Here is a 72,089-nt window from a genome sequence, read left to right as displayed (position 1 = left end):
AAATATTGAAAGTAAGGACTCACATTTGTAAGCTATTTCTGCAAAAGTATCTAAGTTAATTCTTGCTAAAGCCTTTTCCTTGATTCCTATTTAACCACCATATCCTTGAGAGTCATTTTTCCTTAGTCGGGTAAGACTTGTGAAAGTACACTTCGTACTCAGGGTTTTCGAACCCATGTTGTTGCAGGTACTAGATTTGTGCTGCTTTGGATGGTGTTAAGCGCCGGTGGGCACGATCTTCTTATAAGTCTAAGTACCTCTCCTATACTTCTTATTGAGGATTTTCATTGAGCTAGCATATATTTCAAACTTATAAATAATTTATAACCTTTCAAAGTTTATTTCTTTGAATCACTTTGTAATCACTCCGATAAATATAATGTAAATTCGTTGTAACTTGTAACTTTTTGTAATAAAGAAAATTCCGCTACAAAACGTGGGTGTGTGATTTGTGTTTACTTAATCTTCTGATCCTGGTTGTAAGTGGTTTATCCGGGGTCCTTGGGACACTTGAACGGATCCTTTAAGTTATCTGGTGCACATGCATAGCCGTCTGAGGTCTTTGAGACAAGGGCAGGTGCATGTGGGCCCAATGACTTGGGAGGTTCTACCACATGACATCTTTAGGTGCATAATGAGATAGCTACAGAAATATGTCCCTATACTCACTGACCGACATGGGTCCCTGCTTCAGTGCCAAAAATTCCTCCTTCACTATCATTAGGACTTCTAGAACATAGTACTGGTGGAACATAGAACCACATGAGCCTTGCTCAACTCGTCTAGAGTGTGGTATAGCTCGGTGTTAAGCACAACGTCCAGGTTGACAATGCTACTCAACCTAGGATTGTCTTCACCAACAGGTGAGACAATCACACTACATGTACTGCCAATCGAACGACGGGGATAATATATCTGAGGTTAAGACCATCAGCCACCCCACTGAACAAAGAGCAATACTACGAGAGCACATGCTGTGCAGCATCCTGCAGGGCTGTCTTAGCAGTGTCCCTCTCAGAGATGGCATAATGCTCTGAGCAGGCCTCTGCACCCCGAAGGTCATCCTCCGGATGGCCGCCAGACAAGTAGCCTCCCAACGGTCTAGGTACGTTCCACGACTATGCTCGTAAACTACACAATGGTACTCGATCAACTAGGTGTGTTAGTCAAAAGCCCGACGCATTAGGTGTCGAGAGCATCGTGGAAGTGACAACAGCGAGCGGTGTCATGAGTGATGGGTCAGGAGACCCATCCTTCTGGTTCCTCCTCCGAAAGCTCCATGCTGTGGTTTGAGCTGCCACCATCGTCGTCTCTATTAGGGTCTCCTTCAGTAGATGGAGTGCCCTGTGGTGATGGAGGGGGCGCCTCCAGCTAGGGCACAGAAGAAGGGGTGCCTCACAGACTACACCTCCTGCTGAGGGCGCCTCGCAGACTCCACCTCCTGATGTTGGCATTCCTGCTCCTCGCGCAGGCGGTGGTACAGCCTCTCCAGGTGACTCGACTGTCCGGACACTATGCGACAAAGTGGGCATTCCACAAGGCAAGAGGACAGGAAAGGGATCACCGACTTATGAGCAGTGTGCCTAAGGCGGGACATCTACAAAAGATGTCGTAAGCATAAGAAGTAAACAATAAGAAGAACAAAATAAAGTTTTAGCAAGGTGTAGGATTTACATAGTAATATAACATTGGGTTGGTCAAGATGACCAAATTTTGAAGTAAGACCAAAGGTCAAGGTGAGAATGATGGTCTATAGTCCTTAGGACAGCCATTACTATTCTAGGTTAGTGGTCCTACAGTCAGCACGACTCTGGTACCACTTATGTCACTCCCGGTTTTGGAAAGCAAACCAAATGCAAACCATGTACGTGCCAGGATCAGAAATTCACGTACACAACAATTACATAATTGGACATCATGACACAGTGTGGCAGAACCACCCGAAATATTCTAGCTTAAGTGCCCGAGTCACGCCTTGGAGGCAGCAACACACTTAAATCAGAATAACCTATCAGTCCCTCGGATTTGGTCCGATAAAGCCACTTACCAAGGATCGAATACCATTAGCCCACATGATGGTGAGGCTCAGAGAGAATATAATAAGCATGAAACCACAATTTAAAGTACTGAAGTTATTACATAAATCAGAGTTTTAATAAAAGATAACAAGTTCGTAATTAAATGTAGCGGATAATCGATAATGACGACACTGAGGAATAGGGCAAGGCCTAGCCCACTACTCCTCCTGGTCCTCTCCTCGCGAAGCAGCATCCCACTCAAACGTCCAACCCGGTGGCAGGGTGGAAGGCCAAGTCACACCATCAACCATATCCTGTAGTGTACTTGAAAAAATATGCCACAAGCAAGGCTGAGTATACAAATACTCAGCTAGACTTACCCGGTGTGAGGAGTCTACTCCTCTACCTCTCGACCATGAAGCTATTTGGGCGAGGGGTTTGGTTTGCCAAAAGCACTAGCTGAGTCTAAAAACCGTTTTAGCTTTTCCAGTTCTAACATATTTAATCAAGCTAGGTTTGTTCCTCTCTAAGCATACAGGGTAGCAATCATTTAGTATAATCAACATGTTATCTCAAGTAAAACCTCATTTCACTTTTTACTCGATGCAGTACAATGGGTCAAGCAGTCTCATTAGCTGCCAGAAGCAGACGATTCGAATCGAGTTTTAACCTTGCAAGGTAAACCTAAACACACGACATGTCAGGGCACTCCATCCCCACACACGTCAACCGTCCCCATCGATTCCCCGGCAACAGAACAGGGCTCACGGCCTTGGCGTACAATGCTCCAATTGTTCCCGGCTGCCGCCGTGCAACGACCGCACTTGTACCCACCATGGCTAGCATAGGAGACCCTGTCTCAGGTCCAGTGAGGAGTGAAGTCTGCGGGCAGGTTCAATCAGGTACTAGGCTTATCGGTTACCATATTTCCCGACATGTGTCTAGTACGTTCAAATGCTTGACTCTGGTACCACACATTAATCCTTAATTCCATTTCCGGTTCATAGACAAGGCATCCACCCTAGATCCAAGTCCATAGACCATCATCGATCCCGTTATCAAGATGAATATAATCAATTCCTGACCTCGCTCGAGTGCTAGAAAAATCACTCGACTTCTATCGAGATCCCTAATTAGGAAAGCAGCTACTCGACCTAACATGCTAGTATCCATCTCAAAAGGAATCCTGAGTTCATGCAACTAGGGTTTTAGGCAACTCCTACACTTAAGTGCACATTACAAACCTACAAACATTAAGTGTAGCAAAATAGCATATATAAATGGTTATGCATAAAACCGGGGCTTGCCTTCAGAAGCTAGGGGTGCGGGGAGATCCTCGGTGGCAGGCTCTTGAGCTGGCTCCTGGAATTCCTCTTGGCCAACTCCTTGCTCAGGGATGAGCACGTACTCTCCGTCAGCGAGATTGCAATCTAATGAATGCAATGAATAAGATACATGTATACTACGATATGTAAATTTAATGACTATGATGCAACGTGAAGAAATCAAGTTAGCAAGACGGGTCTTAGTTCCACTATTTAAAATTTTAGTGGTATACCTGGTATTTAGGAGTAGGTGTGGCTAGTCTAGGAAGTTGGATTAATGTTGTACTTCACAATCCTTCAATGTCTTAGTGAAGACTTAATAAGGTTTTTGGCTGAAGTTATTATGGTTTAATTTAGTACTTCATTAATCCTTTCTTTTCCCTTTCCTACTTAGGCTTTTAGAGTGGAATTGAACTACAACATTGATTTAAAAATTTACAAAAAATACAGTAAAAAATATAGTGGCTTTTCACTAGTTTATATAATTCAATCTCAAAAATTGAGGTCTAAAATGAGAATGGTTTTCTCTACACAAAAATATTAAAATTTAGGGCAGAGGGAGTGCTTTGAAGTACAACTCTCATTTAGGAGTGAATTCTACCTTAAAGGTTATTTTTACTGGTATTAGGTGTAATAACATGACTATATGCCAAGTTTTAGCCAAAGATACCTAATAGTTAATAAATGGTGATTTTCTAAAGTTTTAGAGCTTAGTAGTGCTTTCTACTACCACTCTGTTTGAAAAATGTCAAACAACAAATTTCCTAATTTTTCTAGTTTCTTCTTTGCATAAGAGCAATCATTCCTAAAGTTTGTTAATTTTACTTATAGGGGATGGGTTGTATGATTTCTTAGAATATATGTTCTTTTTCATGGGGCAGGGTGTGAGGTGTATTCCATTACATTTTTACCTTAGTCTTATATTTTTCTCTTGTAGTATACATCATAAGTACTTAGGGAAAAATAGGGTTGCTCACTGTTTCCCATTTTTAGTCTTTATTTTGATTTATTTAAAGTATTGGCAAAATCTAAGTTTTATTTGTTTAACCCACTTACTGTGATGGTTTGGGGTGGTTACCATTTTTGCAGTGGTACATTAGTGGTCAGGGATCTACTAATGTTTTCTTGCTATTATTACATGTGTCCTTATATTTTTAATCATGGTATTTATTAACTTCCTCACACCTAAATAAAATTATAAACCCAGATCAGTAATGAACTAGGGTTCCATATATTTTTCCTATGAACTACATCACTTAGGCGTACTAGGAAAAATGTGGTCACCCTCTGGTTTCTATTTTCTATCCCCTTTTTCATTTTCCTAAAGTTTGGGCAGAAATAGGCTTTAATGGATATATCTGGTTTAGCCTTGTATACTGTGGTGTTTATTATTTTTAAACAGTGTAACTACTAGGTGAGTGTCTCCACAATTTTTCTCAAGCCTAGTCTAGAAGCATTTCTATTTTTCTTTGTATTATTAAGATTTGGGTAGTTTTCTATTTTAATTCAAAACTCTAAAAAAATAGTATAGGAAACATGGGGTTTACTATTTGTGTTTGACAGTTCATATTTTACAGAGTCCAGCAAAATTAATTTGACCAAATTTGGATGAATACTCTTTAAGTTATACATTTATCAAGTTTGGTGTAGATTTAATAACTGAGAAATTCGAAAAGGAAAAAGAAAATCTTATTTGCGCTGAAGTGCCTAGTTCTATTTTCCCCTTTCTCTCACAAATCAGTCATCGGTATACTATTCCTGTGAGTCGCTGACGTTACGCATAACCCCCTAGACTTAACCTAAATCTAACACGCGCTTCTAACCTTACTGAAACAGTAACCACGGCGGAGGATAGGGCGGCGGGGCTTACCGGCGGCGATCTAGCTCCGGTGAAGCATCCACAGAGGTCGGGGAGATCACGGCGGTCATGTCGATGGTCGGCTCGTTGCTGGCGGTGGTCGGAGTCGGTCGGACCTCGTGCGCAGGAAGGGGAGCTCATCGGCGGCGAGTGTTCCGGCCTAACCATGGTGGTAGGATTCGATTAAACCGTGCAGCAAGCTTCACTGGGTGTCAGGGAAGACATGGGCGCGAGTAATCGAACTATGGCTTACCGGTTAGTCATGGCCACGTGTGTTGGGGGGGAAACAACTCCAGCGAGGGTGGAACGGCGTCTTTGGTGAGGTAGCATTCGGTTTCTTGCTTCGGGGAGCTCTACGGGGCTCTGGGGAAGCTAGCCGAGGCACTGGATCGATTGGAGGTTGCCGGGAAAAGGTCTGGCCACGGTGGCCGAGCTCTGGCGGTGGTAGCGGGTCATGGGGAGGTCGCCGGAGATACGAGCTGGCTCTGGGGAGTTGGGTGCAGTGCGGAGGGAGTACGGCCGAGGCCGTGCTGCTCTTATAGGCACGGGCGTGGTGCACGGTCGAGCGTGGACCGGTGTGGGCAGGCGGGCAGGTGTGCACCGGCGCGTTAGCCGCGGTCGAACACGTGGCACATTTCTTCTGCTCCTGTTCCAATGCCCATAGGCTCCAAATCTTCACGAATTTGGGCAAGATCATATTCTAAGATATGTTCCCCAAGGTATTCTTTGTCGTTTTTGTGTGGGAGCTGAGAGGTTTTCGGCCGTGTACAGAGAGTTGTCACGTCGCCAAGTCGTGAGTGTCTGCCTGCTGCGTCCTGAGGCAAATCCATGCCAAGATCATGTCAAACGGCTGGGGTTTGTCTCCAAATTTTGCCAGGGCGTGTCCAAGGTAATTTGGCACCAATTTGTTATTTGGACCTTGCAGATTTGAGCCTTGGAACTAGGTGAACACGGTTGATTTGGATGAGAAGGTCAGATTTCAGAATTCTGAATTTCTGATTTTCATTTGAAGTCTCCACTTAAGTGGTTGTTTTGAGAATTTTGCAGAACCTTTTTGATTAAACTTCCTTACTATATTTTGTAGCTTATTTAGTTTACTACAACTTTGTTAATTGGTCCAAATCATGATTTTATGTTTTTCATAGCCTTTTCACTAAATTTTTTGGTGGTACTTAAAAAGGCTTAATAGGGTAGTTTCAGGGTTTGAGAATTTTGCTCACTTTGGGGTGCATGATGTGGTTAGGGTATGATACTTGGGATGAAAAGACTTGATTTAGTTTTAGCATTTCAAGTTTGGTGTCTTTTGCTCAACTTAATTCACATGTGATAATGTTCACAAATGTGGGTGTGGAGGGAAAATCTTGAGTAACACCTGGGGTGTTACACACAGTGCTCAAATAATAGCGGAAAGAAGTATTACTTTATTACATCATGATGTCCGAAACATCCACATAGTCATTAACTTAAATAGAAATCAAAGTGCTAAACAAAACGTAGTAAGATAAGGACTTCACAGGAAGTTGACTAGGGGGTTTGCCGCTAATCTACTCTAGAACTCTTCGAAGTCCTGAAATTCCTGAAAATCCTCCACATGGCCTTCATCTTCTCCTGAGCAGCAGTTGCAATGGGGACAACCTGGTGTTTGGTGTTTAAGCAAGGGTGAGTACACATCAAATGTCCCGTTTGGCTAAAGTGGACTAGCTGTATGTGGGGTGAAGCCGAAAGTAGATGCTTTTAGTTTGTCAGGTATTTATTATTAGTCGAAGCCAAGTTTTAGGAATAACCCCAAGTTATTATCCCAAAAGGTACTCCCTCCGAGAGGAAATACAAGTATCCATAGTTATAATCATCATCATTAAACCATTATCATAAAGCTATCCAAAATATCTCTAATCAAAGGAGCTCCTAAGGCTGCTCATAACTGTGAGAACGGCTGATATACCAGTTTCTAACCCTCTGCAGAGGTTGCACACTTTACCCATGAGTTGTGATTCTCGTTCTGCCTGGGGATCATGACTCCCCATTGATCACTTCCTAGGTGGTCCAGCAGGTATCAGTACGTAGCCATTACAAAGATTCCCTAGAAGTCATAGCCGCCCGTTAGGTTTCTCTAGTTTGATAAGCACAGTACCTCTCCCCGCAGGATGGCTGACTAACAAAAACAAAGCGGACGAACATCGGCACCCAACCTCGGTAGAGCAAGTACTATGCATTGACCCCATTTACGGAACAACGAAGAAGCCGACTACACCTCAAGTTCCTCTAATTAGTCACCTAAGGGTGTCCCATACCACCCTCATGGTTGTACTGTTTTCCTAGGTGATCATCTAATGAACAAGTCCTTAAAGAGAGGTACTTAGGGAAACAGCCCGAGTCCCCTTTAGTGCCACAAGTTCATCATCAGAACTAGAATAACATCATCGTATCATAAAGTATTCTCATCCTGTTCATTTATTAAAGTAAAGCACTACCATGATAATAACCATAATAGCCAAATCCCAAAAGGGTAGTCAAGGACAGGATAAACAGAAAACTTGTCAATCCTTAGGTTGATCATGGTATGCGAGACAATGAATTGTAAAGTAAGTAGGACATAACGAGTCAGAGGACACATGCCTTCACCAAGTTGTTGCTCAGGAAAATCTCCTATAACTCCCACGGAAACCACGGACTGCTCGTTGTCTATGCTAAGCAATCATTCATTCAGCGCACTTGGGGAATAACAAAAGAATAGTACACCAAACATATGCAACAGAGTAAATATAGGTTCAATAGAAAGGTAAAAACAATGAGGTGCTTCCTAAGTTGGGGTAGGTTACTATGCCAGATGATTTATTGCTCCCTAACCAAGTCTATCTTGTTATAACACTTGTTCAAATATAATTATCTCAGGGATGGCATTACTCATTAAATAGTGTTAGGTCTATAAAGTTAAGTATTTGAACATTTATTATAGGTTCCTATCTTTATTTTATTTCTATTAGGGTTCCTATAGAATCAAATCCAAAATAGAGATCAACTATAAATTGTGACATGAAAACAGTAGATGAGCATTATTTTAATAGGTACACAAAACATGATGAACATTTTACATTTGGAATCACCTAATTTGGAGTTCCTAGGACAAAGTTATGAATTTTGGAAGTTTTAGAATTCAAACCCCTATTTTAAACACATTTCTCTAATTAAATAAAGATCCAGAGGCCTTATTGCAAGATTCCAGGGGCACGAGTAAAAAGAAAAAGGATGATGGGTTCTATTCTTATAAACCATGGGGGCTTTTTAACAGAAGTGCCACGCGAAGGGGTATCGAACTCCCTCGGCCATCGGATCTCGGATCCACGGCCGAGATTAGAATCGGTGGGGCGAGCGCGCGTCACGGATGGGGCCAGGGGGGTCAACGGCTCGGGGCTGGCAGGCGGGGACTGACTGGATAGGCCCTATGACAGGGGACCGGGTATAGGGGCGGTCCTAGGCTGTCAAATCTCAAATGAACGATAAGAATTAGGTACGGTTTATTTAAGAAGGGACCATGTAACACCCCGTCCACTCCCAGACTAGCGGTACTTACTCCTGACAGCTCTTTAGGATCATATATTATCCCCCAGACCAACACGAGTCTTTTCTGCGCACTTTGTCCTCACTCATGCGCACCCGAGAAAACTTCCCGATCAGTCACCCATCCCAACTTGCTCCAAGCCAAGCACGCTTAACTTGGAGGTTCTTTCAAGATAGGCTTCTGAAAAAGAAGATGCACCATGTTGGTATGAGTACTACATTAATTCTATTAACCCTAGGCCAGGATATCACCATCCATTAGGGTCAGGATATCACAATCCATCCCCCTTAGAAGACTGACGTCCTCATCAATCAACCCCATTCTAGGAACCTCCCCTCTTAGCCACGTCTGTGTGTCTAGTGTCGTCATATGCCATGCCATATGACCACTCTAGGCCCACATGCGTCATGTGCCATATACCCGAACCCCTAACCTACACACGTCCGTGAAACTGCGAGGGTCGGCTCTCATACCACTTGTAACACCATGTCCACTCCCGGACCTATGGTACTTACTCCTGACAGCTCTCTAGGATCATATATTATTCCCCAGACCAACACGAGTCTTTTGTGCGCACTTTGTCCTCACTCATGCGCACCCAAGAAAACTTCCCGCTTGGTCACCCATCCCAAATTACTCCAAGTCAAGCACACTTAACTTGGAGGTTCTTTCGAGATAGGCTTCCAAAAAAGAAGATGCACCTTATTGGTATGAGTACTCTATTAATTCTATTAAGCCATGGGCTAGGATATCACCATCCATTAGGGATAGAATATCACAGACCGTCTGATCAGAGATGGATGCCAGGGATGGAATGGCTCATCCTAGTCGGCTTTCCATGGCCGCCCGGGGCAGTGCCGCCCATGTCCGTGGTGGGGGCTCATAGAAGACGAGGGGCGTGGGCGCCCTAGGTGTCCTATGGTGATGGGGATGGCTCAAGGAGGTCAGGGGAAGTGCGAGGAACGTGAAGGTGAGGATAACATCGGGGTAGGGGCACCAGAGGGTGGCGGCCCACATTGAGGCGGCTCGGCGGCGGCGGTGCCACTCAACTTCGGTGAGGAATTGCGCGCAACAGAGAGCAATGAAGGGAAAAGGAGAGGGCAGGGTGGTTTTTTACCTCAAGGGGAACCTCAGGGACCTCTGGATGGCAGCAGGGGCCCGGCGACGGCACCGCCGCTGCATGGAGGAGGGCGAGTGAGCGCATGTATGGGATATCAGAGGGGAAGAGGACGAATTGGGGTGCGTTCCGAGCTACGGATATCAAGGCGAAACTTACCGTGGCAAAGGGCATGGTGGGGCCTCAACATTGGCGGTGGAACGAGCTTGGGTCGGCGGTGAACGGCGGCAGAACAAGCTCGGGTCGGCGGTGAACAGTGGCGGCTCCTCTCTGGCGTGCGCACGACGCTGGGCTGGGGGTTCTCGCGGATGTGCGAATAAGGGAGGGAGAGTGAGTGGGGTTCTGGGAGCTTCAAGTGGTCGAGGGCGGGGTGATTGCGCGCTCGACGCGCGACGTGGGCACGTAGTCCCCGGCGTGCGTTCGGGGCATGCGTGCGGAGGGTTAGGGCTGACAGGGGGGCCCACGGGTTAGCGGGAGGGGACACGCGTGCGAGTGATCGCGCCGAGAAGCTGGACTGGGCTGGTAGAGAGAGAGAAGAGGAAAACGGACGCACGAGCGAGTAAGACAGCGCAGACATGTGTGACCCACCGTGTAGAGAGAGATAGGGCAAGGCGCGAGGGCACGCGCGGGTGGGCATTTGGGCCGAAAGGCTGAAGGAGAGGGGGTTGTGGGTTCGTTTAGGTTTTTCTTTTATTCTGATTTTTAGATTCCCTTTTCTTTTTATTTGATCATTTGAATTCAAATGCAAATGTGCCACAAACTCAAATTTGAACAACTCAAGCATACACATTAAAAAAGAATAAAGTTTGGGGTTCAGCATGATGCAACATTTCATACCTCCTTGGAGTTTTGCCTACTAGAGTATAATTACATTTCCAAATAAAATGACCACTCCTCTACTATAGGAAAGAGAAAAATGAAATGGGGAGAGAGGAGAAGAGAGGTAACACCTGAATTTAGTGGATATTAGAGAAGAAATTTTATACCCCCAAATTCAGGATGTTACAGCTTGGAGTAGATGTTATCTGAGAGAGAAAAGATCGGCGAGGGAAGGAACTTGTGCACTAAGCCAACTTATCCACAGTGCCCACTTGTTCGGCGTCGTGGCTAAATTCCCGATGTCATGATCCAATGGTCACCCTTGTCGTGTCATGCGTAATCTCACCTCACCCCGTCATAGTGAGTGTGGCAGGTGGTGAAACAAGTTCTCTAAGCCACGGTGAACACGCTCTAGTGAAATATCTCCTCACCGTCGTAAGTCAACTTATCCCAAATTCACGAAGCATGCGGTCGACCCCTTTAAATGAGTGCCCTCCCTTCTCCGCCCACTTGTTATGGACCCAGCGCACTCCCAACCACCACTTATCGTCCACCATAGTTGCAAACTTCGGAATTCCCTAAAATTAGTCGTCGTTTCCATTGTGGGGTTCTCCACAATGGTTCGAGCTCCTCAGGTGAGCTTGATCATCGTTGTCTCATGTTTTAGTATCCCCTGGTGCAGTGAAGCTCACTAAAATTCCTATTTGAACTCTACCGCAGTAGATCCCGATGAACGTTGTCTTGTTGTCAGAAGACACCGCCACAGACCGCCTCCATGTCGACCACGACTCTCTCCCTTCGCTCGTCTTCCTGACCACCGTTCTTGAGTCTCGATGAGTTTTTTAGGCTCACTGCGCCTTCAATTTGAATGCTACTGCAGTGTGCTCGCGGGAACGAACCCACCAGAGCTTTGGTTCCGTTGGTGCTCATGGACCGAGTTCTGCAATAGAAATCATGCCTGATCCTTGATCCATTGATTAGCACCAAGAGTTTAATTAAGTGTAAGAACATTGTTTAGCTCAGGTTATGGTGTGTGGTGACCTAAACAGATTCATCGGGGCTTTTGCGTCGTCGTCCGTGGTCGGGGACCTAATCGTGTGAAGAAGAAAGAAAGGGGAGGACTTCTTCGTGAGTGTCAGTGACTCAGAGAACAGCGCATAGGATCAATTTCTGGTTATTCAAATACCTTGGGAGCTCAATGCAAAGTAGTACGCGGGCGCGGGTGCGCGCGCGATCTGCGTGGATTTGGGCCGACTCGGGCCTGTTTCGGCCTAGTTCCGTTTAGGGGTTTTTATTTTCTTTTTTTGCTGATAACTTGCAAAATGCAGCACAAATTGTAGAAAATGATAAAATAGTGAAACCAATTTTACTAGACTCATAAAATTAGATAATATTTAATAAAAATAATTTCAAGATTTTTATTACAAATAACAAATTATCTAGAATTTAAAGGTGCTTATGCAAAGCCTATTAGAATTTTAGAAATATATTAGGAGTTTGTTCTAGCCCTTTTGGGTAGGCTTGGTATGTTTGTTCTAGCCCTTGAGTGAAATTTGTGTCTAATTGGACATTATTTGACCATAGAACCAAATATAACCCAAAAATAATAACCCTTTTAATAGGGAATAGGAGTAGCATTTAATTCTTAAAATAATAAAAAGGTTAAAGCCTATTAATACTTGAGAACTCAAGTGGGTTAGTTAAGCTAGTCTTAAAAGAACATCTACCTAGGTAGTTTCCATGGTTGTCAAGCACCGTGAAGGAAAATTGTATTCAAGAGAGTGTTTCTAATTCTTGTTTACAAACTTGCATATTTATGGCATAACATAAGCACCCATATATGTATTATTGCGTGTAGAACACGAAGAAGATTCTATAGTAGAAGAAGAAGTTGTCCCTCTGATAAAGAACCCTCCTGTGGAGAACAATTTCTATTTTGACATTTGTGGTGAAGAAGTAGCTAATCCTACAACACAAGGCAAGCCCCGGTGCATTTATCTTTTCCTTGTATTTTAAAGTTTTATCACCCTTGAGTGATGCATTAGGTAATAGGAATTGTGTGACAACCTATTGATGCATTTCCTTCCTTGAGAAATTGAGTATCATTCCTTGTTACCTGATTTACACAAACATGTTTTAATGATACTTAGCTCTACTTAGAAAACAAAATGTTTTGTTTTAAAAAGGTGATGCTTCACAATACAATGGGAATGTTTACAAAGAAAAACTTACGATGGTGAATCCATCATGACTGTGATGGATTCAACATATGAAAAGAGTACCTCTGACATGTACCAAGCTTTGGGTTATAAATTATAAGATGAGACCGGGTAGGTGACTTGCACGAGAAGAGAGTCTCGGTGTAGTGTCTCCGTCTGAGTCGTTTAAGGACCGAGCTGATGTAGGATTGATGATCGAGCAACTTTCTAACAGGCCACATGCCTCATCATGGGTAAGCTTTCTTTCAGACGGACCAATACCACAACAACTCGCCCGCCCTGGGAGTGGAGATGGTGAGAGTAGTGTGTACCCTCTATGGCAAGAAGTTGGACGGTGGAGTAACTGTACTCTCGGGTAGCAGGAACCCGTTCTAGTCTTGAGAAACCTGGATGCGAGTTGACATATTCTAGGGTTAAGTTCTACATATGTCGTGTGGTTGTAGATCCCAGCTGGATATTAATCGATTCAGATCGCAGTTACTTCTCGGATATGAAGACTTGGTCACTGACCTACACCGTAGTGATAAGTAAACTCAGGGTTCGATAAAAGATGACAAGTGTAGGCCATGTGTGTCACAGAACCTCCCAAGGTATTAGGCCCACCTACCGATGTCCTTGTCCTAAGGACCTCGGACAACCATGTAGATGTGCATAATCACTCGATAAGTTCGGTCATCTGTATCATCGTCATATCGCCCAAGACTGCTTCACCCATCACACAGACATTACACACATAATCGGAGTAAGAATAAGCGGAAGGATTACAATAACATAATTTACATTCATATATACAATATAGAGAGAGTATTTATTACAACAACGGGTGTCTGAGTGCATAACATAATATTACATATCAGAGAGGTAAAACATCCTCCCACCAACATGTTCACTGATTTGCCTTATCCTTTGGCACCACCTTGGAGCAGAAACAACAAAACTCGGTTGTTTCATCACCTACAACAACATGGGTTCGAAAACCCTAAGTACGGAGTGTACTTTCGCAAGTCTTATCCGACAAAGGAAAAGACTCTCAATGATATGTTGGCTTGTGGGATTCAAGGTAAGCTTATCAAGAATCAATGACTCTGTTTGCAGAAATGTTTACTAACAGTGGATCCTTAAAAATCCAGTTTTATTATCAGGTTAAGTCATTACCTATATCTAGAGTTCTTTCTATCCTAGTTCAGGCGCTTAGCCTATACTAGCCATCTTTTATCACCCCTTGAGTTTACTGGATTGCTACGTGTAAGTCAGTGACCAAGGCTTCATGTCCGAGAAGTAACGGCGATCCGAATTGATTAATACCCAGCTGGGGATCTCCAACCACACGACATATGTAGCACTTAACCCTTGCATATGTCAACTCGCCACCGGGTTTCTCAAGACTAGAACGGGTTCACACCAACCGAGAGCACAGATACACCACCGTCCAACCTCTTGCCACCGTCCATCTCTCCACTCCCATTGTGTGGTGGCCTTTCTGGTATTGGTCCGACCGAGGCAAAGCTTACCCATGACGAGGCATGTGGCCAGTTAAAGGGTCCTCGGTCAGCAGGCCCACATCGACACGGTCCTTAATCGACTCAGACGGAGACACTACACCGAGACTTCCTTCTTGTGCAAGTCACCCGCCCGGTCTTGTCTTTAACATTTATAACCCAAAAAATTAGTACCTGACAGAGGTACATCTTTTCAGATGCTGAACCCGTCATGGCCATGATGGATTCACCATCAAGTATTTTCTTTGAAAACTTCCCATCCCATATGAGGCATCACCTTTTTGTTTAAAACAAAACATTTTGTTTTCTAAACCAAGACTAAGCATCAGAAAACTTTTTAGTAAAACAGGTATCAAGGGATGGTAATCAGTTCCAAGGAAGGAAATGCAGCAACTGTTTAGCACACAACTCCTATCACCTAATGCATCACTTCAAGTGATAAAGAGTTTAAAACAACAAGGAAAGGGGTAAATGCACCGAGGCTTGCCTTGTGTTGTAGGAGGCTCTGGGTCTGTCCCACAGATATCAAAGTAGAAGTTGTTCTCGATAGGTGGAATTTCAGCTTGCGGGGCAAATTCTTCTTCGACTACCACTTCTTCTTCGTTTTCTATACATAACAATACATATAATGAATGCTTATGTGATGCTATGATTATGCAGTTATCATAGGAACACACTAAGTTGTATCTTGAATACAACTTTCCTTCACGGTACAAACTAGTCACTAGAGTTTCCTGGGTTAGTACTCTATTAGGGTTACGCACTTATATCCTAAGAAGCTAGTGTCTTAGGTTTGGGATCAAACAATGTCCAAAGCATGTCAAACTTTACCCAAGGGCTTTAATCATCAAACCAAGCTTACCCAAAAAGTTTTATTATTTTTGGAGCTACCAAATTAATTCTAAAATTCTAAAAGGCTAGGTTTAGGCATCTTTAAATGCCAAATAAATCTAGGTTTGAACTAAAAATCATAGAACTATTTTTATTAAATACTAGATGAATTTAGGAGTCTAGCAAAATTAGTTTCATAATTTTATCATTTTTCTAGAATTTCTTATAAATTTCCAAGACCGGCAGAAAAAAGTAAAGGAAAAAGGAGGAACAGTACTGGGCTCAATCTAACCCAATCCGACCCACGTCCAGGCAAAACGCGCTGATAATTTTGCGCAGGGGCCCTCGGTCATTTGAACAAATGGTAAATAACCCCTGAGCACTATTCAATCGTCTCACTGAAATGTGCATTTAGACCATTAGGTTTCTATTTCTTCACCCGACAAGTCCCTAGCGACGGCGCACTCACCCGTCGGCCATCTCCTTGCGCGGACCGGTCATGAATGGTGATGACTAACTAAACCAAGCGCTGGACTAGTGTCCCAGATCCTAGGCAACCCTAGTCCATCCCTTAATTGAGCTAATCCGACCCAGAGTTCTTCTATCCACGACAGCGGCGAGACCCGAGGGTGAACCGAGGTGTTCTCGACGACTAGGCGCGGTAGCGTTCAAATTCTAAGTACGGGGAGCACCACTATACCCTAAGGAAGCTAGAACAGACGGTAATTGGTTGGAACTACCTCAGGCGATGCTGGCCACGGAAGAGCTCTCCACAGCGGCGATGGCGACCGATTTGGGGAAAAAAATTCAGGCACTATGGTGGCTAATTGGAGACGAGGGTTGGTGCCCTTGCTTCATAGGAACCTAGCGGAGCTAGCTGTGCACTCAAATTATAGTATCCGTGAGTGGTGGCTCCGAATTTGGAAGAGGGAAGCTGGCAGCCGAAGAGAGGGGGTGAGTCACCGACGCGAACTACCATGGCGTTCACCGGGGCAGTGTCTCAGGCGATGGATAGTCTACCTACGGTGGTCTACTATGACATGGTAACTCTTCTTAGTATGTGGGACGGCTACGAAGGGCGGCGAACTCCGGTGAGGACACCTCGGTCAATCGCGCGGCAAGTGGCACGATGAACAGTCCGGTGATAAGGCTCCAACTCTTCCTTGCGTTGAGATCTTTCACCGTCAGCCGTTATCCACACACCAGGGCGCACGAATCGCGAGGACCGGCGTACATCATGGCATAAGTTCACAGGTGGCGAGATACACTGAACCTAAAGATCTTTTCGCTACTATACCATTAGGATCTTCTTCAGTCGTTCTGACAGAGCATCTTCAGGGGTGTTTTTCTTCGATTTCTATGTGATAAGCTAACGACCAGATTACAACAAAGTTATTCACCTATATACCAGCTCCTATTCGACCATAGGAACCTTGGTCATTTGCTCACTCGATCAAGTTCAAATCGGCTCCAAAGTTCATCAGAGTTCACTGCCAGCCAAGTTCAGTCTTCAATGGTGACTGACAGTCCAACCTGATGCCCATTTTTTTCCATTTTTTTGTACAGCACCAATGCTTAGTCACTTAATCAAACTTGTTCCCCTAACATAGATCTACATGTTCATTGTAATAACTTGGGGAAAAATCTTCATGGGTTAGGAAATACAAGGTTCCAAAGTTAGCTTAATCTCACTAATTTCAGAGTTAGCCATATGGATGACCTTGTGGCTTTTTCATAATTTAGTCCAATTTGTTCCACATTACGTGAAAATCCTTCAATGTAAAAGTTATTTGGTTTTTGATATTTTACCACTTTGATATATACACTTTGGTCCAAAAGTGCCTAAAAATTAAAATCACCATATAGGCATAAATTAGGGCTTCTAGGGTTCTCTTTAGGGTTTTGAGTGTCTAGGGTTTGTGTGCCACTCAAATTTATCAAACTTAATCCCTTGTGGGCATTTCCAATAACTTTTGAGGTAATACTCATTTTGGCCTCACATTCACCCATATACCCCAAACCTAAGGTTAAGTATCCTATTCTAGGGTTAAGAACACTCCAAATCACCACATCACAACTTGTGTTTAAGTTTTAGCCTAGTGAATGCATTCTAGGTGTAACAAACATAATGACATGTCAATGCATATGATGCCATGCTCAAATTTTAGTTCTGGTAACACCAGGGGTGTTACAAAGTGTTTGATCTAGATTAGGAAAGGGAATCTAGATTCAGTAAATTACTTAACCTAACAAATAAGAATAATTTATAAGGACCAACTCTAGTAAGCTTTGTGCAAACTGAGTCATTGGTTCTTGCTAAACCTTACCTTGACTCCTAAAGGCCAGCATATGATTGAGACTCTTTTTTTAGTCGAGTAAGACTGCTTGCGAAACTACACTCCGTACTCACGGTTTTCGAACCCATGTTGTTGTACGTGAAGAGACTGCAGAGTTTTCCTGCTTCTGTTCCAAGATCGTCCTTAAGCAGGAGGATGCAAATTAAGTACGAACTTATGGAAGGTGTCTACCTTCCCACGATGTAATAAGTAGAAGCACTCAGACCCTTATATTGTAATAATCACTCTTTCTCTATTTTTACTTTTACATCTTAATGTAAATTAAGTTATTGTAACTCTTTCCGCTTTTACTCCAATTATGTGTAATGTCTATGAAATGGTATGTACACTCTTAGGAGATGTTGAAGAAGATGCAGGAATCAGGTTTTGTCGAGCTATTGGGTGCATCTGCATGATTGTCTAAGGTCCTTGGGACAAGGACAGCTGTAGGTGGGCCTAATATCTTGGGAGGTTCTATCACACGTATTGTCAACACACATCCTCCAGTTCCCATTCTTCTTCTTGACTAGTACATGACTCGCAACGCACACTAGGTGGTGTATTTCATTTACAAACCTTGCAGCTAAGAGCTTCGTGACCTCCTCGCCTAAGGCCTTGCGTTTTCTTCAACGAAGCGATGGAGATGCTGGGTGACCAGCTGTCACACCTGGTTTTAGAAGGCAAACCGAATGTGAACCATGTACGTGCCAGGATCAGCAATTCACGTACACAGCAGTTACATAGCATGGACATCATCACACAGTGCTCAAATAGTATTAAAAAGGGAAATAATAGTCGATTACATCATGATGTCTGAGACATCCACATAGTCTTTACAATAAATCAAAGTGCGGAAAAGAAACATAGATAAACGCGGCCTTCACAGGCAGCCAACTGGGGGTTGCCGCTAACCCACGCCTAGAACTCGTCGTAGTCTTGGAACTCCTGGAAGTCTCCTTCCACAGCTTCATCTTCGCCTGAGTAGTGGTTGCAATGCTGACAACCTGGGGATGGGGGGGTTTGGTGTGTAGAGCAAGGGTGAGTACACATCAACATACTCAGCAAGTATCCTGTTTGGCTGTAGTGGACTAGCTTTATGTGGGGGTAAGTCAAGCAGTTGCTTTTAGTTGGTCAGATTATTATTTACTAATAGAAAGCCAGGTTTTAGCATTAACCCAAGTTATTAGCCCGATGTACCCTTTCCAAACGAAAAGAATACCACTTACCAGTACCATAGTCATAACCAAAACCATCAGTCTCATTGCCACCTGTAAACCAAAATGTCTCTGATCAAGTACCACTAATCACTGGAGCTACCTTGGCCGCTCATAACCGCGAGCATGGCTGGTATATCAGTTTTCAAACACTCTGCAGAGGTTGTGCACTTTACCCATAAGCTGTGATTCCCTTTCTGCCCGGAGATCATGACTCTCCATTGATCACTACCAAGGTGACCCAGCAGGGCATCACTACGTAGCCTTTACAAAGATTCCCTGGGGCTGTAGCCACCCATTAGGTTTCCTAAATGCACCGCACTCCTCCCCAAGGGGCGAACCCAAACTTGGCAGAGCGAGCCGCATACACCGAGCCCCATTGACGGCACAACGGCTAAGCGAACTACACCACGGATCCTATAATTATTCAGCTAAGGGCATCCCATTCCACCCTCATGGTTGCACTGTTTTCCCGGGCGGTCATCCATAGAACAGGTCTTTATGGAGAGGCACTCGAGAAACCGCTCGAGCCCCCTTAAAGGCCACAAGTAGAACATCATAATAAGAAGAGGGGAAAACAGTGTATCATATATAATCTCATCATGTTCATTGATTATAGTTGAGCAATAGCATAAAGCTAAACAATAATAATCCAACCCAAATAGGTAAACAAGGATATGGATAACAAAGCTAGTAAATCCTTAGGCATAAATGTGTAATGCGGGAGGTGAATTAAAGAATGAATAGGACAGAGATAGGTCAAGGGACACTTGCCTCCACCAACCGACTGCTGCTCAGGGGCTTCTCCTGCGAGTTCCTCGGGCTCTTCAACCAGATCGTTCTCTATGCGGGTGCAAACATACATACATCCATCCATTGAAACTAGGAAACCAACAGTACACCATACAAGAGAACAAGTAGATTAAACATGCATAGAATATGACATACGATAATGCATTTACCATGGTTAGAAAGAAACGGGGAAAGGTCTCGCAGGGGTTAAAGCTTATGCTCGAGGCGCACTACGGGTAGACAAATAACTAAACGTTACGTGCTCTAGTTCTGCTTAGCTTTAGTAATAAGGATTAGCTACATGCACTAATGGAAACGTGACCACTTTTAGTAGATTAACATTAAATGAGATAGACGATTAGCTATACAATTTAACTAACATAACCAATTTCTAAATTGAGACTCCTATCTTATTAACATGAACAATGTGATTAGCACGCATGAAATATAAAAAGGGGGGTAGACGGGGACGTCTGGGGGTAGACGAAGGCACGACGGGTCGTGCCAAGGCACTGCGCACTACGCGAGCACGCGCGCAAGGCCGCACGCACGCGCCGCGAACTAGTCGTGCGCACATCAGGGCCGCGCGCTAGTCGAGCTCAAGGCCGCGCGCCATAGGCACGCTGGGCCGAGCTCGACGCCGCGCCGGGGCTGTCACGACGCGAGCAAGGCACGCCGGGGCGGGCGGGCGAGCACGGCGCACGGGCGGGGCGAAGCACGGGCGGGGCGAAGCACGGGCGGGGTGGGGACACGGCCGGGGCGGCGCAGCCGGGGCTGGGACGAGGGCAGCCGGGGCCGGGGCGGCTCGGCCGGGCGTGGGGGCTGGGCACGGGGCGGCGCGGCCGGGACGGGGGCCGGGCGGCGCGGGACGGCGCGGTCGGGGCCGAGGCGGGGCCGGGCACGGGGGCGGCTCGCCGGGGGCGGCGCGAGGGCGGGGCGGGCTCGCCGAGGCGGCCGGGCGCGGGGCGGGGGCGGGCTCGCCGGGGTTGCCAGGCGCGGGGCGGGGGCGGACTCGCCGGGGCGGGTCCGAGGCGGCTCGCCGGGGGCGGGGCTGAGCGCGGCTCGCCGGGGTCGGCCGAACGCGGGGCGGGGGCGGCCGGGCGCGGGGAGGGGCGGGGCTCGGCCAGGCGGCGCGAGGGCGGCCGGGCGGGCGCGGGGGCGGGGTGGCTCGCCGGGGGACGAGCGAGGGCAGGGTGGGGGCGGCTCGCCGGGACGGGGGCCGGGCACGGGGCGGTGCGGGTCGCCGGGGCGGCCGGGCGGGGAAGGGGGAGGGGGAAGGGGGAGGAGAGGGGAGGGGGGCCTCACCGCGGCAGGGGAGGGCGGCGCGGCGGCGGCGCTAGGGGAGGGGGCGCGGTTAGGGCAGGGGAGGGGATGACGGGCGGGGCCCGCAGGGGAGGGGAGAGAGAGAATTTGGGGGGGGAAGGGGCGGCTAGGCCGCTTGGGCCCAAAGGGGGACGGGGGCGCGGCTGGGCCGGGCGCGCGGGGGAGGGGTCGGCTGGGCCAAAAATGGGGAAGGAGGGGGGAAGGGAGAAGAAAAAGGTTTTCCTTTTTCTAAAAATCTACTTTCTCTAGATGAATGCATTTACATTTTAAACAATCAAAAAGTATGCATGGTTCGGCATGGTGCATCACACAAAATAAAGTATTTTAGGGTTTTGCTTTACATGGGATCTCAGGCCGAATCCCGCTATAACTTTGGAAAAGATCAATGTTTAGCGAGGAGAAAAGGGAAAAGGAAAGGGTAACGCCTGAATTTGGTGAGGGAAAAGAAGAAAAAATTCTACCCCCAAATTCAGGGCGTTACAAACCTATCCCCCTTAAAAGAATCTCGCCCTCGAGATTCAGGGTTGGCTAGCAAAGAGCTCTGGGTATTTAGCCATCAGATCATCTTCACGCTCCCAGGTTGCTTCTTCCTCCGAGTGGTGATTCCATCTGACTTTGCACATTCTGATGGTCTTCCTTCGGGTGACTCTGTCTGCAATCTCAAGGATTTGCGCTGGTTTCTCTGTGTAGGTCAAGTCCTCCTGGACTTCGAGACCTTCAACTGGCAACTGCTCTTCTGGCACACGCAAGCATTTTTCGACTGAGACACATGAAAGACATCATGCACAGCAGACAAATTTTCTGGCAGACTGAGCTGATAGGCCACTTCTCCACGCCTTGCGAGAATCTGGTACGGACCAATATAGCGGGGTGCTAGCTTGCCTTTGACTCCGAATCTCCTGACTCCTCTGATCGGTGACACTTTCAGATAGACAAAGTCTCCGACTTCGAAATTCAGCTCTCTTCTTCTTGTGTCAGCATAACTTCGTTGCCTTGATTGCGCTATCTTCAGATTCTCTCGAACCATCTTGATGTTCTCTTCAGCTTCAAGCAAAATGTCTGGCCCGAACACTTGCTTTTCTCCAGGCTGATCCCATTGTAGTGGAGTTCTACAACTCCTTCCATAAAGCACCTGAAATGGTGACATCTTTAAGCTGGCCTGGTAACTGTTGTTATAGGAAAACTCTGCATAAGGCAATCTCTTGTCCCATCCGGACTGATCTTGCAACGCACAGGCTCTCAACATATCTTCAAGAATTTGATTGGTCCTTTCAGTCTGACCATCTGTCTGCGGATGATAAGCTGAACTGAAATTCAGATGTGTGCCCAAGGCTTCATGCAACTGCTGCCAGAAATGAGAGGTGAACTGTGTTCCTCTGTCTGACACTATCTTCTTTGGCACACCATGAAGACAAACGATCCGAGACATATACAACTCTGCCAATACTGCACTGCTGTAGTTGGTCTTGACAGGTATGAAGTGGGCTAACTTGGTCAAACAGTCCACTACTACCCAAATAGAATCGTAGGCGGCTCGAGTGCGAGGCAATCCGACTATGAAATCCATACCGATTTCATCCCATTTCCACTGAGGAATTTGCAACGGTTGCAACAATCCAGCTGGTCTCTGGTGCTCTGCCTTGATCCGTCGACAACTATCAAACATAGCCACATGCTCTGCGATTTCCCTCTTCATTTCGTACCACCAGAATTTCTTCTTCAGATCCTGATACATCTTCTCACTGCCAGGGTGAATCGAATAGGCTGTCTCATGAGCTTCCTTGAGAATCAACTCTCAAATAGACTGGACATTGGGAACACACAAGCGGTCTTTGAACCATATCACACCTTCTGCGTCTTCCCGAAAATCTTTGCCTCTGCCATCTAGAATCAGTCGCCGGATCTCACTGATCTTCTCATCATTCTCCTATGCTTCTTTGATTTCCCGCTCCAGGGTAGGTTCCAACTCAACTGTGACTCCTCGCGAATTATTTAGAAATCCGAGACTCAACTTGTCAAACTCTTTGGCCAATTTATAAGGCATCGGACGAGCGACCATCAGATTGATCTGACTCTTCCTGCTCAAAGTGTCTGCCACTACGTTCGCTTTGCCTGGATGGTAGTGAATCTCCAACTCATAGTCTTTGATCAACTCTAACCATCTTCGCTGCCTCATGTTCAACTCTAACTGAGTAAATATGTACTTCAGACTCTTGTGGTCTGTGTAAACATCGCATTTCTGTCCATACAGGTAGTGCCTCCATGTCTTCAATGCGTGAACCACTGCTGCCAATTCTAGGTCATGGATTGGGTAATTCTTCTCATGAACCTTCAACTGCCGGGACGAGTAAGCCACAACTCTTCCCTCTTGCATCAACGCACATCCCAAACCTGTGTAACAAGCATCACAATACACCGAGAAGGGCTTGTGCACATCAGGCAAGACTAAAACAGGCGCTGTAGTCAACTTCTCTTTCAGCGCTTCAAAGGCCTCTTGACCTTTCTGGGTCCACTTGAACTCAACTTTGTTTCCTAGGAACGCTGTCATTGGTTTCGGAATCTTTGAAAACCCTTCAATGAATCGCCGATAATATCCGGCCATACCAATGAAACTCTTGATTCCTCGAGCATCTGTTGGCGCTTTCCAGTTCAGAATGTCTGCCACTTTCTTCGGATCCACAACCAATCCTTCTTTGTTGATTATGTGACCCAAGAACAGGACTTCATTGATCCAGAATTCACACTTGCTCAACTTTGCATACAATTGGTGCTCTCGCAATCTCTGCAATACCATCCTCAAATGATCTGCATGTTCTTCTTCGCTTTGAGAATAAATCAGAATGTCATCGATGAATACCACCACAAACTTATCGAGATAGTCCATGAATACACTGTTCATCAGATTCATGAAGAAGGCTGGTGCATTGGTCAAACCAAAAGACATCACAGTGAACTCATACAAACCATACTTGGTAATGAATGCCGTCTTCGGAATGTCCGAAGGTCGGATCCTGAGCTGATGATAACCTGACCTCAGATCTATCTTGGAGAACACACTGGCTCCTCTCAACTGGTCGAACAGATCTTCTATTCTGGGCAAAGGGTACTTGTTCTTGATCGTGACTTCATTCAGAGCTCGATAATCGATACACATCCTTTTGGTGCCATCTTTCTTTTCCACAAATAGGACAGGGGCGGCCCAAGGCGAGGTGCTTGGCCGGATGTAACCTTTCTCTGACAGCTCATCGATCTGCTTCTTAAGCTCAACCAACTCTGGTCCTGATATTCTGTAAGCTCTCTTAAAGATAGGGGCGGTTCCAGGAAGAAGCTCTATGGCAAATTCAACTTTCCGCTCTGGTGGCATACCCGGTAAGTCCTTTGGAAACACATCTGGAAACTCAGACACAATCTTGATGCTCCCAATTGGGTCTGCTGCACTGCTATCGACAGCCATCTGATAACAACTTCCTTTCTTTGGCTCAGGCGGGACTAACTCGGTCACCACTTCCTCTCCTAGTGGGGACACCAACTTGATTGTCCTTTATCACAACTGATAACTGCCTGATTCTTATCTAGCCAATTCATCCCTAGGATGACATCTACTCCATGGGTACCCATTACTATGAGGTTGGCGGGAAAGCTATCCCCCTTATTTCCACACTTATATTCAAACAAATGCTATCGGCTCGAATTCTACCACCGGCTGAGTCAATTTGAATGGGGGTTGACATGGTAGTAATTGGAAGATTATGTGCTTCTACCCATGATGCAATAATGAAAGAATGTGTTGCTCCAGTATCAAATAACACTTCTGCAATATGGGAGTCGACTGCGAACATACCTACTATCAAGCCGGGGGTCTCCTGAACTGCTTCAGCCTCCAAGTGGTTCAGTCTTCCATGATTGTAGCGTGGCTGAGAGCGGTTGCCTGCTCCGGGCTGAGACACATTCTGCTTTGCTGGGGCATTGGGGCCTGATTGCTGCTGGGCTGCCTTCTTCGGACATTGCATCACCCAGTGGCCTTGCTCTCCACAGTGGAAACATGCTCTGTTTCCAACCTGAGCTGGTGCTGCCTGACTGTTCTGCTGGGCTGCTGGGGCAGGAAGACGAGGTGCCTGCTGATTCTGCCTCTGAAACTGACCTCCTCCTGACTGATTGTTCTGATGATTCTGATACTGGTGCTGAGGATACTGCCTTTGAAACTGCAGCTGCTGAGGTGGACTCTGGTTCTGCCTGAACTGCTGAGGTTGATTGCCTGAGAAACGAGGACGATTGCTGCTTCCAGGCTGGGGTCCACTGATCTAGCGCTTACGATCCTCCATCTACTTACGCTTCCTCTCTGTCATGATTGCTCTGTCAATCAAGTGCTGGAATGTCAGGAAGGTATGATGCATCAGTTGGTACTGAAGAGGGTCAACCAAGCCTCTCAGGAAACGGTACTGTCGCTTGGCGTCGGTGTTGACATCTTCAGGAGCATAGCGAGACAACTGCAGAAACCTGTCTTGGTACTCACTGACAGACGATGATCCTTGCTTGAGGGCCAGGAACTCCTCCTTCTTCACTGTCATCAGACCAGCGGGAACATGGTACTGACGAAAGCTTCCTCTGAACTCTTCCCAGGTGATGGTGTCGAGGTTGGCATGTGTGACGAGATAAGACTCCCACCATGACTGAGCTGCTCCTCTCAACAGACGAGGACCATACAGGACTTTCTCCCTGTCATCGCACTGAGCGGTATGCAACTCCCGCTCCACAGTGCGCAGCCAGTCTTCAGCATCCATGGGGTCAGAAGAGTGAGCGAACGTTGGTGGATGACCTCTCATGAATTCAGCACGCTTGTCCCTGGGCATCTGAGGCATCTGAGGCTGAGGTGGTGCCTGCTGTTGCTGCTGCTGAATGGCAGCTAGAGTCTGACCGATGGCTTGGACTGCCTGAGTCTGCATCAGAAACATCTGCTCGATCGACATCGGGGGTGGGGGCGGCAGCTGCTGTTGCTGGGGTACCTCTTCCTGCTGAGCGGCTTGCTCCTGCTGAGCACGCCTTCCTCCTCTGCGCCTATTCTCTGACATCTGCAGAATGCAACCACACATCAGAACTGATCTTGCAAATCTTGTAGCATAAGAGAAGAGTATAGAATTCTCCACAACCCTGAACAGATGAGCATCTTCACTGATCTCCAACACAGACCAACACAGCTTCTCAGATAAAGAGGAAAGTGGAATAAAAGGTTTCCCAACTAGATAACTAACTCCATTAACATAACAGGTAAACCAAAATGTAGGGGGGTACCACCACTCTGGTGACAGTCATTACAAAGATCCAAATCAAACATAGTTCATCATGACAAACATAAATGCATAGGATATAGCAAACTACCCTGTCTAACTAAGACTAACTAAGAGCGAGACCAACGCTAAAACTGTAGCTTCTACGTATATATATTTTGTATTAATTACAAGATCCAACTCTAACGATCTATGGTTCTAGATTTATCTTGGTCTTGCAGTCGGGATTGCCATAAGACTGGCGTCCACGCCGAGGTGAGCGGTACGGGTGCTGAGTCCCGACGGGAGCGGGGGAGCCATCATCCAGGTGATGACGTTCCGCGCGCTCAGCCCGCAGCAGGGCGATCTCAGCACGAGCCCTACTCAGCTCGTCTAGTGCATGGTCCAGCTCCGTGTTTAGCACGGCGGCTAGGTTGACTGTGCTGCTCTACCTAGGATTGTCCTCACCGACAGGTGAAACAATCACGCCTCCTGTGTTGCCAGATGGACGGCGGGGGTAATACTTCAGGTTGAGACCGTCAGCTACCCCACCGAGAACCGAGCAGTAGTGCGAAAGCGCACGCCGTGCGGCATCTTGCATGGCCGCCTCAGCCGAGACCCGCTCAGAGATAGAATAGTGCTCTGAGCAGACCTCAGCACCCTGGAGACTGTTCTCCGGACGGCGCACCAAGCAGGTTGCCTCCCAGCGGTCCGGGTAGACCCCGCGACTATGCTGGTAGACCACACAGCGATACTCGATGGACCAAGTACGCCGGTTAAGTGCCCGACGTAGCAGGGTGTCGAGCGCATCATGGAAGTGACACCGGCGAGCAGCGTCGCGAGTGATGGGTCGAGCAACCCATCCTTCCGGCTCCTGGTTAGCAGAAAAGTCGGTGTCGTGGCTCGAGCTGTCGTCGCCACCTCCGTCGTCTGGTTCTCCTCCAGCAGCTACTCCAGAGGCTGGGGCGCCCGGTGGTGGTGCAGGGGGCACCTCCAGAGGAAGCACAGGGGAGCAGCTCCTTACGGACTCTATCTCCTGTTGGAGCGAGAAAGAAGAGCCCTGTTGCTCCTATCGTCGACGTTCCTGCTCCTCATGCAGGCGGTGGTGCAGCCTCTCCAAGTGACTGGACTGACCGGCCACGGGACGGCGAAGCGGACGCTCAGCAAGACGGGAGGGTAAGAAGGGGATGACGGACTTTCGTGCAGTGTGTCTAAGTCGAGCCATCTACAAAAGACACCGCAAGCAAAAGAGTGAGAACAGGATTAATATGACCAGCAAATAATGAACCATAAATAAATGAAGGATTAGAATAAAACACAATTTTCAGCAAGGTATAATATGTAGTAGAACATAGGTTTTGGTCGATATGACCAACTTTTGAAGGGATATCAAAGTCAATGCAGGGACTGAGGTCTATAGTCCTTAGAATGACCATTCTACTCTAGGTTAGCGGTCCTACAGTCAGCACGGCTCTGATACCAATTATGTCACACCCGGTTTTAGAAGGCAAACCGAATGCGAACCATGTACATGCCAGGATCAGCAATTCACGTACACAGCAGTTACATAGCATGGACATCATCACACAGTGCTCAAATAGTATTAAAAAGGGAAATAATAGTCGATTACATCATGATGTCTAAGACATCCACATAGTCTTTACAATAAATCAAAGTGAGGAAAAGAAACGTAGATAAACGCGGCCTTCACAGGCAGCCGACTGGGGGTTGCCGCTAACCCACGCCTAGAACTCGTCGTAGTCTTGGAACTCCTGGAAGTCTCCTTCCACAGCTTCATCTTCGCCTGAGCAGTGGTTGCAATGCTGACAACCTGGGGATGGGGGGGTTTGGTGTGTAGAGCAAGGGTAAGTGCACATCAACATACTCAGCAAGTATCCTGTTTGGCTGTAGTGGAGTAGCTTTATGTGGGGGTAAGTCAAACAGTTGCTTTTAGTTGGTCAGATTATTATTTACTAATAGAAAGCCAGGTTTTAGCATTAACCCAAGTTATTAGCCCGATGTACCCTTTCCAAACGGAAAGAATACCACTTACCAGTACCATAGTCATAACCAAAACCATCAGTCTCATTGCCACCTGTAAACCAAAATGTCTCTGATCAAGTACCACTAATCACTGGAGCTCCCTTGGAAGCTCATAACCGCGAGCACGGATGATATATCAGTTTTCAAACACTCTGCAGAGGTTGTGCACTTTACCCACAAGCCGTGATTCCCTTTCTGCCCGGAGATCATGACTCTCCATTGATCACTACCACGGTGACCCAGCAGGGCATCACTATGTAGCCTTTACAAAGATTCCCCGGGGCTGTAGCCACTCGTTAGGTTTCCTAAATGCACCGCACTCCTCCCCAAGGGGCGAACGCAAACTTGGCAGAGCGAGCCGCATACACCGAGCCCCATTGACGGCACAACGGCTAAGCGAACTACACCCCAGATCCTCTAATTATTCAGCTAAGGGCATCCCATTCCACCCTCATGGTTGCACTGTTTTCCCGGGCGGTCATCCATAGAACAGGTCCTTACAGAGAGGCACTCGAGAAACCGCTCGAGCCCCCTTAAAGGCCACAAGTAGAACATCATAATAAGAAGAGGGGAAAACAGCGTATCATAGATAATCTCATCATGTTCATTGATTATAGTTGAGCAATAGCATAAAGCTAAACAATAATAATCCAACCCAAATAGGTAAACAAGGATATGGATAACAAAGCTAGTAAATCCTTAGGCATAAATGTGTAATGCGGGAGGTGAATTAAAGAATGAATAGGACAGAGATAGGTCAAGGGACACTTGCCTCCACCAACCGACTGCTGCTTAGGGGCTTCTCCTGCGTGTTCCTCGGGCTCTTCAACCAGATCGTTCTCTATGCGGTGCAAACATACATACATCCATCCATTGAAATTAGGAAACCAACAGTACACCATACAAGAGAACAAGTAGATTAAACATGTATAGAATATGACATACGATAATGCATTTACCATGGTTAGAAAGAAACGAGGAAAGGTCTCGCAGGGGTTAAAGCTTATGCTCGAGGCGCACTACGGGTAGACGAATAACTAAACGTTACGTGCTCTAGTTCTGCTTAGCTTCAGTAATAAGGATTAGCTACATGCACTAATGGAAACGTGACCACTTTTAGTAGATTAACATTAAATGAGATAGACGATTAGCTATACAATTTAACTAACGTAACCAATTTCTAAATTGAGACTCCTATCTTATTAACATGAAAAATGTGATTAGCACGCATGAAATATAAAAGGGGGGTAGACGGGGACGTCTGGGGTAGACGAAGGCACGACGGGCCGTGCCAAGGCACTGCGCACTACGCGAGCACGCGCGCAAGGCCGCACGCACGCGCCGCGAACTAGTCGTGCGCACGTCGGGGCCACGCGCTAGCCGAGATCAAGGCCGCGCGCCATAGGCACGCTGGGCCGAACTCGAGGCCGCGTCGGGGCCGTCACGACGCGAGCAAGGCACGTCGGGGCGGGCGGGCAAGCACGGCGCACGGGCGGGGCGCGGACACGGCCGGGGCGGCGCAGCCGGGGTTGGGACGAGGGCGGCCGGGCACGGGGCGGCGCGGGACGGCGCGGCCGGGGCCGAGGCGGGGCCGGGCACGGGGCGGCTCGCCGGGGGGCGGCGCGAGGGCGGGGCGGGCTCGCCGAGGCGGCCGAGCGCGGGGCGGGGGCGGACTCGCCGGGGGCGGGGCCGAGCGCGGCTCGCCAGGGGCGGCCGAACGCGGGGTGGGGGCGGGCTCGCCGGGGCGGCCGGGCGCGGGGCGGGGCGGGGGCGGACTCGCCGGGGCGGCTGGGCGCGGGGCGGGGCGGGGGCGGACTCGCCGGGGCGGGGCCGAGGCGGCTCGCCGGGGGCGGGGCCGAGCGCGGCTTGCCGGTGGCGGCCGGGCGCGGGGAGGGGCGGGGCTCGGCCGGGCGGCGCGAGGGCGGCCGGGCGGGCGCGGATGCGGGGCTCGGCCGGGCGGCGCGAGGGCGGCCAGGCGGGCGCGGAGGCGGGGGCGGGGCGGCTCGCCGGGGGACGAGCGAGGGCGGGGTGGGGGCGGCTCACCGGGACGGGGGCCGGGCAAGGGGCGGCGTGGGTCGCCGGGGCGGCCGGGCGGGGCCGGGCGGCGCGGGCGTGGGTCGCCGGGGCGGTCGGGCAGGGAAGGGGGAGGGGGAAGGGGGAGGAGAGGGGAGGGGCGGCCTCACCGTGGCAGGGGAGGGCGGCGCGGCGGCGGCGCTGGGGGAGGGAGGCGGCGGCGCTAGGGGAGGGGGCGCGGTTAGGGCAGGGGAGGGGATGACGGGCGGGGCCCGCAGGGGAGGGGAGAGAGAGAATTTGGGGGGGGAAGGGGCGGCTCGGCCGCTTGGGCCCAAAGGGGGAGGGGCCGCGGCTGGGCCGGGCGCGCGGGGGAGGGGGCAGCTGGGCCAAAAATAGGGAAGGAGGGGGAAGGGAGAAGAAAAAGGTTTTCCTTTTTCTAAAAATCTACTTTCTCTAGATGAATGCATTTACATTTTAAACAATCAAAAAGTATGCATGGTTCGGCATGGTGCATCACACAAAATAAAGTATTTTAGGGTTTTGCTTTACATGGGATCTCAGGCCGAATCCCGCTATAACTTTGGAAAAGATCAAGGTTTAGCGAGGAGAAAAGGGAAAAGGAAAGGGTAATGCCTGAATTTGGTGAGGGAAAAGAAGAAAAAATTCTACCCCCAAATTCAGGGCGTTACACCGGCCTGGCCATCGGCTGGATGTTTAGGGTGTTCTCGTTGACTTCCCTTGGGATCCCTAGCATGTCTGTTGGCTTCCAGGCGAAGACATCGTGGTTAGTGTAGATGAATTCAATGAGCGCACCTTCCTATTTGTTGGAGAGTGCTACCCCGGTACACACGCACTTAGATGCATTGGTGGCATCGATTGGGATCTCCTTCGTGTCTTTGGTGGACTTGAAATAGCCGGAGCTGGTCTTGTGAGCATCTGGGGAACCCTAGAGGGCAACCTTCTGGAGCTTGGCCAACTCCTAGGATGCAGCCAGCGACGAGGAAAGCTCACATTTGGATTGCTCGTAGGTGTAGGCAGCCTTGAAGAAGGTGAATGATTGATGATCCCGCATGGAAAGAGCATCTTCAGCTTCAGGTAGGTGTAGTTGGGGATGGTATCCCAAGGACGACGTTGTAGGACACTGGGAAATCCACCACCTCAAACTATAACCGCTTGATGAGGAAGTTGGAGGCATCACCAAATGTGACGGGTAGCGTGATTCGCCCGAGGGGGTAGGCTTGGTGGCCCGAGATGATACCCGGAAATGGCACCAATTTGGGAAGCAGTGAGGAGAGTGCGGCCCCTAAGCCATACATGATGCTGAGGCGATTTCCCCCGTCCATGAGCACCTTGGAGAGGCACTTTGAGCCCATAATCGGCTCAACAACGAGGGGGTAGGTCCCAGGGTGTGGGATCCTCTCTAGATTGTCCCCCATTCATGTATTAAGTGAAGGCACTTACCATGTCGGTGTCGGTGGTGTCGGGGAGTTCGTTCCTCTTCTGGGAGAACCTCCGGATGTAATCCCTAAGGCTTTCCCTGCTCTTTTGGGTGCATCGCTTGAGGTCCCAAGAACTCCTACGGCATTTCTAGGTTCCCTAGAAATTTCCTAAGAAGGCCTTCCTGAAGTCGGCCTAGTCGTGGATGGTGTCACCTAGCAAGTGCACAAGCCATGCCCATGCCCCTTCCACGAGGTGGATAGGGAGGAACTAGATGATCAGACGGTCGTCCTTGATTCCCGCCATGCAGCAGGCAAGACAGTAATCTTCCAACCATACACTGGGATTTGAGAACCTGTCGTACTTAGTGATGGTTGCTAATGCTCGCACCTTTTGTAACGCCCTGAATTTGGGGGTATAATTTTTCTTCTCCAATATTCACCAAATTCAGGCTTTACTCTCTTTTTCTCTTCTTGTTTCGCTCATTCCTCCTATTTTCAAAGCAATATAGAGACTAGTGTTCGTATCGCGTGTAAACGGAACCCTAAGTTGATAATGTTGTTGCATCATGCTAGAGCATATTTATTTTGTCTGATGTTGTGCCTAGGCGTGCGTTCGTCTAGTTGTGGTTTTCGATTCGCGGAATAAACTTGATTAGAAGCAAGCGAGATCGAGTAGAGGAAATTGGCCCCGCGGTCCAGCCCGACCCGCGGTGCGGCCTAGCCCAGCCCTAGCGCGCACGCCCAAGCGCCCCTGCCCTTCCCCATGCGCGCCCCCTCCCCCCATTCTCTTTCCCGCGCAGAGTAACCACCCTCTCCTTGTTCCTCCTCTCTCTCACACTCTCCATGCCCTAGGGTGGATCGTAGTGAGCGGTTGATGTTGTCTGTCAAGTCCGTGGTGAGTTTCCCCTCTCCTCCCTCCCCTCTCTCCATCCTCCCTTCCTCCCCCGCGTGGTGCCCCTAGTCGAGCCCCTCCCCCGGCGCACGAGGCCCTGCCCGCTGTAACACTGTAACACCCTAAAATCTAATTTTGGGTTTAGTAAAACTTTTCCAAAAGAACCCAACTAAAGTATCTTCTAATGAAAGATTCTACATTGAAATTGAGCATTAAAAAAATGAAGATGATAATAAATAAATGATAAAAATTAAAATTTTGATGTATTTTAACTGGAGTATACATTTGAAGGATTATACCTTAGAAATTATTTTGTGTGTATGAATTGTACCTTTTAAAAGTATTTCCATGAATGAATGACATGATAAATAACTAACATAAGTTTGCATATTGTAGTTTTATTTGCTGGTACATATATTAGTGAAATCTGAGCTCATTCGAAATTAGGATCTAAAAAAATAGAAAATAAAAAAAGCTAAAACCTCACCTCGACAGGAACCCACGTCCTAGATGTTTTTATTACTCCTCTAGCCGCACATGTCATCTCATGACCTCATGGCTCGTAGCAACCAGGAAAGCATAATCTTAACAAACTCCATCAATTTCGCCGGATGTTGCAACGACGGGCTATTGTGGCCAATGAGAACGCTCCGGATATAAAAGCCTCTGCGGTGCTGGCCGGGAACCATAATCGTGTTCTGGTTCCCAGAAAAAAAAGACAGGGAAGGGAGCTCCATCGCTTGGGGAGAGAAGACTGAGATCGTGATTTTCCTGCGTCAGGCTTTGGTGGGGACCTGGTGATGTTCGCCAGAGCCTTCTGAACCGTGCCAAACGGAGTGGGTGCCGGATCTCGGCTAATTGCTGGCCGGAATCAAATTGAGTCATTCCAGTTGCAATAATTTTATTTTAATATTTTCTATCAACTAGTAACACTGTTTAGCCATGAAACTTGAAGTAAATTGTTCATTTTAATTAATCTGTTCTAGGTGCTAAATAATTTCGAAAATTCATAATTTAATAACCGTAGCTCTGAATTTAGTGGTTCTTGTTTCTACGATCTCGTTTTGGCGCGTAGATTATTATCACGCAGTTTATTCTTATGTTTGGTGTGATGTTAATTTTGCCTATACCATGATTGTCTATATTGCTAGTTTAGCAGTGAGGTTACGAGAATCTGAAGATCATCCTGGTACCTGGAATCTCAAGTCCCAGGCAAGTTGTGCCCTTGATCACTTCTTTTTACCCAGTCATGTTCTGATTAATCATAATGATCTGCATAGGTTAATTTTGATGGGACCCAACAGGTTACCCTAGTTTGATTATCTTTATACCTTGACTCCACTAAACTTTTTGGGTAGTACCTGCTATTGCTTTATGTGGTTTTGGGTATGAAGATTACACTATTCATGATTATACTTTTGTTATCAGTCGTTATTTATTGTTCATGTTAAGATCATTATGTTAATTGGAACATGGAGAACCACCCGGGAAAACAGTGCTACCACAAGGGTTTATGGACGCCCTTGGCTGATTAATTAGGAAAGCTAGTGGAGGACTACCTTACCCGAAAGGGGCAAGGGCAGTAGGGGAGTGGTCAGTGTAGGGAGGTCCTTGGTTGATTTTGCTGCGATGGCGGTCAGGCAAGAACCCTGCATTGGAGCTTCCTATAAACTGTAGCGGGTTTTCTGAAGCTAGTGGAACTTTGTAAAGGCCTCGTAGTGTTACCCTGCCTCGCCTCCTCGGTAGAGGTGTATGGGAAGTCGCGATCCCTTGGCAGATGGGTAACATGACTTGTGGGTAAAGATGTGCAACCTCTGCAGAGTGTAAAACTGGTATACTAGCCGTGCTCACGGTCATGAGCAGCTCGGACACTCACATGATTAAATTATGGAACTTATACTCAATTTGTCATATGCATTGCATCGCAGGTGAGGTTGTTACTTTTGTTCTACTACTTAATTGGGCTGGTATTTACTTATACTTAGTAATTGCTAATAAAATTTTGACCAACTTTAAAAGCAATGCTCAGCTCTAACCATCCTCTTTGGTAAGCCTTACACATCACGTGAGCTCCCACCTTTGGCGAGTTCATGCACATTATTCCCCACAACTTGTTGAGCGATGAACGTATGTGAGCTCACTCTTGCTGTCTCACACCCCCCCACAGGTCAAGAACAGGTACCACAGGATGAGGCACGTGGAGGATGTTGCGATGTGTTCGTGAGAGGTCTAGGCCGTCATCTCCCAGTCAACTTTGGGTTGCTGGACCGTTGTCTCCTTATAATGTAATTATTTATTTATTTTGTACAAGAACTCCTGTTATATAGTAAAGATGTGACATTCGATCCTGTGCCATGATTCATCATATGTGTGAGACTTGGTCCCAGCACACCTGGTGATTATGTTCGCGCCCGGGCTTTGGACCCCTAAAACCCGGGTGTGACAAACACCCCAGTGTTACTTAGGGTTTTCCCAATACCCCAACTTGTGACCATTATCACATGTGGCTCTAATAAGGCAAGAGACACCAAAACTTAAGGGATTAAAAGGCTAAGTTAACTCTTTTTCAGCTCAAGAAACATACTATAAATACATTATGCACCTCAAGTGAGAAAAGCATCCAAAACCCTAACACCATTCAAATTGGCCATTTGAGCACAAAAAGGGAATTAGAGAAAAGACTTTGGAAAATACAAAATATTAATATGAACCAATTTACAAAGCTATATTTCATTAAATAAACTACAAAGTGTAGTAAGGAAGATTGATCCAAGTTCTATAGGAAATTCAGAAAAATCCAAGTTCTGAAATTTAACCTCTTCGCAAAGATCAGCTGTGTTCTCCAAATTCAAAAACTTGAATCCACTTGGTCCAAATAACAAAGTGGCGCCAAATTTCCCTGAACACACCCTGGCGAAGTTTGAGAACTTTCCTCAGCCGTTTGACATAATCTTTGCATGGATTTACCTCGGGACGTGGCCTTGTGACACTGACATCTTGGCGACGCGACATCATTGTACATAACCCCAAACCGCTCGACTTACACACACAAATGACAAAGCTACATCGGGAGAGCATATCTTGTATAGTGATCATGCCCAAATACGTGAAGATTTGCAACCTATGAACGTTTAAACTCGGGTAGAAGCAAAGAGTCACGTTCTCGACGCCGTGTTAGGCCAGCCGAGCGCGGACTGGCCGCGGCAGCGCGCGCCCCCGCGAGTGGTCGCCCCTCCCCATGTGCCTGTGCCTCGCCCCGCCTATAAGTGCCCCCACGGCCTTAGCCGTATCACCTCGCACACTCTCGCCCAAGCTGGAGATCATCGGAGATCGCCGCAGAGAGCAAGTGCCACCGTTCACCAAGCCACCCAAGCTTTGGCCACCGTGGCCAGCCCACCCTAGCCATCCGCAGTCCACGATATCGACTTGGTTAGCTTTGCCAGAGACCCGTGAAGCACCCCAAGCCCTCAAACCCAGCAGAACCTCACCGGAGACCCCGAATCACCCTCGTCGGACTTCTTCCACCCGCCGGCGAACATGGACCGGGTAAGTCTCTACGCCATTTTCCAATTCCTCACGTGTACCGCCTCTAAGTCACCTGGTAAAGCCTCCCGAGCCAACCAATTGAACTATCTAGTCATGAGCAGCCGAAGTACTCGCCGCCGACAAACTCCCCCGCCTACGCACGTGGACCAGCCGACTCCGACCACCTCCGACACCGACCCATACCTCGACGTGACCGCCGTAACCTCCCCGACCTCCCTGGACGCCTCACTAGAGCCATCTCACCGTCGATTGCAACCTCGCTGACGGAGAGTACGTGCTCATTCCCGAGCAAGGAGCTGTCCAAGAGGAAGTCCAGGAGCCAGCTCCGGAGCCTACCATCGAGGATCTTTCCGCAGCCCCACCTTTTGAAGGCAAGCCCCGGTTTTATGCATAACCAATTTATATATGCTACTTTACTACACTTAATGATTGTAGGTTTTTATTGTGCACTTAAGTGTAGGAATTGCTTGAAACCCTTAGTTGCTTGAACTCAGGATTCCTTTTTGAGATGGATACTAGTATGCTAGGTCGAGTAGCTGCTTGCTAATCAGGATCTCGGTAGAAGACGAGTGATTTTTCTAGCACTCGCGCGAGGTCAGGCATTGATTGTATTCATCTTGATAACGGGATCTATGATGGTCTATGGACTTGGATCCAGGGTGGATGCCTTGTCTATAAGACAGAAATGGAATTAAGGATTAATGTGTGGATACCTGAGTCAAGCGTTTGAATGTACTAAGCACATGTCGGGAAATATGGTAACCGGTAAGCCTAGTACCTAATGAAGCCAGGCGCGGACTTTACTCCTCACTTCTCCTGAGACTGGGTCTCCCATGCTAGCTATGGTGGGTACAATAGCGGTCACTGCATGGCGGCAGCCGAGGTCAGTGGAGCATTGTATGCCAAGGCGGTGAGTCCTGGCCGCGAATGGGGGATCGATGGGGACGGTTGATGTGTTTGGGGACGGAGTGCCCCTACATGTCGTGTGTTTAGGTTTATCTTGCAAGGTTAAAACTCGATTCGAATCGTCTGCTTCTCACAGCTAATGAGACTGCTTGACCCCTTGTACTACATCGAGTAAAAAGTGAAATGAGGTTTTACTTGAGATAACATGTTGATTGTGCTAAATGATTGTTACCATGTATGCTTAGAAGGAAGCGAACCTAGCTAAATTAATTATGCTAGAAATGGAAAAGCTAAAAATCGATTTTAGACTTAGCTAGTGCTTTTGGCAAACCAAACCCCTCAGCCAAACAGCAGCATGGTCTAGAGGTAGAGGAGTAGACTCCTCACTAGGGTAAGTCTAGCTGAGTATTAGTATACTCAGCCTTGCTTGTCGCACAATTTTTGCAGGTACGCTACAGGATATGGTTGATGACGTGACTTGGCCTTCCACCCTTCCACCGGGCTGGACGGTTGAGTGGGATGCTGCTCCGGCAAGAGAGGATCAGGAGGAGTAGGGGCTAGGCCTTGCCCTATTCCTCAGTATTCGACGTCATCGATTATCCGCTGCATTTTAATTATGAACTTGTTCTCTTTTATTTAAAACTTTGATTTATGTAATAACTCTAGTACCTTAATTTGTGGTTTCATGTTTTATTGAATTCTCTCTGTGCCTCACCTTCGCGTGAGCTAGTGGTAATCGATCCTTGGGAAGTGGCTTTATAAGACTCGATCTGAGGGACCGACGGATTATTCCGATTTAAGTGTGTGATGCCTCTAAGGCGTGACTCGGGCACTTAAGCTGGAATAATTCGGGCGGTTCCGCCACAGCTAGTATCAAAGCGAATACCACCACAGAGTAATCAATAAGTCGTGAATACCAACATTTCAAAAAAATAAAATTTGCTTAGAAAACAGTATTGGAATCATCAGGACTAGAACGCTAGACCTAGGACGAAAGGCCTTAGGAATAGTGGGGAAAACAGGTGGCTAATTAAGTAGGCCATATAGGCCAGTCTTAGGATTGTAAGGATGCCTTAAAAGCACCCTTCTGATTGGTGAGGAGACGTTTTTTCTAGCATGCATGCATCATAAAACATGAAAAGACTAGAAATCAAAGGAAAATACATCTAATTAGGAGTGTAACAAATAAGGTTAATAATAAATAACATAAGAAGTAGAATCTAATTTAACCCACCTCCTGTTAATAACCCGGGCAATGTGTTTTCCTTTTTCCACCACCATAACATTTATATCTAACCCTCTTTCACAGATTACTTGACCCACCCCCATCAATGGAGGAGACACTCGTTTCAGCTCCGACCACCTTTCCCACGAGGGTTTCCCTTCCATCTTGTGGGAGGTGCTCAGCTCCACCGGTTACCCTACGCCCCCTTTGTATACAGTGCAGCTATACGAGGAGCATCAAGTGCCACGTTGTAGGGTTTGGCTGACTCTGGAGGCTCACCCTCTACAGCCGGGCTGGCGTTCCCTTGACTCTGTGACTATTAGATTCAGGGCAGACACCACCACCGAGGCTGCAGCTATGAAGGCCCTGACGACTTTCTACGGATACCATCCCTTGAAGATGGTAATGCACCCACTGGGACTCTTTTCCGCTGAGAAGAGGGATGACCCCATGTGGTGCAACCGAGTGAGCCACGTGAAGGAAGTGTGGGCCATGCATCCCAACCAAGTTGGGAGGATCACTGTCCAGTGTATGAGCGCACTGTACCGCCTATAGGCCCTACAGAGCGACGCCATGGCACACCTCACTAACCTTGCTCAGACCACTAAGCTCACCCTCGATAGTCGAGAAGGCTTCGTGGTCAACTTATCTTCGGAATTGGTAGAGAAAGACCTACAGGTGGAACAGTTGAGCTAGCGCATCGCAACCCTGGAGCAGCAGGTGGAGATCTGGGATAACACCATTGATATCCTGGAGATCCAGCTCCATGATGTGCAGGAGGAGCTTGAGTAAGCCAATGACCACTTGGAGATGCACCACCAGAACATGGAGGCAAACGAAGCAGGAAGCGAGGGAGATGAGGCTCCCGAGGAATTAGAGCCAGCCCCTGGTCCCAATGTGACTCCCTCCGAGATGCCCCCTTCACCCGCCTCCAGCGTTGCCTCGACCACTCAGGGTTGATGGGTTAGTTTGACACCTTAGGAGAATAGAAACCCACGCAAGCTTAGTTTGACATCGTATTTTAGACTAGGCTTATGGGTGCTTTCCCCTAAATTGTTGTAACCCAGGGAAACTTTTATTGAACAAGAAAATGAATGCAATCATGATATTCTCGTTTGGTTTCAGTACTATGTTGTGATATTTTCATCTCATAATATACAGAAATTTTGTTGGAACCACGAGTCGAGATAACATTGGTTGAAGTTTCTGTTTTCAGATGGCAGCTAGGCAGCGTCACGGGCAGAATGAGTAGATTCCCCCGCCACCTCCTCCAGCTCCCACAGTGCAGGAGTTGATGGCTCAGCAGAATGAGATTCTGCGGCAGCTATTGCAGCGCCAGCCCCACCCTCAGCAGTATGGTGGAGGCCAGCCGCAGTGTAAGGCCAAAAATCTGTATATATATAATCAATAATAATAAAATAAATATATGAATAAATAAAATAGTAAACTCAGATATCTCAAAATATACTTGAGTGTTGAAAATTGAGAACTGAATTTTGGAAATCAAGAATTATTTTAGAAAAGAAGTAATAGAAAGGTTTTCCGTTCAACTAAATGATTAGTCATTTCATTAAACGATGCACTATAGGTATTTTATACCTAAGAATGTGTGGGGTTATATCTTAATAAAGAGTCATAATTTGAACTTGGGACCTCAAAATATAAATGAAAAGAAAATAAAGGAATTAGAAAAGAAAAAGAAAAGGTTACCTGCGCACCTGGCCTGAAACCCCAGCTTTTCGGCCCATTAACATTTCATCTCCCGCCGGCCCACTACCCTGCCTTTCCTTTCCATTTTCGGATCACAGGTTTGGGTCACCGCCTGGTGGGGCCCGCTCGCCTGGAGCTTCTTCCTCACCGTGGTGTGCGCGCGGGGGAAATCATACCTCCGTAACAAAACTCTCGTGATTTCCGGGGGTGGAATATGGGTGCCACGCTGTTGATTCGGCCGGGAGACTCCTACGTGATGGTAGCCATGCCCGCGACAACGGCATGCGCGCGGCCAGGCATACGCGGCATGGTTGGGCCCTGGAATTTCTTGCCGCAGCGGAACTCCGCCCAAATCTGTGCTCCGTCGCGGACTCCGCAGCCGTGTTCAATGGAAGCGCCCGCAATATACTCGCCGACCACCAAACGGAAACCGTGATCTGCGCTGGCTGGAGTGCCGTGGATCCTCGCGATTCTTAAGCCTGGGATCGCCCCGCCCCTATAAAACTCGGACGCTCCCACCTCAGCTACCTCCATGGCGAACTCTCTCCGGTGGCTGGGCTCCTCCGTCGTGCCCCTGTCCCTGTGTTGACTGCGTTCCCTTGCACGCCAAACCTAGGTAAGGAACCTACAAACTGAGTCCGCCTGTGTCTTCTCTAAGCGTAGCTCGCTACCGGTAGGAGAAACTGGGCTCCGTAGCTCCGGGCGCACTACTCACCGGCGAGAGCAGCCGCACGGGCTATGGGCGCCGTCGTGCGCAGCCGCCAGAGAAAGAAGACCCTCCGCGCGTGTAACTCTGGGCCGTAGATTTGAGGGTAGACGGTTGGGATTAGAAATTGCTTATTCCCTTCGCGATATTGAATCCGGCTCGTCCATCTGAAATCGGGCAGATCCGGAGGGCTTGGGTCTTGCGCTAGCATCGACCGTCGGATTTTAATCTAGCAGTCCACATCCGGTACCGGTTCGGGTAATGAATGATCTAATCCGAGCCCTTGAATTTGGATCCAATGGCTTAGATGGCCACGTACCCCTTCGCGGAACAAAATTGCACAAGAGCCCCTGAAGTTTTAAAATAACAACCCGCTGTCCATTACAGCTATACACTGTGTCTTGAGATTCTTACCCCGCAGCCCCTGTATTTTACAGAATTTGATGCCCAGTCCAGAGATTTATAAAATTCAGAAAAGGGATTAGAAAATGATTTTAATGTGAAAATAAATGATAGAATTTGTTTAATTCATATAAAATTCATATGAAGTCCAATTTAATCCATTCTAGTTTCTATAATTTTATAATATTATTGTTTATCACATAGTGCCTCTGTTTTGATATGAAAACAATAATAAAATTAATTTCATAATTAATCTTATATCAAAATACATAAAACCCTAGGAAATTCATAACTCCTCCGTTTTAACTCCAAATTGATCCGTTCAAGTTGCGTTAGTCTCGTAGCGACGTGTAGATCATTATTATTCAGTTTCTTCTTATGTTTGGTATGATGTTAATTTTTCCTATACCATGTTTGTTTGTATTGCTTCGACTAGCGTGAGATCACGAGTCATCTGAAGATCATCCTGGTACCTGGAATCTCAAGTCCTAGGCAAGTTGTGCCCTTGATCACTTCTTTTTACCCAGTCATGTTATGATTAATCATAATGATCTGCATAGGTTAATTTTGATGGGACCCAACAGGTTACCCTAGTTTGATTATCTTTATACCTTGTTCACCACTGGATTTTTGGGTAGTACCTGCTATTGCTTTATGTGGTTTTGGGTATAGAGATTCATTTTATTCATGATTATCTTTTATTATCAGTTGTTATTTACTGTTCATGATAAGATCATTATGTTAATTGGAACATGGAGAACCACCCGGGAAAACAGTGCTACCACAAGGGTTTATGGACGCCCTTGGCTAACTAATTAGGAAAGCTAGTGGAAGACTACCTTACCCGAAAGGGGCAAGGGCAGTAGGGGAGTGGTCAGTGTAGGGAGGTCCTTGGTTGATTTTGCTGTGATGGCGGTCAGGCAAGAACCCTACATTGGAGCTTCCTATAAACTGTAGCGGGTTTTCTGAAGCTAGTGGAACTTTGTAAAGGCCTCGTAGTGTTACCCTGCCTCGCCTCCTCGGTAGAGGTGTATGGGAAGTCGCGATCCCTTGGCAGATGGGTAACATGACTTGTGGGTAAAGATGCGCAACCTCTGCAGAGTGTAAAACTGGTATACTAGTCGTGCTCACGGTCATGAGCAGCTCGGACACTCACATGATTAATTTATGGAACTCAATTCAATATGTCATATGCATTGCATCGCATGTGATGTTGTTACTTTTGTTCTACTACTTAATTGGGTTTGGTATTTACTTATACTTAGTAATTGCTAATAAAATTTTGACCAACTCTAAAAGCAATGCTCAGCTCTAACCATTCTCTTTGGTAAGCCTTACACTTCACGTGAGCTCCCACCTTTGGCGAGTTCATGCACATTATTCCCCACAACTTGTTGAGCGATGAATGAATGTGAGCTCACTCTTGCTGTCTCACACCCCCCCATAGGTCAAGAACAGGTACCGCAGGATGAGGCGCATGGAGGATGCTGTGGCGAGTTCGTGAGAGGTCTAGGTCGTCGTCTCCCAGTCAACTTTGGGTTGCTGGACCGTTGTCTCCTTATAATGTAATTATTTATTTATTTTGTATAAAACTCCTATTATATAGTAAAGATGTGACATTCGATCCTGTGCCATGATTCATCATATGTGTGAGACTTGGTCCCAGCACACCTGGTGATTATGTTCGCGCCCGGGTCTTGGTGCCCCAAAACCCGGGTGTGACAGAAGTGGTATCAGAGGAATGTTGACTGTAGGACGAAACCTAGATAGAATTGGACAACCAATACTTACTTACCTTTGCTACTCTGATTCTTTCCGAACTTTCCTTAAATCTTTTCTTATCTATTTCCGCTTTACTCTGATTATTCTTACCTTTTCCTTCTAAAGACAAATGTGGATTTCACATTTTGAAATCCTGAGCCTAAAGTGACTTTAGGAATAGGAGACCTAATCTTAGGAACAAAAACAAAACTATTTTTTTATATCTATGAACTTGAATGTTTGTTCTTGTGATACTTGTTTGATTTGGATCTTTGATTGAGTGTGATGAGTTGTGGAGTAATGTCCACAATTACATCTACATATACGTATAGGCATAAATATATATAAATAAATAAATCATAAGATGACTATACAAACTAAGAATATTCCCCACTAAAATATATCTAATAGATTCATCTTATCTTTAAAAGATTTTATCTTATCCTAATAGATCTAACTGACCTGAAAAGATTCTACACTATTCTTAAAGATTCATCTTGTCCTAATAAGCATACTTATCCCAACCACTTTGCTTATCTTATTATAGTGTAACAACCATGATCTAGCCTAAAATAAATAGATCTTATCTAGTTATACCAATCTGATCTAGATCTCACCTAATCTAACATGATCTAATCCAAATTGAGTTACTTAAACAAGTTAGTTAATATTGGTAACATAGATGAGTACTAAACCTAAATTGGTGTCTTAGACCAACTCGTCTGTGAAACCACCACAACCTAGCCTATGTTATAGGTTGCCCAACCCATTTATCCCAAAAGCAAAGTAAACCTTGTTGGGCCTACCTAGCCCAAGCACCCGACAACTATCTTAACCATACATCCATAACACGGATGGAAACTGTAAGGATGAAGGCCAAAGAAGACCAACTATGTCAAAGGAGGAGAAGCATCAACTCAAGTATTCAAAGATCAAGTTGGGTCGCCAGAAGAATCAAGGTCCAGAGGTTAGGATGAAGTCTTTCCTTATTATACCCTTGCCACAACCCCTACTTGCCATAACCGTACCTCATCTGACCTAATAGATGGCTAGACATACAATATCCATATGTTCCAAATCATCTACTAACTGCTATGTAAAAACTTGAACAAACATTTGATTTCCAAAACCCAATGAGAAACTAAAATTCTAAACCAAACCTATTGTATCCCTTTTCTTATAAATCTCGAGGACGAGATTTTTCTTAAGGGGGGTAGGATTTGTAAGGCCCAAAATCTGTATATATATAATCAATAATAATAAAATAAATATATGAATAAATAAAATAGTAAACTCAGATATCTCAAAATATACTTGAGTGTTGAAAATTGAGAACTGAATTTTGGAAATCAAGAATTATTTTAGAAAAGAAGTAATAGAAAGGTTTTCCGTTCAACTAAATGATTAGTCATTTCATTAAACGATGCACTATAGGTATTTTATACCTAAGAATGTGTGGGGATATATCTTAATAAAGAGTCATAATTTGAACTTGGGACCTCAAAATATAAATGAAAAGAAAATAAAGGAATTAGAAAAGAAAAAGAAAAGGTTACTTGCGCACCTGGCCTGAAACCCCAGCTTTTCGGCCCATTAACATTTCATCTCCCGCGGGCCCACTACCCTGCCTTTCCTTTCCATTTTCGGATCACAGGTTTGGGTCACCGCCTGGTGGGGCCCGCTCGCCTGGAGCTTCTTCCTCACCGTGGTGTGCACGCGGGGGAAATCAGACCTCCGTAACAAAACTCTCGTGATTTCCGGGGGTGGAAGATGGGTGCCGCGCTGTTGATTCGGCCGGGAGACTCCTACGTGATGGTAGCCATGCCCGCGACAACGGCATGCGCGCGGCCAGGCATACGCGGCATGGTTGGGCCCTGGTATTTCTTGCCGCAGCAGAACTCTGCCCAAATATGTGCTCCGTCGCGGACTCCGCAGCCGTGTTCAATGGAAGCGCCCGCAATATACTCGCCGACCACCAAACGGAAACCGTGATCTGCGCTGGCTGGAGTGCCGTGGATCCTCGCGATTCTTAAGCCTGGGATCGCCCCGCCCCTATAAAACTCGGACGCTCCCACCTCAGCTACCTCCATGGCGAACTCTCTCCGGTGGCTGGGCTCCTCCGTCGTGCCCCTGTCCCTGTGTTGACTGCGTTCCCTGGCACGCCAAACCTAGGTAAGGAACCTACAAACTGAGTCCGCCTGTGTCTTCTCTAAGCGTAGCTCGCTCCCGGTAGGAGAAACTGGGCTCCGTAGCTCCGGGCGCACTACTCACCGGCGAGAGCAGCCGCACGGGCTATGGGCGCCGTCGTGCGCAGCCGCCAGAGAAAGAAGACCCTCCACGCGTGTAACTCTGGGCCGTAGATTTGAGGGTAGACGGTTGGGATTAGAAATTGCTTATTCCCTTCGCGATATTGAATCCGGCCCGTCCATCTGAAATCGGGCAGATCCGGAGGGCTTGGGTCTTGCGCTAGCATCGATCGTCGGATTTTAATCTAGCAGTCCACATCCGGTACCGGTTCGGGTAATGAATGATCTAATCCGAGCCCTTGAATTTGGATCCAATGGCTTAGATGGCCACGTACCCCTTCGCGGAACAAAATAGCACAAGAGCCCCTGAAGTTTTAAATAACAACCCGCTGTCCATTACAGCTATACACTGTGTCTTGAGATTCTTACCCCGCAGCCCCTGTATTTTACAGAATTTGATGCCCAGTCCAGAGATTTATAAAATTCAGAAAAGGGATTAGAAAATGATTTTAATGTGAAAATAAATGATAGAATTTGTTTAATTCATATAAAATTCATATGAAGTCCAATTTAATCCATTCTAGTTTCTATAATTTTATAATATTATTGTTTATCACATAGTGCCTCTGTTTTGATATGAAAACAATAATAAAATTAATTTCCTAATTAATCTTATATCAAAATACATAAAACCCTAGGAAATTCATAACTCCTCCGTTTTAACTCCAAATTGATCCGTTCAAGTTGCGTTAGTCTCGTAGCGACGTGTAGATCATTATTATTCAGTTTCTTCTTATGTTTGGTGTGATGTTAATTTTTCCTATACCATGTTTGTTTGTATTGCTTCGACTAGCGTGAGATCACGAGTCATCTGAAGATCATCCTGGTACCTGGAATCTCAAGTCCTAGGCAAGTTGTGCCCTTGATCACTTCTTTTTACCCAGTCATGTTCTGATTAATCATAATGATCTGCATAGGTTAGTTTTGATGGGACCCAACAGGTTACCCTAGTTTGATTATCTTTATACCTTGTTCACCACTGGATTTTTGGGTAGTACCTGCTATTGCTTTATGTGGTTTTGGGTATAGAGATTCATTTTATTCATGATTATCTTTTATTATCAGTTGTTATTTACTGTTCATGATAAGATCATTATGTTAATTGGAACATGGAGAACCACCCGGGAAAACAGTGCTACCACAAGGGTTTATGGACGCCCTTGGCTAACTAATTAGGAAAGCTAGTGGAAGACTACCTTACCCGAAAGGGGCAAGGGCAGTAGGGGAGTGGTCAGTGTAGGGAGGTCCTTGGTTGATTTTGCTGCGATGGCGGTCAGGTAAGAACCCTGCATTGGAGCTTCCTATAAACTGTAGCGGGTTTTCTGAAGCTAGTGGAACTTTGTAAAGGCCTCGTAGTGTTACCCTGCCTCGCCTCCTCGGTAGAGGTGTATGGGAAGTCGCGATCCCTTGGCAGATGGGTAACATGACTTGTGGGTAAAGATGCGCAACCTCTGCAGAGTGTAAAACTGGTATACTAGTCGTGCTCACGGTCATGAGCAGCTTGGACACTCACATGATTAATTTATGGAACTCAATTCAATATGTCATATGCATTGCATCGCAGGTGATGTTGTTACTTTTGTTCTACTACTTAATTGGGTTTGGTATTTACTTATACTTAGTAATTGCTAATAAAATTTTGACCAACTCTAAAAGCAATGCTCAGCTCTAACCATTCTCTTTGGTAAGCCTTACACTTCACGTGGGCTCCCACCTTTGGCGAGTTCATGCACATTATTCCCCACAACTTGTTGAGCGATGAACGAATGTGAGCTCACTCTTGCTATCTCACACCCCCCCCCATAGGTCAAGAACAGGTACCGCAGGATGAGGCGCATGGAGGATGTTGTGGCGAGTTCGTGAGAGGTCTAGGTCGTCGTCTCCCAGTCAACTTTGGGTTGCTGGACCGTTGTCTCCTTATAATGTAATTATTTATTTATTTTGTATAGAACTCCTATTATATAGTAAAGATGTGACATTCGATCATGTGCCATGATTCATCATATGTGTGAGACTTGGTCCCAGCACACCTGGTGATTATGTTCGCGCCCGGGTCTTGGTGCCCCAAAACCCGGGTGTGACAGAAGTGGTATCAGAGGAATGTTGACTGTAGGATGAAACCTAGATAGAATGGGACAACCAATACTTACTTACCTTTGCTACTCTGATTCTTTCCGAACTTTCCTTAAATCTTTTCTTATCTATTTCCGCTTTACTCTGATTATTCTTACCTTTTCCTTCTAAAGACAAATGTGGATTTCACATTTTGAAATCCTGAGCCTAAAGTGACTTTAGGAATAGGAGACCTAATCTTAGGAACAAAAACAAAACTATTTTTTTATATCTATGAACTTGAATGTTTGTTCTTGTGATACTTGTTTGATTTGGATCTTTGATTGAGTGTGATGAGTTGTGGAGTAATGTCCACAATTACATCTACATATACGTATAGGCATAAATATATATAAATAAATAAATCATAAGATGACTATACAAACTAAGAATATTCCCCACTAAAATATATCTAATAGATTCATCTTATCTTTAAAAGATTTTATCTTATCCTAATAGATCTAACTGACCTGAAAAGATTCTACACTATTCTTAAAGATTCATCTTGTCCTAATAAGCATACTTATCCCAACCACTTTGCTTATCTTATTATAGTGTAACAACCATGATCTAGCCTAAAATAAATAGATCTTATCTAGTTATACCAATCTGATCTAGATCTCACCTAATCTAACATGATCTAATCCCAATTGAGTTACTTAAACAAGTTAGTTAATATTGGTAACATATATGAGTACTAAACCTAAATTGGTGTCTTAGACCAACTCGTCTGTGAAACCACCACAACCTAGCCTATGTTATAGGTTGCCCAACCCATTTATCCCAAAAGCAAAGTAAACCTTGTTGGGCCTACCTAGCCCAAGCACCCGACAACTATCTTAACCATACATCCATAACACGGATGGAAACTGTAAGGATGAAGGCCAAAGAAGACCAACTATGTCAAAGGAGGATAAGCATCAACTCAAGTATTCAAAGATCAAGTTGGGTCGCCAGAAGAATCAAGGTCCAGAGGTTAGGATGAAGTCTTTCCTTATTATACCCTTGCCACAACCCCTACTTGCCATAACCGTACCTCATCTGACCTAATAGATGGCTAGACATACAATATCCATATGTTCCAAATCGTCTACTAACTGCTATGTAAAAACTTGAACAAACTTTTGATTTCCAAAACCCAATGAGAAACTAAAATTCTAAACCAAACCTATTGTATCCCTTTTCTTATAAATCTCGAGGACGAGATTTTTCTTAAGGGGGGTAGGATTTGTAAGGCCCAAAATCTGTATATATATATAATCAATAATAATAAAATAAATATATGAATAAATAAAATAGTAAACTCAGATATCTCAAAATATACTTGAGTGTTGAAAATTGAGAACTGAATTTTGGAAATCAAGAATTATTTTAGAAAAGAAGTAATAGAAAGGTTTTCCGTTCAACTAAATGATTAGTCATTTCATTAAACGATGCACTATAGGTATTTTATACCTAAGAATGTGTGGGGATATATCTTAATAAAGAGTCATAATTTGAACTTGGGACCTCAAAATATAAATGAAAAGAAAATAAAGGAATTAGAAAAGAAAAAGAAAAGGTTACCTGCGCACCTGGCCTGAAACCCCAGCTTTTCGGCCCATTAACATTTCATCTCCCGCCGGCCCACTACCCTGCCTTTCCTTTCCATTTTCGGATCACAGGTTTGGGTCACCGCCTGGTGGGGCCCGCTCGCCTGGAGCTTCTTCCTCACCGTGGTGTGCGCGCGGGGGAAATCAGACCTCCGTAACAAAACTCTCGTGATTTCCGGGGGTGGAAGATGGGTGCCGCGTTGTTGATTCGGCCGGGAGACTCCTACGTGATGGTAGCCATGCCCGCGACAACGGCATGCGCGCGGCCAGGCATACGCGGCATGGTTGGGCCCTGGAATTTCTTGCCGCAGCGGAACTCCGCCCAAATCTGTGCTCCGTCGCGGACTCCGCAGCCGTGTTCAATGGAAGCGCCCGCAATATACTCGCCGACCACCAAACGGAAACCGTGATCTGCGCTGGCTGGAGTGCCGTGGATCCTCGCGATTCTTAAGCCTGGGATCGCCCCGCCCCTATAAAACTCGGACGCTCCCACCTCAGCTACCTCCATGGCGAACTCTCTCCGGTGGCTGGGCTCCTCCGTCGTGCCCCTGTCCCTGTGTTGACTGCATTCCCTGGCACGCCAAACCTAGGTAAGGAACCTACAAACTGAGTCCGCCTGTGTCTTCTCTAAGCGTAGCTCGCTACCGGTAGGAGAAACTGGGCTCCGTAGCTCCGGGCGCACTACTCACCGGCGAGAGCAGCCGCACGGGCTATGGGCGCCGTCGTGCGCAGCCGCCAGAGAAAGAAGACCCTCCGCGCGTGTAACTCTGGGCCGTAGATTTGAGGGTAGACGGTTGGGATTAGAAATTGCTTATTCCCTTTGCGATATTGAATCCGGCCCGTCCATCTGAAATCGGGCAGATCCGGAGGGCTTGGGTCTTGCGCTAGCATCGACCGTCGGACTTTAATCTAGCAGTCCACATTCGGTACCGGTTCGGGTAATGAATGATCTAATCCGAGCCCTTGAATTTGGATCCAATGGCTTAGATGGCCACGTACCCCTTCGCGGAACAAAATTGCACAAGAGCCCCTGAAGTTTTAAAATAACAACCCGCTGTCCATTACAGCTATACACTGTGTCTTGAGATTCTTACCCCGCAGCCCCTGTATTTTACAGAATTTGATGCCCAGTCCAGAGATTTATAAAATTCAGAAAAGGGATTAGAAAATGATTTTAATGTGAAAATAAATGTTAGAATTTGTTTAATTCATATAAAATTCATATGAAGTCCAATTTAATCCATTCTAGTTTCTATAATTTTATAATATTATTGTTTATCACATAGTGCCTCTGTTTTGATATGAAAACAATAATAAAATTAATTTCCTAATTAATCTTATATCAAAATACATAAAACCCTAGGAAATTCATAACTCCTCCGTTTTAACTCCAAATTGATCCGTTCAAGTTGCGTTAGTCTCGTAGCGACGTGTAGATCATTATTATTCAGTTTCTTCTTATGTTTGGTGTGATGTTAATTTTTCCTATACCATGTTTGTTTGTATTGCTTCGACTAGCGTGAGATCACGAGTCATCTGAAGATCATCCTGGTACCTGGAATCTCAAGTCCTAGGCAAGTTGTGTCCTTGATCACTTCTTTTTACCCAGTCATGTTCTGATTAATCATAATGATCTGCATAGGTTAATTTTGATGGGACCCAACAGGTTACCCTAGTTTGATTATCTTTATACCTTGTTCACCACTGGATTTTTGGGTAGTACCTGCTATTGCTTTATGTGGTTTTGGGTATAGAGATTCATTTTATTCATGATTATCTTTTATTATCAGTTGTTATTTATTGTTAATGATAAGATCATTATGTTAATTGGAACATGGAGAACCACCCGGGAAAACAGTGCTACCACAAGGGTTTATGGACGCCCTTGGCTAACTAATTAGGAAAGCTAGTGGAAGACTACCTTACCCGAAAGGGGCAAGGGCAGTAGGGGAGTGGTCAATGTAGGGAGGTCCTTGGTTGATTTTGCTACGATGGCGGTCAGGCAAGAACCCTGCATTGGAGCTTCCTATAAACTGTAGCGGGTTTTCTGAAGCTAGTGGAACTTTGTAAAGGCCTCGTAGTGTTACCCTGCCTCGCCTCCTCGGTAGAGGTGTATGGGAAGTCGCGATCCCTTGGCAGATGGGTAACATGACTTGTGGGTAAAGATGCGCAACCTCTGCAGAGTGTAAAACTGGTATACTAGCCGTGCTCACGGTCATGAGCAGCTCGGACACTCACATGATTAATTTATGGAACTCAATTCAATATGTCATATGCATTGCATCGCAGGTGATGTTGTTACTTTTGTTCTACTACTTAATTGGGTTTGGTATTTACTTATACTTAGTAATTGCTAATAAAATTTTGACCAACTCTAAAAGCAATGCTCAGCTCTAACCATTCTCTTTGGTAAGCCTTACACTTCACGTGAGCTCCCACCTTTGGCGAGTTCATGCACAGTATTCCCCACAACTTGTTGAGCGATGAACGAATGTGAGCTCACTCTTGCTGTCTCACACCCCCCCCACAGGTCAAGAACAGGTACCGCAGGATGAGGCGCATGGAGGATGCTGTGGCGAGTTCGTGAGAGGTCTAGGTCGTCGTCTCCCAGTCAACTTTGGGTTGCTGGACCGTTGTCTCCTTATAATGTAATTATTTATTTATTTTGTATAGAACTCCTATTATATAGTAAAGATGTGACATTCGATCCTGTGCCATGATTCATCATATGTGTGAGACTTGGTCCCAGCACACCTGGTGATTATGTTCGCGCCCGGGTCTTGGTGCCCCAAAACCCGGGTGTGACACGCAGCGTCCTTCGGCCGCAGCAACCTATCAAGAGTTCCTGAGCACGCAGCTACCCCTGTTCACTAAGGCGGAGGATCCTCTAGACGCCGATGTCTGGCTAAGGGTTGTGGAGTCCAAGTTTCCCCTCCTCACAGGAGCTTGCCCTGACGACACCAAGACTTGCTTCGCCGCGCAGCAGCTTCATGGACCTGCTAGGACATGGTGGGACCATTTCAGCGCCATGTTACCTGCTGATCATGAAGTGACATGGGAGGAATTCAAGACTGCTTTCAGGGGACACCATATTCCAGCAAGGATTCTAGATCGCAAGCTAAATGAGTTTCTGGCATTAACCCAGGGAACCCGCACTGTGTTGCAGTATGCCTAGGCCTTCAACGACCTGTGCTAGTATACGGGCTATCATGCAGATTCTGATGAAAAGAAGAGAGACCGTTTCCGCAGGGTCTCAACACCAAGTTGCGTGAGCGCCTCAACACTGTTCGGGCTGACAGCTTCAATGAATTGGTCAACCTGACCATATCACAGGAAGACTGTATTGTAGCTCACTAGGCAGAGAAGAAGAGGAAAACACCCGTGTCAGGACCCTCAGCTCCACCCCAGAGGTTCTGGATTGTCTCCAACAGTCAGAGCAGAGGATTCCAGTAGCAAGCAGGAAGATGGGTTATCAGGCCACCTCAGCAGCAGCCAGCACCCACCCGTTTTCCAGCTCCTGCCCCAAGAAACAGCCAACATCAGCAGCAAAAGTAGTAGTTCCGCTAGGGGAATGGAAACAAGTGCTTCAAGTGTGGCAATGTGGGCCACTATGCCAAAAATTATCCACAAAATCAGCCGAGACAGATGCCAACACCAAACCAAGACAGAGGAAGAAAGCAGAAGGTGCAGGTTAGGCAAGGGAAGCTCAACTTCACTACCCTAGAGGAGTTACCTGAAGGAGTGCCCGTCATGACTGGTACTTTTTCCGTTTTCAATCAGCCTGCATTGATTCTGTTTGACTCTGGTGCATTGCATAGTTTCATTAGCCAGAAGTTCAGTGCCAACTGTCAATTGCCTTTCTTTCATAGCTGAGGGTCTTTCATGATCGCAATGTGCCTATTCTGTTGGGAAGCAAAATTGTCAAAACCACTCTCCTCATTCTAGGGATGGACAATGTGGATATTATTTTGGGAGCCAATTGGATGACCCAGCACCAAGTGGTGCTAGATGTTGACAACCGCACATTGAAGTCCACTCTCCAATCTGTGGGAAATTCACCTTATTTTTGCCCAGCCAAGAAACTACTCAGTCATGTGCTTTTGCTATGACAGAGTTACCCTAGAAGAAAATTCAAGTGGTCTGTGAGTATGCAGATGTTTTTCTTGATGAGTTGCCAGGAATGCTGCCAGACCGGGATATTGAATTCGCCATCGAATTGCAACCGGGAACGACACCTATTTCCAAAAGGCCCTACCGGATGCCACCCACTAAATTGGCAGAATTGAAGAAACAACTGCAAGACTTGTTGGACAAGGGCTTCATTCGCCCAAGTACTTCACCTTGGGGATGTCCAGCCTTGTTCGTAAAGAAGAAGGATGAAATCTTGAGATTATGTATATATTACCACCCACTCAATTCGGTGACTATCAAAAACAAGTATCCCTTGCCTCGTATTGATGTTCTTTTTGATCAATTGGTCGGAGCCAAAGTGTTTTCCAAAATAGACCTTTGCTCTAGCTATCATCAGATCAAGATACGAGCAAGAGATATTCCAAAGACTGCCTTCTCAACCAGATATGGGTTGTATGAGTATTTGGTGATGTTGTTTAGGTTAACAAATGCGCCAGCCTACTTCATGTATCTAATGAATTCAATCTTCATGCCTGAACTAGACAAGTTCGTGGTGGTTTTCATCGACGATATCTTAGTGTACTCAAGGAACGAAGAAGAGCATGTCGGTCATTTGCATGTAGTGCTCCAACGTCTGAGAGAACACCGTCTTTATGCCAAATTGTCTAAATGTGATTTCTGGCTAAAGGAGATTAAATTCTTGGGTCACACTATCTCTCAAGATGGCATAGCTGTTGATCCAGATAAGGTGCAAGAAGTAATGAATTGGAAGCCGCCCACAACTGTCTGCCAGATTCAAAGTTTTCTGGGATTGGCCGGGTATTATCAACGATTCATTCCAGACTTCTCTCGAATTGCGAAGCCCATGACTGAATTGTTGAAGATGGGAGCAAAATTCGAATGGGGTCAGAAATGCGAAGATGCTTTCCACACCTTGAGGCAGCATCTGACCACAGCCCCTGTGTTAGCGCAGCCTGACAACAACAAGCCTTTTGATGTGTATTGTGATGCCTCTGGCACTGGACTGGGTTGTGTTTTGATGCAAGACAACCGGGTCATTGCTTACGCTTCAAGAGCACTCAGGCCTCATGAGCAGAATTACCCCACTCATGACTTAGAGTTGGCAGTCGTGGTTCCTGCATTAAAAATGTGGAGGCACTACTTGATGGGAACCCAATGCAACATCTATACAGATCGCAAGAGCCTCAAGTACATCTTTACTCAGGCTGATCTCAACATGAGACATAGAAGATGGCTAGAATTGATCAAGGACTACAACTTGGAAGTACACTACCACCCGGGGAAAGCTAATGTGGTAGCTGATGCCTTAAGTCGGAAGTCACAATGCAACTGTATGATGATGGATTCTCGCATCGATACCCTGTGTGACGAGTTGAGCAAGATGAGGATCGAAGTGATGTCACACCCGGATTTAAGGGACAAAGCCGGGTGCATCTCATACATGCGCCAAGAAGAGAACATATATAATAACAGAGTGTGTAGAGATAAATGTCAGAATATAATCAGAGTACTTATTACACAGCGGAAGTCTTACAAAATAAAATATAAATATAGATCGCACTAAAGTCCATCCTTGGCGCCAGAAAGTCAACTGGGAGACGCCACCTAGATCAAATCGAACTCCTCTTTGTGCGGCTCCTCTTGAACAACATGTTCTTCTCCTGTGGGGGGTGTGAGACAGCAAGGGTGAGCTCACACATGATCATAGCTCAACAAGTTGTGGGGAACCAGTGTGCATGAACTCACCAAAGGTGGGAGTTCATGTGATGTGTAAGGCTGATCAACAATAGAGGTTAAAGCTGAGCATTGCTTTTAATAAGTTAGTCAAATTTTATTAGCAGTTACTAGATGTAAGTAAATACCAAACCATAATAATAATAGAACAAAATTAATAATAAACACATGCGATGCAAATGACAAATTGAATTTAAGTTCCATAATTTAATCATGCGAGAGTCCTGAGCTGCTCATGACCATGAGCTCGGCTAGTATACCAGTTTTACACTCTGCAGAGGTTGTACCCTGTACCCACAAGTCATGTTACCCATCTGCCAAGGGATCGCGACTCCCATACACCTCTACCAAGGAAGCGAGGCAGGGCAACACTACGAGGCCTTTACAAAGTTCCACTAGCTTCCGAAAACCCGCTACAGTTTATGGGAAGAGCACTTGCAAGAATCCCCCGTCTGATCGCCATCGCAACAAAATCAACCCGAGAACCTCCTTGCATGCAACTCCCATACTGCCCTTGCCCCTTTCGGGTAAGCTAGTCTTCCACTAGCTTTCCTAATTAGTTAGCCAAGGGCGTCCCATTCCACTCTTGTGGTGGCACGTGTTTCTCGAGTTAAGCTCCATGTCCAATTAACATTAATGATCTTGACATGAACATAAATAGAATAACAAAATAATTGGAACATGGATATAATGAAATATTAACCCAAAACCATGTAAAGCAATAGCATGACTACCCAAATGATTTAGGGGTAAACAAGGTAAAATGGATAAACAGACTAGGGTGACCTATTGGGTCCCATCAAATTTAAACTTATGCATTAAATAGTGATAATAAAGAACATTATTGGGTAATGAAAGTGGATCAAGGACACAACTTGCCTGGCACTTGAGATTCCAGTTACCAGGGTGATTCTTCAGATCCTCATGACCTCACTGCTAGTCGTAGCAATACAAACAAACATGGTATATACAAAATTAAAATCACACCAAACATAAGTACAAACTGAATAATGATAATCTACGCGTCGCTACGAGATCGTGGGTTCGAGAACCACTAAGATCAGAGTTAAGATTAAGGAGTTATGATTTATAAAAGATCTATGTGGTTTAAAATATTAACTATATTATAAATTTGGTTAGAGTACACCATATGAGAACATATTCTATAAATAATTAACTCAACACTAGTTTTAATTATAACTTGACTAAATACCATATTCTAATCAAATTATAATTATGGACAAACTAGATTTGGTTTAGGAGAGCTAATCTGGTAGACATAGGAATAGTAAATATAAAAGTATGCGACAAGGTATAATAAATGTTGTTACTGTGTAGGACATATTTATACGGAGCTAACGCAACTAGAACGGGTCAATTCGTAGTTTAAATGGGGAAGTTGTCAATTTCCTAAGATTTTATGTATTTGATATGAGATTAATTAGGAGATCAATTTTTATTATTGTTTTCATGTCAAAACAGAGGCAATAGGTGATAAACAATATTATTACAAAATTATAGAAATTGGAATGGACCAATTTGGAGTTCATTTGAATTTTCTAGGAACTAAATAGGTTTCTAGAATAAATTTTGCACTAATAATCATTTTCTAAGCAAATTTCCATAGTTTATTCTCTGACCGGACTGCGCTCCTATAATTAGAAAGTTCAGGGTCCACTACGCAAAAGGTTCTAAGACCCAGAATCCCACTGACAGGATTGTGGGTTGGTTTCCAGGTTTTACAGGGACTTAAATGCGAAAGGGTCCGTCCGAAAGGGTATCTAGGATGTCTGACCGTCAGATTAGAATCTAACAATCAGGATTATAACCTGGCTATGCGAATCGGAGGTGCACTGGTGGACGCACGATCTCCCATCTACGGCCGCGAATCCATCAGCCCGAAGAGTTTTTCTACTTCTAATCTGGACCGCCCAATACCGGATCCATGTCGCCAAGCACGCATCGACACACACCCATCTCCATCGCAGATCACAAATCCGATGGCTAGCAACCTTCTTCTACCTCACAACCCCACCAGACGGCGGCGTGGGACTGGTGGCCATGCAGACCACGATGGCGGCATCGACGAGAAACACCCATCGAGGCCGAGCTCCCCATCGGTCACTGCTGGGCGAAAAAGTAGGTGCAGGCAATGCATAACTCGAGAGAGGCATTATTTCCAGAGATCAAAGCAGTAGGGAAGCTCACCGTCCGCGTGATGGCTCCACATCATGAACACCCCTGGGAGGAGGTTCCTAGCTCCAATGACTTCGATCTCCAAAGGTGAGACCGCGCTCACACCTGGCATGGCCAGGCGACCCACAATAGCCACACGCCGAGAGGAACCCACTCGCGATGGTGAGGATCGCGTACCACACACCGAGAGCCAAAACGGCGCCGACGGTGAACTTCGACGGCAGCGGCACTTAGCGGACCCGATGGCCAAGTACCAAACATAGGAGGGGCGAGCGTCACAGCGGGAGGGGATGGTATGCATAGGAGCTTTAGGTGTACCCCCACGAGGTCTGCTGCAGGTGATGAGGAGAGGGAGTAGGGGCGTGGTGGAGGGAGCACGCCATGGGCAACCGGGAGGGCCTGCGTCGAGCTAACAATCTAGGGAAGGACCGGCTTATAAATCCACCTAGGGACGACGCTCATGCGGTTGGTTGGAGTATAGGGCCGAATCTCCCGGAGTCTTCCGTCGTTTCTGTTAGCGCTTAATGTGGAGAAGAGATCTGGAGAGGAGAGCCGACCACACGAGGAAGACAGAGACGACCCGACAGATGGGCCCCACGCGGTCAGCGTGAGTGCGGCACCGCGACCACACGGCTTGGAGAGACTGCACGATGGAACCCGCCTGGCGGTGAAGGTGGCAAAGTTGGGCTGGCGCTCAGGAATTTGGCCCGCGGCGTGGATGAAAAGGGGGGGGAGAGAAATGGGCCGTGAAGGAAGAATCGACCCATCACGCAGGGAAGTCTCCTTATCTTTTTCTTTTCTGTTTTCCTTTCTTTTTCCTTTCCACTTGATTTCATAATTTGAATTCCAAAATTTGTTATTTGTTTTTCCCATTTATTTTAAATATGAAATTTCAAATACTGGTCTAAATTAGTTTCTTTATTTGTATATTTATTTTCTCTATATGTTATAGTATTTTCCTTCTCTTCTCAAATTATAGAATTTCCTTTAGAATCCCAATTCCAATTTGGGTACCAACAAATTTCTTTTAACATTATTTTTATATTGTCACAAAATGCACACAAAGCAAAACCTCAGCATGATGCATATTCCATTTTAGTATCTTTTATTTTAACTAATCACCCTTAATTATAGGTATGCTCTTGTTATACACAACATAAGGAGATTTACTATATCCTCATCGTATACATTTTTGGGTATTACAAATCCTACCCCCTTAACAAGAATCTCGTCCTCGAGATTTGTAAGAGAAGGGACACAACAAGTTTAGCTTGTAGTCTAGATTTCAGTTCCTTATTAGTTCTAGTACCAAAATATTTTTTTCAGTCTATATCAAATTATCAGGAGATTAGAATGGCATATATATGGCCACCACATTATGTAGGATAAAAGATGTCCTAGAAGTATGAATAGGTTTGGATAAGAAAGAGTAGGGTAAAGAAAGACTCCATCCTGGATCTTGATTCCTTTGGAGGTGTGGCTTGACTCTTATCATTCCTCAACGAGTTTGATGTCCTTCTTCTCAAGTCTTGGTGTCTTCATCCGGATTAGGGACAAGAGGTTAAGATAGGTCTATAGGTAACACATTAGTAGGTTGAGTAGCTATAAGTTGAATGAGATTAGTTAGAATATAGTTTGGTTGTTTGCTACTAGATTGGTTGGATAAGTTAAGATAGTTGAAAATCTTGGGTGCTTATAATTTTTATGTTGGTCTATACAGATTTTGCAACCCAACACATAAGTCAAGTACTTGTATATGGCTGAGCTGGTATAGGGAACCAGTTTAGGTTAATCATGTTTATAGGAGTAGGGTCTAATGTATGCCACCAGCATTATCCAATTTGCCTAAGCAACTCACATTAGATTGTATAATCCCATTTAAGAAAATTATTTAGTTGAGTATATCAAACTGACTTTATCTTTATGAAATTCTAGTATCTTTTTTTATCTAACTAGAACTTCCAATTAGTATATTTTTTACACTTAAAATCTTTCATGCCATTAGCAGGTGTGGCATAGAAAACAAGGGTACATCAGGTTTTAGCTATTAGGTGAGTGTAGAGAAGATTTGGGGCAGAAGAAAGTTTGGTAGGAGAGATTTTTTTTCTGGGTGGTGGATCCTGATTCAACTGAAGATCTGTTTCTACTCATATCCTTTATTGTCGAGGTTAAACTTCTTCTTGGGTCTGATTTAGGGACCATCGGTTGTGGTGTTAGATGCCATTATCTGAGTTGGGATAACAATTGCGGGTACATGGGGTAGGTTGATTAAATAGAGTTTTACCTTGCTTTTGGGATAAATGAGTTGGGCAACCTATAACATAGGCTAGGTCATGGTTTCTCGGATAAGTTGGTCTAAGACACCAATTTAGATTTAAAACTCATTTATCGGAAGATGGTTTAGCTAATTCTTGTAACATAGATTAGACCATATTAGATTAGATAGGGTCTGGATTAGATTGGATATACTAGATTAGACTAGTTTAAGTCAGATAGATCTACCAGAGTAAGGTAAGTAGGTAAGGGTTTTGTCCATTTCTATCTAGGTTTTGTCCTACAGTCAACATTCCTTTGATACCACTTCTGTCACACCTAGATTTAAGGGACAAAGTCGGGTGCATCTCATACATGTGCCAAGAATACAACATATGTGATAACAGAGTGTGTAGAGATAAATATCACAATATAATCAGAGTACTTATTACATAGCGGAAGTCTTACAAAATAAAATATAAATATAGATCTCACTAAAGTCCATCATTGGCGCTAGAAAGTCAACTGGGAGACGCCACGTAGATCAAATCGAACTCCTCGTTGTGCACCTCCTCTTGAACCACCTATTCTTCTCCTATGGGGGTGAGACAACAAGGGTGAGCTCACACATGATCATAGCTCAACAAGTTGTGGGGAACCAGTGTACATGAACTCACCAAAGGTGGGAGTTCATATGATGTGTAAGGATGATCAACAATAGAGGTTAAAGCTGAGCATTGCTTTTAATAAGTTGGTAAAATTTTATTAGCAGTTACTAGATGTAAGTAAATACAAACCATAATAGTAATTGAACAAAATTAATAATAAACCCAGGCAATGCAAATGACAAATTGAATTTAAGTTCCATAATTTAATCATGCGAGAGTCCTGAGCTGCTCATGACCGTGAGCTCGGCTAGTATACCAGTTTTACACTCTGCAGAGGTTGTACTCTATACCCACAAGTCATGTTACCCATCTGCCAAGGGATTGCGACTCCCATACACCTCTTCCAAGGAAGCGAGGCAGGGAACACTACGAGGCGTTTACAAAGTTCCACTAGCTTCCGAAAACCCGCTACAGTTTATGCGAAGAGCACTTGCAAGAATCCCCCCGTATGATCGCCATCGCAGCAAAATCAACCCGAGAACCTCCTTGCATGCAACTCCCCTACTGCCCTTGCCCTTTTCGGGTAAGGTAGTCTTCCACTAGCTTTCCTAATTAGTTAGCCAAGGGCGTGCCATTCCACCCTTGTGGTGGCACGTGTTTCTCAAGTTAAGCTCCATGTTCCAATTAACATTAATGATCTTGACATGAACATAAATAGAAAAACAAAATAATTGGAACATGGATATAATGAAATATTAACCCAAAACCATGTAAAGCAATAGCATGACTACCCAAATGATTCAGGGGTAAATAAGGTAAAATGGATAAACAGACTAGGGTGACCAATTGGGTCCCATCAAAATTAAACCTATGCATTAAATAGTGATAATAAAGAACATTATTGGGTAACGAAAGTGGATCAAGGGCACAACTTGCCTGGCACTTGAGATTCCAGTTACCAGGGTGATTCTTCAGATCCTCGTGACCTCACTGCTAGTCATTGCAATACAAACAAACATTGTATAGACAAAATTAACATCACACCAAACATAAGTAAAAACTGAATAATGATAATCTACACGTCACTACGAGATCATGGGTTCGAGAACCACTAAGATCGGAGTTATGATTTATAAAAGATCTATGTGGTTTAAAATATTAACTATATTATAAATTTGGTTAGAGTACACCATATGAGAACATATTCTATAAATAATTAACTCAACACTAGTTTTAATTATAACTTGACTAAAGACCATATTCTAATCAAATTATAATTATGGACAAGCTATATTTGGTTTAGAAGAGCTAATCTGGTAGACATAGGAATAGTAAATATAAAAGTATGCGACAAGGTATAATAAATGTTGTTACTGTGTAGCACATATTTATACGGAGCTAACGCAACTGGAACGAGTCAATTCGGAGTTTAAATGGGGAAGTTATGAATTTCCAAAGATTTTATGTATTTGATATGACATTAATTAGTAGATCAATTTTTATTATTGTTTTCATGTCAAAACAGAGGCAATAGGTGATAAAAAATATTATTACAAAATTATAGAAATTGGAATGTACCAATTTGGAGTTCATATGAATTTTCTAGGAACTAAATAGGTTTCTAGAATAAATTTTGCCCTAATAATCATTTTCTAAGCGAATTTCCAAAGTTTATTCTCTGACCGGACTGAGCTGCTATAATTAGAAAGTTCAGGGTCCACTGCGCAAAAGGTTTTAAGACTAAGAATCCCACTGACAGGATTGCAGGTTGGTTTCCAAGTTTTACAGGGACTTAAATGCGAAAGGGTCCGTCCGAGGGGGTATCTAGGATGTTATATCGTCAGATTAGAATCTAACGATCAGGATTAAAACCGTGCTATGCGAATCGGATGTGCACTGGTGGACGAACGATCTCCCATTTACGGTCGAGAATCCATCAGCCCGAAGAGTTTTTCTACTTCTAATCTGTACCGCCCAATACAGGATCCACGTCGCCAAGCACGCATCGACACACACCCATCTCCATCGCAGATCACAGATCCGACGGCTAGCAGCCTTCTTCTACCTCACAACCCCACCAGACGGCTGCACGGGACTGGTGGCCATGCAGACCACGACGGCGGCATCGACGAGAAACAGCCATCGAGGCCGAGCTCCCCATCGGTCACTTCTGGGTGAAAAAGTAGGCGCAGGCAATGCATAACTCGAGAGAGGCATTATTACCGGAGATCAAAGCAGTAGGGAAGCTCTCCATCCGCGCGACGGCTCCACATCACGAACACCCCTAGGAGGAAGTTCCCAGCTCCAATGACTTCGATCTCCAAAGGTGAGACCGCACTCACGCCTGGCGTGCCTAGGCGACCCGCAATAGCCACACGCCGAGAGGAACCCACTCGCAATGGTGAGGATCACGTACCACACACCGAGAGCCAAAACGGCGGCGACGGTGAACTTTGACGGTAGCGGCACTTAGCGGACCCGATGGCCAAGTACCAAACACAGGAGGGGCGAGCGTCAGAGAGGGAGGGGATGGTATGCACAGGAGCTTCAGGTGTACCCCCACGAGGTCTGCTACAGGTGATGAGGAGAGGGAGTAGGGGCGCGGCGGAGGGAGCACGCCATGGGCAACCGGGAGGGCCTGCGTTGAGCTAACAACCCAGGGAAGGACCGACTTATAAATCCACCTAGGGACGACGCTCATGGGTTGGTTGGAGTACAGGGCCGAATCTCCCAGTGTCTTCCGTCGTTTCTGTTAGCGCCTAATGTGGAGAAGAGATCTAGAGAGGAGAGCCGACCACGCGAGGAAGACAGATGGGCCCCACGCGGTCAGCGTGACTGCGGCACCGCGACCACACGGCTTGGAGAGACTGCACGATGGGACCCGCCTGGCGATGATGGTGGCAAAGTTGGGCTGGCGCTCAGGAATTTGGCCCGTAGCGTGGATGAAAAGGGTGGAGAGAAATGGTCCGTGAAGGAAGGATCGGCCCATCACGCAGGGAAGTCTCCTTATCTTTTTCTTTTCTGTTTTCCTTTCCACTTGATTTCATAATTTGAATTCCAAAATTTGTTATGAGTTTTTCCCATTTATTTTAAATATGAAATTTCAAATACTGGTATAAATTAGTTTCTTTATTTGTATATTTATTTTCTCTATATGTTATAGTATTTTCCTTCTCTTCTCAAATTATAGAATTTCCTTTAGAATCCCAATTCCAATTTGGGTACCAACAAATTTCTTTTTACATTATTTTTATATTGTCACAAAATGCACACAAAGCAAAACCTCAGCATGATGCATATTCTATTTTAGTATCTTTTATTTTAACTAATCACCCTTAATTATAGGTATGCTCTTGTTATACACAACATAAGGACATTTACTATATCCCCATCGTATACATTTTTGGGTATTACAAATCCTACCCCCTTAACAAGAATCTCGTCCTCGAGATTTATAAGAGAAGGGACACAACAAGTTTAGCTTGTAGTCTAGATTTCAGTTCCTTATTAGTTCTAGTACCAAAAGATTTTTTTCAGTCTATATCAAATTATCAGGAAATTAGGATGGCATATATATGGCCACCACATTATGTAGGATAAAAGATGTCCTAGAAGTATGAATAGGTTTGGATAAGAAAGAGTAGGGTAAAGAAAGACTCCATCCTAGATCTTGATTCCTTTGGAGGTATGGCTTGACTCTTATCATTCCTCAACGAGTTTGATATCCTGCTTCTCAAGTCTCGGTGTCTTCATCCGGATTAGGGACAAGAGGTTAAGATAGGTCTGTAGGTAACACATTAGTAGGTTGAGTAGCTATAAGTTGAACGAGATTAGTCAAAATATAGTTTGGTTGTTTGCTTCTAGATTGGTTGGATAAGTTAAGATAGTTGAAAATCTTGGGTGCTTATAATTTTTATGTCGGTCTATACAGATTTTGCAACCCAATGCATAAGTCAAATACTTGTATATGGCTGAGCTGGTATAGGGAACCAATTTAGGTTAATCATGTTTATAGGAGTAGGGTCTAATTTATGCCACCAGCATTATCCAATTTGCCTAAGCAACTCACATTAGATTGTATAATCCCATTTAAGAAAATTATTTAGTTGAGTATATCAAGCTGACTTTATCTTTATGAAATTCTAGTATCTTTTTTATCTAACTGGAACTTCCAATTAGTATATTTTTTTACACTTAAAATCTTTCATGCCATTAGTAGGTGTGGCATAGAAAACAAGGGTACATCAGGTTTTAGCTATTAGGTGAGTGTAGAGAAGATTTGGGGCAGAAGAAAGTTTGGTAGGAGAGATTTTTTTCCGGGTGGTGGATCTTGATTCAACTGAAGATATGTTCTACTCATATCCTTCATTGTCAAGGTTAAACTTCTTCTTAGGTCTGATTTAGGGACCATCGGTTGTGGTGTTAGATGCCATTATCTGAGTTGGGATAACAATTGTGGGTACATCGGGTAGGTTGATTAAATAGAGTTTTACCTTGCTTTTGGGATAAATGAGTTGGGCAACCTATAACATAGGCTAGGTCATGGTTTCTCAGATAAGTTGGTCTAAGACACCAATTTAGATTTAAAACTCATTTATCGGAAGATGGTTTAGTTAATTCTTGTAACATAGATTAGACCATATTAGATTAGATAGGGTCTGGATTAGATTGGATATACTAGATTAGACTAGTTTAAGTCAGATAGATCTACCAGGGTAGGATAGAATCTTTTCGAGATAAGATGGATCTATTAAGATAAGAAAGAATCTTTTAAGATAAGAGAGAATCTTTTAAGATCAAATAGATCTATTAAGATAAGGGAGAACCTTCCAAGATGAGATGGATCTATTTGATATATTCTATAGTGGGGGTACTTTTAGTTGGTCTAGTTTTTCTTATAAACAATTTAAGAGGATAAGATTTTTTAACACAAGATGAACCTATTAGGATAAGATAGATTCCTTTGAGTTAAGAGAGATCCATTAAAGTGAGAAAGAATCTTTTAAGGTAAGAAGGATCCATTTACAATAGATACACTTAAATGGAGGATAATCTAAGTTGTTTAGCTATCTCATGAATTTTATTTTTTATTTTTTATGTCTTTACGTATATGTAATTATGAACATTACTCCACAACCCATCACACTCAATCAAAGATCCAAATCAGGCAGATATCATAAGAACAAACACTCAATCGTATAAATACCGATAAAAGTAGTTTTATTTTTTTTGTTCCTAAGAGTAGGTCTCCTATTCCTAAAGTCACTTTAGGCATAGGATTTCAAAATGTGAAATCCACATTTGTCTTTAGAAGGAAAAGGTAAGAAAAATCAAAGTAAAGCGGAAATAGATGAGAGAAGATTAAGATAAGTTTAGAAAGAGTCAGAGTAGCAGAGGTGAGGTTAATCAGAGTAGAACAGTAGAGGGTGAAATATGATCAAGATAAGTATAGAAAGAATCAGAGTAAGGTAAGTAGGTAAGGGTTTTGTCCATTTCTATCTAGGTTTTGTCCTACAGTCAACATTCCTCTGATACCACTTCTGTCACACCTAGATTTAAGGGATAAAGCCGGGTGCATCTCATACATGCGCCAAGAAGACAACATATATAATAACAGAGTGTGTAGAGATAAATATCACAATATAATCAAAGTACTTATTACATAGCGGAAGTATTACAAAATAAAATATAAATATAGATCGCACTAAAGTCCATCCTTGGCGCCAGAAAGTCAACTAGGAGACGCCACCTAGATCAAATCGAACTCCTCGTTGTGCGGCTCCTCTTGAACCACCTATTCTTCTCCTGTGGGAGGTGTGAGACAACAAGGGTGAGCTCACACATGATCATAGCCAGGGGCGAAGCTGCCTTAAGGCATAGGGGTCGCCGGACCCCGATGGAATTTGTCAAATTCAGTGTAAAATACTGTTTAACACTGTTCATCAATGTATTTGACCCCAGTAATTCATGGAGCCGACCCCGGTGGATCCATTTTCTGGCTTCGCCCCTGATCATAGCTCAACAAGTTGTGGGGAACTAGTGTACATGAACTCACCAAAGGTGGGAGTTCATATGATGTGTAAGGCTGATCAACAATAGAGGTTAAAGCTGAGCATTGCTTTTAATAAGTTGGTCAAATTTTATTAGCAGTTACTAGATGTAAGTAAATACCAAACCATAATAATAATAGAACAAAATTAATAATAAACCCAGGCAATGCAAATGACAAATTGAATTTAAGTTCCATAATTTAATCATGCGAGAGTCCTGAGCTGCTCATGATCGTGAGCTCGGCTAGTATACGAGTTTTACACTCTGCAGAGGTTGTACCCTATACCCACAAGTCATGTTACCCATCTGCCTAGGGATCGCGACTCCCATACACCTCTACCAAGGAAGCGAGGCAGGGCAACACTACGAGGCCTTTACAAAGTTCCACTAGCTTCCGAAAACCTGCTACAGTTTATGCGAAGAGCACTTGCAAGAATCCCCCGTCTGATCGCCATCGCAGCAAAATCAACCCGAGAACCTCCTTGCATGCAACTCCCCTACTGCCATTGCCCCTTTCAGGTAAGGTAGTCTTCCACTAGCTTTCCTAATTAGTTAGCCAAGGGCGTCCCATTCCACCCTTGTGGTGGCACGCGTTTCTCAAGTTAAGCTCCATATTCCAATTAACATTAATGATCTTGACATGAACATAAATAGACAAACAAAATAATTGGAACATGGATATAATGAAATATTAACCCAAAACCATGTAAAGCAATAGCATGACTACCCAAATGATTCAGGGGTAAATAAGGTAAAATGGATAAACAGACTAGGGTGACCTATTGGGTCCCATCAAAATTAAACCTATGCAATAAATAGTGATAATAAAGAACATTATTGGGTAATGAAAGTGGATCAAGGGCACAACTTGCCTGGCACTTGAGATTCCAGTTACCAGGGTGATTCTTCAGATCCTCGTGACCTCACTGCTAGTCATTGCAATACAAACAAACATGGTATAGACAAAACTAACATCACACCAAACATAAGTACAAACTGAATAATGATAATCTACACGTCGCTACGAGATCGTGGGTTCGAGAACCACTAAGATCGGAGTTACGATTAAGGAGTTATGATTTATAAAAGATCTATGTGGTTTAAAATATTAACTATATTATAAATTTGGTTAGAGTACACCATATGAGAACATATTCTATAAATAATTAACTCAACACTAGGTTTAATAATAACTTGACTAAAGACCATAGTCTAATCAAATTATAATTATGGACAAACTAGATTTGATTTAGAAGAGCTAATCTGGTAGACATATGAATAGTAAATATAAGAGTACGCGACAAGGTATAATAAATGTTGTTACTGCGTAGCACATATTTATACGGAGCTAACGGAACTGGAACGAGTCAATTCGGAGTTTAAATGGGGAAGTTATGAATTTCCAAAGATTTTATGTATTTGATATGACATTAATTAGGAGATCAATTTTTATTATTGTTTTCATGTCAAAACAGAGGCAATAGGTGATAAACAATATTATTACAAAATTATAGAAATTGGAATGTACCAATTTGGAGTTCATATGAATTTTCTAGGAACTAAATAGGTTTCAAGAATAAATTTTACCCTAATAATAATTTTCTAAGCGAATTTCCATAGTTTATTCTCTGACCGGACTGCGCTGCTATAATTAGAAAGTTCAGGGTCCACTGTGCAAAAGGTTCTAAGACTAAGAATCTGTAACACCCCCACTGATCCCACACAAAGGATGTTACCAAATACCCTTCCCACTAAACTTATGCAACACAAGAAATAAAATAAAGAGAGAAAATATTGCAAAATCCGGCAGCACCTCCCTTGAAAGAAGCATAACAAGGGGGGAACATAGAGTTGATACAGGATATAAAAGACAGATAATTCATGTAGTATAATCAAAATTCAAAAGTAGTAAAGCACATTCATGACCAATTAAAAAAATGTGTAACTCAGCCCACCCCAAAAAAATCAGCTCAACTACCATGAAAGGCTAGAACATAATAATTCCCTAGACTTGACCCTCCCTGATTAACAACATTATTAAGCAGTGGTTCCTTTATTAAAGGTGTAGTGGCCGTGCTACTACATCCTTTCTTTCCCAAAGCAGAAATCAGGTGCCTGCATCAGACAATGCAAGAGTGAGATGACACATCTCAGCAAGTAAACAGAGCAAACAACAATTGGACAATGTAAACCAATCGTGCTTAAACAACAACGTAGTTCAAAACTTCCTTCTTAAATATTAATTTGCAGCAAGTAAGCAAGTAACTGATTATTTAATGCCAAGATGAATCACAATGTAAAGATCCACACTATCCACATCCACATAACAGATTCCACACCTCTCCCATGAATGCACATGGCTACAGATGTAGTAATGACTTCTGCCTTCATATCTCTAAGGATATGAAGCTGCATCATACCCCTTCTCGGGCAACATATGATGCTCATTGTACCAGTACGGTCGGACCATAAGATCGCGACGAAACTTCAATGCAATGGATGATGAATGCATTATGCAAGTCAACAACATGAGTTCTTCCCAAACAAAATGTGCTAGACATATACTTCCACCCATTCCACTTAATAAACCACATGGGTAACATGATCAAACCACAAACTCAACATATGTAATCAATAAAACATGAATATCTTCCAACGATGGTACTCAATTAGAAATATGAATACTAGCACAAACATAATCAAGTATAAGACTCTTCATTCGACAGACGGAATAACCATCACTGTTTTACTTGCCTTCACCGGAAGTTTGGGCAAATCCCTAAGTACGATCCGGAAGTCCACCACCTGTTTTTGACACACAACTTAGTGCACCAATTTCATATAATAAGCCTCATAAACGACGCCGCACCTACGCACAATCTCAAACCCCGCCACGGGTAACAATTCTCCCCGCACCCACCAAACTGCAGCAGCGCTGCTTAATAATTTCATAACTTTAAAATTATGACAGCAGTAGTGACAACCAAAAACTCCAGAGGCATCTACATCAAATTCCCCACAAGTTTTGTATACAATTTATAATAAAATTTCAACATCTAATTAGCCCAAAACAGTCCACAAGATAAACCCTGTAATCTGTTTTTTTCTCTTTTGGACAGCGACATACCCGGATTCAAACAGCGATATTTTTAAAATATAATTCCAAATCAAGCGCATAAGTACTCATTGGAAAGATAAGACAAAACCCTACATGATTATCATACTGGTTATCACTAATTATCCACGAAAAATGCCCAGAAACTGCTAATACTACTGCTGTTCACCCACCTGAAAAATCTGTTTTTTTTGGACAGCAACATATTCGGATTCAAACAATGATATCTCCTAAATTATAACTCCGAATCGAGCGCATAAGTACTTGTTGGAAAGGTATGACAAAGCTCTACTTGATTATCCCACTGATTCCCACTAATTATCCCACGAAAAGTCCCAGAAATCCCTAGAACTACTGCTGTCCACCCACTCACAAAATTCCTGGACAGCACCTCTACCGATTCGCAAAGATAAACGCATAATCCAATTGATTGCAGCACAAAAACAACAAAAGTGAAACATGAATTCACCTTGGGTTCTTCCCTTCCTCCTTCCTTCTTCCTCCCTCCAAACTCCAATTGAGATCACAGCCACACGACGGAGAACACGCGGGAGGGCTGCACCTTGGAGGGGGGGGAAGAGAAATGGGGGGGGGGCTAGGGTTTTGGGTGGTGAGGGCTGCAAAGGTTTGAGGAGAAAGAAGATGGGAGAGGGGGGAGGGGTGACGTCCAAGAGGAAGGGGAGGGGAAGGGGGCGGCTGCAAAAATCCCAAGGGGAAGGGGGGGGGGGCTAGGGTTAGGGGAGACTAATGGGCCGAATCAAGGTTCAAGGCCCAACTCGCCCATGTGACAGCTCCCGACCCCGTTGCAAACAACTAACCAAAGAAATTCTACTGTCTTATAGGTGAATATTTTTCACAAATTCCAAATTCCCAAAGCGCATCACCCGAATGAGGAAAAAGAACAAAAAGAATAACCTCCACTTCTCCTCTTTGCAAACCGGGTATCACACTCTACCTCCCTTAAAAAGAATTCGACCTCGAATTCTGACGCTTCTATCGGAACTACAAAAGGGAAAAAATTAATGAATCAACAACACTTACCCACAACAAAAAGTTCTGGATATTTCTGCTGCATTAGCTCCTCAAGTTCCCACGTAGCCTCGCGCTCAGACTGATTAGTCCATAAGACCTTGACATACTTAATTGATCTCTTCCTCAAAACACGCTCCGAGGATTCCAAGATACGCACCGGACGACACTCCAAGGTCAAATCCTGCTGCACCGCAATTGGTTCCATCTCAATCTGATGGTCTGGATCCCGCAAGAACTTCCTCAGCATAGAGACATGAAAAACTGGGTGTACCCCTGCCATGGAATCCGACAATTGCAAGCGATAAGCCAAGCTGCCCACCCGGGCCAAGATAGTGAACGGTCCAATGCTAAGCTTTCCGGAGACACCGAACCGAACAACTCCTTTAGTGGGTGATACCCTGAGAAGGACTTGGTCACCCACTGCAAATTCCAAATCCCGCCTCCTCACATCAGCATAACTCTTCTGACGGCTCTGAGTGGCCAAAATATTCTAATGAATTTCCCGAACCTTTTCAGAAGTCTGCTGTACCCAATCAGGACCAACCAGGGATCTCTCTCCCAAGGTCTCCCAGCACAGAGGGGAGACACACCGCCTGCCATACAAAGCCTCAAATGGTGCCATCTTGATGCTAGCCTGGTAGCTGTTGTTATAAGCCAACTCTGCCAATGCAAGATGATCTTCTCAGATACCCTTCCAAGACAGAACACAAGCGCGCAACATATCTTCCAAGGTTTGGATCGTTCGCTCCGACTGACCATCAGTTTGAGGATGAAAAGCGACACTAAGAGAAAGCTTGGTGCCCAATACACTGTGAAGACTCTCCCAGAATTTGGATACAAATTTGGAGTCTCGATCAGAAACAATGGACTTAGGTACCCCATGAAGCCTGATTACTTCCTTCATATACAAGGGGACCAAATCTGAAGCTGAATTTGTGGTCTTCATGGGAATAAAATGCGCAGACTTAGTCAAGCGATCCACTACCACCCATATAGCATCTCTGCCCCGAGGAGAACGAGGTAAACCCACCACAAAATCCATGCTGATATGCTCCCATTTCCACTCTGGAATTTCCAATGGCTTCAGTAAACCTGCAGGCCGCTTATGCTCGGCCTTCACGTGCTGACATACTTCACAGGCGGCCACATACTTAGAAACGTCAACCTTCATCTGCTTCCACCAGAAGTTTTGCTTCAGATCTCGGTACATCTTGGTTTCACCAGGGTGAACGGTGTAAGGCGTTTTATGAGCTTCTCTCAATATATCCATCTTCACCTCTGATTTCTAAGGCACACAAAGGCGACCCCTGAAATGAACCAAATCATTCTCATCGATGGAGAACTCCCGGGGTTTACCATCGCCAACCCTCTTTCGAGCTTCCTGCAATAAACGATCCTGCTGTTGAGCCGCACGCACTCTCTCCATGAAGGAAGATTGAATAAGCATACGAGTCTCCTCACTAGCGGTGCCGACATAGCACAAGGCGATCCCCAAACAGTCCAGATCAGCAATCAACTGCAAGGCCACTTTTGGAACCCCGGACCTGCTAAGGGCATCAGCCACCACATTTGCTTCCCCGGGTGATAATGAATAGACAAATCATAATCTTTAATCAATTCGAGCCACCGACGCTGCCTCAAATTCAGCTCCTTCTGAGCAAAAATATACTTGAGACTTTTATGATCGGTGTAAATGTCACAAGCCTCACCATAAAGATAATGCCTCCACAACTTTAGAGCAAAAACCACCGCGACCAATTCAAGATCATGAGTTGGGTAATTCCCCTCATGCTTCTTCAACTACCTTGAGCCATAACCAATCACTCTGCCTTCCTGCATCAACACACAGCCAAGACCAATACGCGAAGCATCCGTATAAACTGTGAAACGCTTACCACTCTCAGGCAAAGCTAGGATAGGGGCGTCCACCAACTTGCTCTTTAATGTCTGATAACTGACCTCGCAATCGCTGGACCAGATGAAGAGAACACCCTTCTCCAAGATTCTAGTCAAGGGCTTAGCAATGCTGGAAAAATTTGGTACGAAACGCCGATAATATCCAGCGAGCCCCAAGAAACTTCGAATTTCAAAGACACTAGAGGATCTCTTCCACTCCACCAC

The sequence above is a fragment of the Zea mays genome, chromosome 9 (assembly GCF_902167145.1).
Source record: "Zea mays cultivar B73 chromosome 9, Zm-B73-REFERENCE-NAM-5.0, whole genome shotgun sequence".
In the NCBI taxonomy this organism is placed as follows: Eukaryota; Viridiplantae; Streptophyta; class Magnoliopsida; order Poales; family Poaceae; genus Zea; species Zea mays.
Note: the sequence above shows the minus strand (reverse complement) of the source record.